At 45.1% G+C, this 72,089-nt stretch overlaps 1 protein-coding gene across 1 annotated transcript; it reads left to right on the top strand.

Annotated features, from left to right (window-relative positions):
• Nucleotides 1–22,655: 22,655 nt before the first annotated feature.
• Nucleotides 22,656–71,637, top strand: LOC132832125 (sodium- and chloride-dependent transporter XTRP3A-like). Its single transcript, XM_060849855.1, has 11 exons — nucleotides 22,656–23,056; nucleotides 42,986–43,126; nucleotides 43,230–43,321; nucleotides 45,109–45,336; nucleotides 47,044–47,154; nucleotides 48,177–48,418; nucleotides 53,869–54,031; nucleotides 55,893–56,100; nucleotides 61,997–62,156; nucleotides 67,438–67,603; nucleotides 69,695–71,637. Exons 1-11 carry the CDS (start codon nucleotides 22,936–22,938, stop codon nucleotides 69,830–69,832), a joined length of 1,770 nt encoding a protein of 589 aa, XP_060705838.1. The 5' UTR covers nucleotides 22,656–22,935; the 3' UTR covers nucleotides 69,833–71,637.
• Nucleotides 71,638–72,089: the final 452 nt, after the last annotated feature.

Below are 72,089 nucleotides of genomic sequence, written 5' to 3'. Positions count from 1 at the left end.
CTGTGATTCTGGGTGAGGCTGCAAAATCAAACTGGAAAATTAACCCTTGAGGAGCCAGTAATTCATCTCTGAATAATTCATCTCTGATACAGCAGCCAATCTTAAGGTGGCAGCATTTTAGCCATCCACGGCTGACAAACAGCCGGAAACTTAGCTATCACACTGTCTCGGACGTGTCCTATGATGAGAGGCATAGACAGAGTGGATAGCTCTGCTCCCCGCTCCGGGACTCTCCCCGCTCCGGGAACCTATCCGCTCCGGGACTCTCTCTCCTACACACTCTGGGACTCTCTCTGTTCCCAACTCCAGGAGTCTCTGTTCCCCGCTCCGGGACTCTCTCTGTTCCCCGTTCCAGGAGTCTCTCTGTACCCGCTCCAGGACACACTCTGCTCCCCACTCCGGGTCTATCTCTGTTCCCCGCTCCGGGATTCTCTCTGTTCCCCGGTCCAGGACTCTCTCTGTTCCCCGCTCCGGGATTCTCTCTGATTCCCGCTCCGGGACTCTCTCTGTACCCGCTCCAGGACACACTCTGCTCCCCACTCCAGGACACACTCTGCTCCCCGCTCTGGGACTCTCTGTTCCCCGCTCCGGGACTCTCTGTTCCCCGCTCCAGGACACACTCTGCTCCCCGCTCCAGGTCTCTCTCTGCTCCCCGCTCCGGGACTCTCTCTGCTCCCCACTCAAGGACACACTCTGCTCCCCGCTCTGGGACTCTCTGTTCCCCGCTCCAGGACACACTCTGTTCCCCGCTCCGGGTCTCTCTCTGTTCCCCGCTCCAGGTCTCTCTCTGCTCCCCGCTCTGGGACTCTCTCTGCTCCCCGCTCCGGGATTCTCTCTGCTCCCTGCTCCGAGACTCTCTCTGCTCCCCGCTCCGGGACTCTCTCTGTTCCCCGCTCCGGGACTCTCTCTGCTCCCTGCTCCGGGACACACTCTGCTCCCCGCTCCGGGACTCTCTCTGTTCCCCGCTCCAGGACTCTCTCGGTTCCCCGCTCCGGGACACACTCTGCTCCCCGCTCCGGGTCTCTCTCTGTTCCCCGCTCCAGGACTCTCTCTGCTCCCCGCTCCGGGACTCTCTCGGTTCCCCGCTCCGGGACTCTCTCGGTTCCCCGCTCCAGGTCTCTCTCTGCTCCCCGCTCCGGGACTCTCTCTGCTCCCCGCTCCGGGACTCTCTCGGTTCCCCGCTCCGGGACACACTCTGCTCTCCGCTCCGGGTCCCTCTCTGCTCCCCGCTCCGGGACCCTTTCTGTTCCCCGCTCCGGGACTCTCTCTGCTCCCTGCTCTGAGTCACACTCTGCTCCCCGCTCCAGGTCTCTCTCTGCTCCCCGCTCCAGGACTCTCTCTGTTCCCCGCTCCGGGACACACTCTGCTCCCCGCTCCGGGACTCTCTCTGTTCCCCGCTCCGGGACACACTCTGCTCCCCGCTCCGGGACCCTCTCTGTTCCCCGCACCAGGACTCTCTCTGCTCCCCGCTCCGGGTCACACTCTGCTCCCCGCTCCGGGTCTCTCTCTGTTCCCCGCTCCAGGACTCTCTCTGCTCCCCGCTCCGGGACCCTTTCTGTTCCCCACTCCGGGTCACACTCTGCTCCCCGTTCCGGGTTTCACTCTGCTCCCCGCTCTGGGGTTCTCTCAGTTTCCCGCTCCGGGACACATTCTGCTCCCCGCTCCGGGACTCTCTCAGTTGCCCGCTCCGGGTTTCACTCGGTTCCCCGCTCCAGGACTCACTCTGTTCCCTGTTTCGGGACTCTCTCTGTTCCCCGCTCCGGGACTCTCTCTGCTCCCCGCTCCGGGACTCTCTCTGTTCCCCGCTCCGGGACTCTCTCTGTTCCCCGCTCCGGGACACACTCTGCTCCCTGCTCCGGGACTCTCTCTGTTCCCCGCTCCGGGACACACTCTGTCCCCCGCTCCGGGACTCTCTCTGCTCCCTGCTCCGGGACTCTCTCTGCTCCCCGCTCCGGGACACACTCTGCTCCCTGCTCCGGGACTCTCTCTGCTCCCCGCTCCGGGACTCTCTCTGCTCCCTGCTCCGGGACTCTCTCTGCTCCCCGCTCCGGGACTCTCTCTGTTCCCCGCTCCGGGACACACTCTGCTCCCTGCTCCGGGACTCTCTCTGCTCCCCGCTCCGGGACTCTCTCTGCTCCCTGCTCCGGGACTCTCTCTGTTCCCCGCTCCGGGACTCTCTCTGCTCCCCGCTCCGGGACTCTCTCTGTTCCCTGCTCCGGGTTTCACTCTGCTCCCCAATCATACAAAGTTAATGCCGTTTCATATTTGAGTGTGGTCTCAGGGATTTTTTTAAGAATGCAACTCATGGATCGATGAAAGAGAATCAGTGGAGACAGTGTCCAGATTTCCCAAAGGCATTTTGGATTCAGGATATGCTTCTGTGGTTAAGAAGCAACTTTTCCAGATATTTGCTGCAACAGATTTTATTTGGAGAGCTCAGTGAGACAGATCCAAAGTTGCATTTTTTTGTTGATTCATTCACTTTGCTATGTCTTCCATGAATTCGATCATTAATCCCCACCCTCCGGCCCCTGCCCCAGCCCCTGCCCGGTATCCTTGGAGACATAGAGAAAACTGTGCTGTTAACCTGGCTAAATCTTAATTTGTTTGGGAATTTGTTTTCATCTGGACCGTATTCAGGCCCTGTACTGATGGGAGCAGATAGAAAAGTGGTGAGCATTTCAAAACAGAGGAGATCCAGTACTGATTCCTGCTCGTAATGTAGAGTAATCTGGCGATTCCATGAATTGCCACCCAATGTCATCACTCTGAGTTTTATGAGTGCACCAGATAGTAGTTGTGCCAGTTCACTGATGTAAAAACCAGCTCAAATAGAATGATCAGACAAAGTTTATGCTGTTTCACAAAATAGCACAGTCTCAGGGATTCTTTTAAGGACGTAGCTAGTGGGATCGCTAAAAGGTCGAGACAGACTGTCTAGATTTCCAAAAGGTATTTCACAGAATTGTTACAGCACAGGAGGAAGTCTCTCAGCCCACAGTTACCTGCTGCCCTTGTCCCTCTAGATGGAAGTGGTCATGCCTTTGGAAAGTGCTGTCTGAGGATCTTTGGGGAATGCCTGGAGTGCCTCTTGTAGACAGTGCACACTGCTGCTACTGAGTGTTGGTGCTGAAGCGAGTGGGTGCTTGTGAATGTGGTGCCAATCAAGCGGGCTGCTTTGTCCTGGATGGAGCGTTGAGCTTCTTGAGTGTTGTTGGAGCTGCACCCATCCAGGCAAGTGGGGAGTATTCCATCACACCCCTTGTAGATGGCGGATAGGCTTTGGGGAGTCAGGAAGTGAGTTACTCGCTGCAGTTATTCTTAGGCTCTAACCTGCTCTTGTAGCCACTGTGTTTATGTGGTGAGTCCAGTTGCGTTTCTGGTCAACGGTAACTCCCAGAATGTTGATAATGGAGATTTCAGTGATGGTAACACCACTGAATGTCAAAGGGTGATGATTGGATTGTCTCTTATTGGTGATGGCCATTGCCTGGTATTTGTGTGGCACGAATGTTATTGCCACTTGTTAACCCAAGCCTGGGTATTGTCCAGATCTTGTTGCACTTGGACATGGACTGCTTCAATGTCTGAGGACTCATGAATGATGCTGAATATTGTACAATCATTGGTGAACATCCCCATTTCTGACCTTATGATGGAACCAAGGTCATTGATGAAGCAGCTGAAGATAGTTGGGCCTAGGACCTACCCTGAGAAACTCCTCAGAGATGTTCTGGAGCTGAGATGACTGACCTCCATCAACCAGATTGATTCCTGGGATGACAGGACTGATGCGTGAGAAGAGACTCAATGAGCTAGTACTATATTCACAGGAGTTTAGAACAATGAGGGGACGATCTCATTGAAACCTAGGAGAGGCAGACAGAATTTAATTTGGATATACGTGAGGTGTTGCATTTTTGTAAAATGAACAAAGTCTGGACTTATACAATTATTGGTAGGATCCTGGATAATGTTGTAGATTAGGGAGACCTAGGGATTCAGATACATAATTCTTTGAAATTTGCCTCAGATGGACAGGGTGATTAAGGAGGTATTTTGCCCATTTGCCATCATTGCTCAGATCTTTGAGTATCAGAGTTGGGACGTTATGTTGAGGTTGTACAGGACATTGATAAGGCCACTTCTGGAATACTGTGTCCAGCTCTGGTCACCCTGTTATAAGCATATTAAACTGGAGAGAATTCAGAAAAGATTTACCAGGGTGTTGCCCGAAAGGGAGAGTTTGAGATATAAAAATAGACTGGAAAGGCTGGGACACTTTTCAATGGAGTATAAGAGATTGAAGGGTGACCTCATAAAAGTTAATAGAATAATGAGGGGCATAGGTCAATGACAAGGGTCTTTTCCTGAGGGTTGGGGCATATTTTTAAAGTGAAAGGAAAAAAATTTTAAAAGTACACAAGGGCAATTTTTTTTACGCAGAGTAGTTTGTGTGGCCTGCCAGAGGAAGTGTTGGATGGAGGTAAAGTTAAAACATTTAAAAAATATTTGGATAAGTGCGTGAATAGGAAAGGTTTGGAAGGATAAGGGCCAAGTGCAGGCTGATGGGACTAGTTTAGTTTCAGGTTATGGCAGACACGGGCTAGTTGGACTGAATGGCCTGTTTACATGCTGTATGACTCTGACGAGAAAGAACCCTAAGTTTTTGAGATGACTTGGAGGAGCTGGTGTTGGACTGGGATGGACAAAGTTAAAAATCGCTCAACACCAGGTTATGTCCAACAGGTTTATTTGGAAGCACTAGCTTTCAGAGCGCTGCTCCTTCATCAGGGGCTCACAACCACCTGATGAGGGAGCGGCGCTCCGAAAGCTAGTGCTTCCAAATAAACCTGTTGGACATAACCTGGTGTTGAGTGATTTTTAACTAAGTTTTTGAGGACATTTGGAACATGAGGAAAGATTACAGTTGACCAAGGCATGAAAATGAGTGGACAGGTTATCAAAATACACACAAGGAGTTAAGCTTTATACCGAATCAGCTGTGTTTAGGAAAAAGATAAAAATATAATTCAAGATTTAAACACAAAGTGGAGATGTTACTTTGACTTTAAAGACGAGAAATACTCACCGATCCAGTTGAATTCCACTGCTGGAATCATAGAATCCCTGCAGTGAGGAAACAGGCCATTCAGCCCATTGAGGGCACACCAACCCTCTAAACAGCATCCATCCAGTCCCATCTCCCTCCCCATATTTCCCATGGCTAATCCTCCTAGCACTTTCCTGGATACAGCAGGGAACTTTCAAGGGGCTATGAACCTGCACTCCAAGGTCTCTCTGCTCAGCAACACTCCTCAGGACCTTACCATTAAGTGTATAAGTCCTGCTAAGATTTACTTTCCCAAAATGCAGCACCTCGCATTTATCTGAATTAAACTCCATCTGCTATTTCTCAGCCCATTGGCCCATCTGGTCAATATCCTGATGTAATCTGAAGTAACCCTCTTTGCTGTCCACTACACCTCCAATTTTGGTGTCATCTGCAAACTTACTAACTGTACCTCTTGTGCTCGCATCCAAATCATTTATGTAAATGACAAAAAGTAGAGGACCCAGCAGCGATCCTTGTAGCACTCCAGTCTGAAAAACAGCTCTCCACCACCACCCTCTGTCTTCTACCTTTGAGCCAGTTCTGTATCCAAATGGCTAGTTCTCCCTGTATTCTGTGAGATCTAACCTTGCAAATCAGTCTCCCATGGGTAGCCTTGTCGAACGCCTTACTGAAGTCCATATAGATCACATCTATCGCTCTGCCCTTATCAATCCTCTTTGTTACTTCCTTAAAAAAAACTCAATCAAGTTTGTGAGACATGATTTCCCACGCACAAAGCCATGTTGACTATCCCAAATCTGTCCTTGCCTTTCCAAATACATGTGCATCCTGTCCCTCAGGATTCCCTCCAACAACTTGCCCACCACCGAGGTCAGGCTCACTGGTCTATAGTTCCCTGGTTTGTCTTTACTGCCATTCTTAAACAGTGGCACCACATTTGCCAACCTCCAGTCTTCCGGCACCTCACCTGTGACTATCGATGATACAAATATCTCAGCAAGAGGCCCAGCAATCAGTTCTCTAGCTTCCCGCAGAGTTCTAGGGTACACCTGATCAGGGGATTTATCCACCTTTACTCATTTCAAGACATCCAACACCTCCTCCTCTGTAATATGGACATTTTGCAAGATGTCACCATCTATTTCCCTACAGTCTATATCTTCCATATCCCTTGTCAAGGTAAATACTGATGCAAAATACTCATTTAGTATCTCCCCCATTTTCTGCAGCTCCCACACAAAGGCCGCCTTGTTGATCTTTGAGGGCCCTATTCTCTCCCTAGTTACCCTTTTGTCCTTAATATATTTGTAAAAACCCTTTGGATTCTCCTTAACTCTATTTGCCAAAGCTCTCTCATGTCCCCGTCTTGCCCTCCTGATTTCCCTCTTAAGTATGCTCCTACTTTCTTTCTACTCTTCTAAGGATTCACTCTATCCATCCTGTCTATACCTGACATATGCTTCCTTCTTTTTCTTAACCAAACCCTCAATTTCTTTAGTCATCCAGCATTCCCAATACCTACCAGCCTTTCCTTTCACCCTGACAGGAATATACTTTCTCTGGATTCTTGTTATCTCATTTCTGAAGGCTTCCCATTTTCCAGCCATCCCTTTACCTACAAATATCTGCCACAATCAGTTTTTGAAAGTTCTTACCTAATACCGTCAAAATTGACCTTTCTCCAATTTAGAACTTCAACTTTTAGATCTGGTCTATCCTTTTCCATCACTATTTTAAATCTAATAGAATTATGGTTGCTGGCCCTAAATTGCTCCCCCAAAGATATCTCAGTCACCTGCCCTGCCTTATTTCCCAAGAATAGGTCAGGTTTTGCACCTTCTCTAGTAAGTACATCCACATACTGAATCAGAAAATTGTCTTGTATACACTTAACAAATTCCTCTCCATCTGAACCCTTAACACTATGGCAGTCCCAGTCTATGTTTGGAAAGTTAAAATCCCCTCCCATAACCACCCTATTATTCTTACAGATAGCTGACATCTCCTTACAAGTTTGTTTATCAATTTCCCTCTGACTATTAGGGGGTTTATAATACAATCCCAATAAGGTTATCATCCCTTTCTTATTTCTTAGTTCCACCCAAATAACTTCCCTGAATGTATTTTCAGGAATATCCTCCCTCAGCACAGCTGTAATGCTATCCCTTATCAAAAATGCCACTCCCACTCCTCTCTTGCGTCCCTTTCTATCCTTCCTATAGCATTTGTATCCTGGAACATTAAGCTGCCAGTTCTGCCCATCCCTGAGCCATGTTTCTGTAATTGCTATGATATCCCAGTCCCATCTTCCTAACCATGCCCTGAGTTCATCTGCCTTCCCTGTTAGGCCCCTTGCATTGAAATAAATGCAGTTTAATTTATTAGTCCTACTTTGTCCCTGCCTGCCCTGACTGTTTGACTCACTTTTGTTCTCAGCTGTTCCCATCTCAGATCAATCTCTTTCCTCACTATCTCCCTGGGTCCCCCCCCACCTTACTAGTTTAAATCCTCCCGAGCAGCTCTAGCAAATTTCCCTGCCAGTATATTAGTCCCCTTCCAATTTAAGTGCAATTCATCCTTCTTGTACAGGTCACTTCTATTTCAAAAGAGATTCCAATGATCCACAAATGTGAATCCTTCTCCCAAACACCAGCTCCTCAGCCATGCATTCATCTGCTCTATCCTCCTATTCCTGCCCTCACTACTTGTAGCATCGGGAGTAATCCAGATATTACTACTTTCGAAGACCTCCTTTTTAAATTTCTGCCTAACTCTCTGTAATCTCCCTTCAGAATCTCAACCTTTTCCCTTCCCACATGGACAACGACCTCCTGCTGGCCCCTCTCCCCCGTGAGAACTTTCTGCACCCTCTCTGAGACATCCTTGATCCTGGCACCAGGGAAGCAACACACCATTCTGCTTTTTCTCTGCTGGCCACAGAAACGTCTGTCTGTACCTCGGACTAGAGAACCACCTAACACAATTGATCTCTTGGAAGCCGACATACCCCTCGTTGCATTAGAGCCAGTATCAATCCCAGAAACTTGGCTGTTTGTGCTACGTTCCCCTGAGAATCCATCACCCCCTACATTTTCCAAAACCGCATACCTGTTTGAAATGGGTATATCCACAAAAGACTCCTGCACTGCCTGCCTCTCTTACCTTTCCTGGAGTTAATCCATCCATGTGACTGTATCTGAGACTTTCCCCCCTTCCTATAACTGCCATTCATCACATACTGTTACTGTTGCAAATTTCTCTTTGCTTCTAACTGTCTCTCCCACCCATCTGCTCGGTTTGATAAGATTCGCAGCCAACAGCATTTATGGCAGATATAATCCGCAGTAACCCTTAAACTCTCTTTAAACTCCCACATCTGACAAGAAGTACATATCACTGCAAAGGCCATTTTTGCTCCTTTACAACCTACAGACCCAGAAAATAACACCGTCTCATTCCTCTACAAACACTGCTCCAGGTTAAATTAATAGTTATGGCTTATATTTTAAGTTTAATCAAGAGACATATCTCCAAAAACATATAATCAAAAAAGAACCCACTCTACTACTACTGCAGATTCTCTGTAGGCCACATTAAAAACAACTTACTTGATTCTGTGCTGTGAACTTCACCCAACAGTGTCTTTTCCCTGGGGTCAGCGAGTCCAGAATTAGAGGGCATAGGTTTAGAGTGAGAGGGGAAAGATATAAAAGAGACCTATGAGGCAACGTTTTCACACAGAGGGTGGTACATGTATGGAATGAGCTGCCAGAGGAAGTGTTGGAGGCTGGTACAATTGCAACATTTAAAAGGCATTTGGATGGGTATATGAATAGGAAGGGTTTGGAGGGATATGGGCTGGGTGCTGGCAGGTGGGACTAGATTGGGTTGGAATATCTGGTCAGCATGGATGGGTTGGACTGAAGGATCTGTTTCCATGCTGTACATCTCTATGACTCTAATTTAGACTGGCCAATCCACATCTTTGGACTGTGGAAGGAAACTGAGGAAGGAACAAAGGAAAACCCACGCCAACACGGGGAGAATGTTCAAACTCCACACAGCCAGTTGCTTGAGGCTGGAATTGAACCTGAGTCCCTGGATCTGTGAGGCGAAAGTGCTAACCACTGAGCCACCCTGTATCCACCTGGCCAGTCTGTTGACATCCTCCTGACTAACCTCCTCACTAGTTACCACCTTTCCCAATTTTTATGACATCTGTGAACTTCTCCATCATACTCCCTCTGTTTAATTCCAAAGTATTAAATCCACCACTATTAGCAAGCACCCCAGCCCTGAAGAACACTACTGGAAACATCAGTCTCAGAAACATCCTTCTATCACCTCTTTCTTGGCAGCCAGTTTTGGATTGGACGTTCCACAATGTCTTAACTCCCAAGAGCTCTTTCTTAACCAGTCTGCCATGAGAGACCGTGTCAAAAGTTTGGCAACATTTCATGCACATACATTAAATGAATTTCCCTAGTTAGCTCTTTAAAAAAATCGATTAGGTTTGTCAAATCAATTTGTCTACATCATATTTCTGGCAAAGGGTGGCCACAAAGGATTAAGTCAGGAGGTATTTCCAGCAAGCTCACTTCTTCCTATCACGCCACGCCAAGTCTCTCTCTGTCCATCAGAAATAATTCTGTTCAGACAGAGGGTTCTAGTACTGATCTCAAACTGGGAGAGTTCTTGTTCCATCAATCGGAAAAAGTTCTGTTAAGAGTTGCTCCCTTCCTATTGAACATAGAACCCACACTTTCAAGCAATTTGTTTAACTGTTAATATAAAAACAATTAAACAAAAACACAGAAATTGCTGCAAAATCTCAGCAGGTCTGACTGCACCTCTGGAGAGAAATCAGTGTTTCGGCTCCAGTGACTCTTCCTCAGAACTGATGGTAGCTTGGAAAATGGTGGTTTTTATGCAGAAGATTGGGTGGGTAGGGGAAGGGAGGAGGTAAGGAGCGAATGGTAGGTGGGGATAGATAGATCCCAAAGAGAGAGGGCAGTTAGACAGACAAAGGAGTGAATAGCAGTCAGCCTGGGAGAATGATAGCTGCTAATGGAGACTATAGGGACGAACAGTGGGCGGTGTGTAATGGCAGACCATGTGATAACAAGGCCTGCTGTATTGGGGTTGGGGTAAGTACATGGGAGAAAGTGCTTCAGGCTGTAAAATTGTTGAACTCGATATTGAGTTCCCAAGCAGAAAATGAGATGCTGTTCCCCCAGCTTGTGCTGAGCTTCGCTGGAGCACAGCAGCAAGCCCGAGACAGAGACGTTGTCCAGGGAACAGGGTGGGATGTTGAAGTGGCAGGCACCTGGAAGCTCAGGGTCTTTTTAACAGGCAGAATGCAGGCGTTCTGAGAAGCCATCCACCCAGTCTACATTTCATTTCGTCAATGTAGAGGACACCACTTTGTGAGCAGCGAATACAGTTGAATAGATTGCAGGTAAAGCGCAATGTGTTTGGGCCCTTGGATACTGAGGAGGGAGGGAGGATGTACGTAGGGGTGTGTAACATCTTCTGTAATTGTAGGGCATGGTAGCATGGGATTGTGGGGGGATGTTGGGAGTGAAGATGGAGTGGACCGGGGTGTCCCGAATGGAATGGTCCTTGTGGAAAGAAGGGGAGGGGAATGTGTCTCTGATGGTGGCATCCCATTGGAAGTAATGGAAATGGCAGCTAATGATCCTCTGGATGGAGATGCCAGTGGGATGGTAAGTGAGGACAAGAGGGACTCTAATACTCTTGTGGGAAGGAATGGAGGGGTTGAGGGCTGAAGTGTGGGAAATGATCGGACCCGGTTGAGGGCCCTGTCAACTATGGTGCTGGGGACTGCTCGGTTGAGGAAGAAGGAGGACATTTCAGAGCGACACAAATGGGAAGAACTAGAGAAGAGAATAAAGTCTTTACAGGAAGCAGGGCGTGAGGATGTACAGTAACAGCCGGAGCTGAAAATGTGTTGCTGGAAAAGCGCAGCAGGTCAGGCAGCATCCAAGGAATAGGAAATTCGACATTTCGGGCATAAGCCCTTCATCAGGAATGAGGAAAGTGTGCCCAGCAGGCTAAGATAAAAGGTAGGGAGGAGGGACTTGGGGGAGGGGCGATGGAGATGTGATAGGTGGAAGGAGGTCAAGGTGAGGGTGATAGGCCGTAGTGGGGTGGGGGCGGAGAGGTCAGGAAGAAGATTGCAGGTTAGGAAGACGGTGCTGAGTTCAAGATTCGACTGAGACAAGGTGGGGGGAGGGGAAATGAGGAAATTGGAGAAATCTGAATTCATCCCTTGTGGTTGGAGGGTTCCCAGGTGGAAGATGAGGCGCTCTTCCTCCAACCGTCGTGTTGTTATGGTCTGGCGGTGGAGGAGTCCAAGGACCTGCATGTCCTTGGTGGAGTGGGAGGAGGAGTTAAAGTGTTGAGCCAAGGGGTGGTTGGGAGCGGAAGTAACAGCGGGAGTCAGTGGGTTTGTAGTGGATATTGGTGGCCAGCATGTCCCCAGAAATGGAAACAGCGATGTTGAGGAAAGGAAGGGAAGAGTCAGAGATGGAGACCAGGTGAAGATGAGAGCGGGGTGGAAATTGGAAGCGAAGTTGATAAACTTTTCCAATTCTGGACAAGAGAGGGAAGCAGTGCCAATGACATCACCAATGCATCTGAGAAAGAGTTGTGGGTGTGGGCCGGAATAGGTCTGGAAGAAGGAATGTTCCATGTACCCCAGAAAGAGACAGGAATCACTGGCCCATGTGGGTACCCATGGCCATCCTCTGGCCTGAAGATAGTGACAGGAGTTAAAAGGGAAGTTGTTTGGAGTGAGGACTGGCTCAGCCGGACAGAATAGGGTGGGAGGGTGTGGGGACCGTACAGGTCATTGCTCCAGGAAAATGTGGAGAGTTCTGAGACCATCCTGATGGGGGATGGGCACACAAAGGGATTGTACATCCACAGGAAAAAGGAGGCAGAAATTCCGAAACTGTCACAAAGTGTTAGAGGTAATTGCAGATGGAAGTGAGAAGGGACTGGACAAGAGGAGAAAAGTTTGGATGTGTTCAGTGAGGCAGGACCAGGCAGAAACAATGGGTCTGCCCGGGCAGTCCTATTTGTGGATTTTGTGAAAGAGGTAGAAATGAGCTGTGTGGGGTTGGAAAACTATTAGCTTGGAGGCAGTGGGGAGGGAGATGACCAGAAGAAATTAGATTAGTGAGCATTGCAGACACAATAGTCTGATGTGCCACGGTGGGGTCATGGTCATGAGGGAGATAGGGGGAGGTATCCGAGAGCTGGCACTCAGCTTCTGCAATGTAGAGGTCAGCCCACCAGAGAACAACAAGCACCAGTCTTATCGGCACAGGCTTAACAACAAAGTCAGGGTTGGACCTGAGAGCACAGAGTGCAGTCAGTTCCTGGGAGGATGGGTGATGGGAGGGGGGCTACAGAAAAATTGAGGCTGACCAATATCATATCAACAGCTCTTGATGAAAAGACTAAGTTAGGGGAACAGGCCAGAGGAAGGGTTCCAGGTGGGGGGAGAGTGTTGGGGGTGGACGAAGGGGTCTGAGGGATGGGGAGGGGAGCACAAAAGTGATAGAAGAAGAGTTCAACGCCATGTCATACCCAAAATTCATTAAAGGTGGGGAGGCAGAGGAATAAAGCTGTGACTTTTGTTGAGGACAGAATATTCAGCATCGGACAGCAAAAGGTCAGAAGGGATAGTGAAGAGGTGGGGTTAGGGGACGGATTGAGTCAGAGGGAAGGGGAGGGGAGGAATGTTCCAGAGGGCCTGGGTTTTTGCATCTTGTGTTTCTTTAATGCCTGAAAGAAAAAGAAAAAAATTCTTATTAGTACGTCAAATGATAAAAATGGCCCATACTGTTCTTCATGGCTAATAGTGGCAAATCCCTTTGTGGCTCTGTGTCTCAGTATTTAAGGCCTGAAGTCTGTTGTGTGATTGTCTGTAGTTTTGAGCTACAGATCATGTGAGCCTGTCTCCAGGCACTATTTCCCATTCCAACACACCCTTACTCTATAAGAGACAGTTTAAAATATAAACATTTCTTGAAGTCTCACATTTACTGAGCCTTGGTGATACCATACCTGCAATACTGTGTACAGGTTTGGTCTTCTTTCAAGATGAGTATATGAATAGGTAGACAGATATGGGCCAAGTGCTGGCAAATAGGATTAGTTTGGGATATCTGGTCAGCATGGATGAGTTGGACCGAAGAGTCTGTTTCCATCCTTTACATCTCTATGACTCTAAAACATAAAAACTGGGAGCAGGAGTAGCCCATTCAACCCATTCAATTATAATCATGGCTGATCTCAACACTTCACTTCCCTGCCCGCTCCCAAGAAACCTTCAGCCTATTACTAATTAAAAATCTATCGCCTCCTTAAATTTATTCAATGTCCACATATTCACTAGCCTATGAGAGAAATAGTTTCTCTTTAACTCTCTTTTAAATCTGCTACCCCTTATCATAGAATCCCACTTGGCCCATTGAGTCCACACTGACCCTCTGAAGAGCACCCCACCCAGATGCAGACCCCTATCACATTCCTATAATCTTACCTTTACCCTTCATTCTACCTAGGCTACACATCCCTAGTTACTATGGATAGTTTAGCATAGCCAATTTACCTAACCTGCACATCTTTGAACTAATACCCTACAAGTTGCCCTACATGAGGAACAACCACATCTATCTTTGTCAACCCCTTGTAGTATTTTATATACCTCAATTAGATCTCTCCTTGTTCTTCTAAAGCCCAGAGAGTGGAGACCTAAACTGCTCAATTTCTCTTTATAAGGCAAACCCTTCATTTCTGGAGTCAATCAAGTAAATCTCTAAGGAAGAATATATTTGCCACAGAGATTCACCAGATTAATCCCTGGGAGGATGGATTTGAGCTAAAAGGAGAGATGAGTAAACTGGGCTTTTATTCTCAATAGTTGAGAAGGAAGAGAGGTAATCTAGGAAACACATTGCCAGAATAAAAAGGAGTGTCATTTAAAACTGAGATGGGAAGGAATGTCTTCACTCAGAGGATGGTGAATCTTTGGAATTTGCTCCCTGAGAGACCACAGAAGCTCAACCATTGAGAAGTTCAAGAAAAACATTGATAGGTTTCTGTTGAAGGGTTTTTGCCCAAAACGTCGATGTTCTTGCTCCTCGGATGCTGCCTGACCTGCTGTGCTTTTCCAGTACCACTCTAATCTAAATTCTGATTACCAAAGACAACAAAGGATCGGGAGGGAGTGTAGGCAAGTAACATTGAGATAGATGATCAGTGGCCAGCATTAAGGAGAAGGTGCTGCATGGCTAAAAGGTCTGAAGGTGGATAAATCACCTGGACCAGAGAGACTACGACCCAGCATTCTGAAGAAGATAGCTAAGGAGATTGTAGAGGCATTGCTAATGATCTTTCTAGAAGCACTGACGTCAAGGAGGGTCCCAGAGAACTGGGAAATGACTAATGTAACACCCCTGTTTAAGAAGGAAGGGAAGCCAAAAAACTGCAGATGCTGGAATCCAAAGGAGACAAGCAGGAAGCTGGAAGAACACAGCAAGCCAGGCAGCATCAGGAGGTGGAGAAGTCAATGTTTCGGGTGTAACACTTCGTCAGGACTGGGGGTGGGTGTAGAGGGAGGCGGGGGGCAGGGTGGTGAAGTGGGGATAGGTGAAGACAGGTAGAGGGTATGACCTGGTTGGTCAATGGGAGGAATGGATCCAGTAGGTGGCAGGGAGCAGAGGCAGGGAAGGGGAGGGGATGGGAAGGGAGTCGGGGGATGGGGGTGGGAGGTTATTTGAAATTGGAGGACTCAATGTTGAGTCCTCTGGGCTGTAGGCTGCCCAAGCCGAAGATGAGGTGTTGTTCCCCCAACATGAGCTGTGTTCATTTTGGCAATGGAGGAGGCCAAGGATGGTCATGTTGGAAAGGGAGTGTTTTGGGGAAATTGAAATGGGCAGTGACTGGGAGGTCCGGTCGGTCCCTGCAGACCCAGCTGCGACGCTCAGGGAGCTGTTCCTTAAGTTTACATTCAGTCCCCCTGATGTAGAAAGGACCACATCGGGCCTACAGCCCAGAGGACTCAACATTGAGTTCTCCAATTTCAAATAACCTCCCACCCATCCCCCAACTCCCTTCAACGCCCCTCCCCCTCCCTTCCACTGCTCCTCGGATTCATTCCTCCCATTGACCAACCATGTCATACCCTCTATCTGTCTTCACCTATCCCCACTTCATTAGCCTGACCCCCCCTCACCTCTCCCTTTATCTGCAGGTCTACCCACACCCACCCCCAGTCCTGACGAAGGGTTACACCTGAAATGTTGACTTCTCCACCTCCTGATGCTACCTGGCTTGCTGTGTTCTTCCAGCCTCCTGCCTGTCTATTAAGAAGGGAGGGAGGCAGAACACACTGGTTAGCCTGACTTAGGTCACTGCTAAGATTTTAGTGTCCATTGTCAGGATGAGATTGCAGACTACTTGGAAGTGCATGATAACATGGGGCTGAGTCAACACAGTTTTGTCAAGGAGAGGGTACTTTAGAAATCGTTTAAAACTCTTCAAGGAGGCTAGACAAAGGAGAGCCAGTGGATGTGATCTATTTAGATTTTCAGAAGAACTTTGACAAGGTGCTACCCAGGAGGCTGCTAAGTAAGAAAAGAGCCCCTAATGTTGGGGGAAGGTACTGGCATGGATAGAGGGTTGGCTGATTGGCAGAAGGCAGAGAGTAGGGATAAAGGGATCTTTTTAAGGATGGAAGCAGTGACTGGTGGAGTTCTGGAGGGGTCCTTACTGGGATCACAACTATTCATGTCATACATTAATTATCTGAACGAAGGAACTGAGAGTATTGCTACTAAGTTTGCAGGTGACAATAAAATGCTTAGAGGGACAGACAGTATTGAGGAAGCAGGGAGGCTGCAGAAGGACAGGAACAGGCTGGGAGAGTAGGCAAAGAGGTGGCAAATGGAATACAATGTGGGAAAAGTGAGAGGTTCCGCACTTTGGTGGGATAAATAGAGGTGGAGACTATTTTCTAAATGGGGAAAGGCTTCAGAAATCTGAAGCACATTTAGACTTGGGAATTTTAGTTTAGGATTGCTTTAAGGTTAACCCGTAGGTTCAGTTGGCAGTAAGGAAGGCAAATGCAATGTTAGCATTTATTTCAAGAGGGCTAGAAGACGAAAGCAGAGATGTACCACTGAGGCTGCATAAGGCTCTGGTCAGACCTCATTTGGAATATCATGAGCAACTTTGGGCCCCGGTATTTAAGGAAGGATGTGGTACTGTTGGACAGGGTCCAGAGGAGGTTTACAAGAACGATCCTGGGGATGAAGGGCTTGTCATACAAGGAGTGGTTGAGGACTCAATGAGGTTTAGGAGGATGAGTGAGGATCTGATTGAAACTTACAGAATACTGAGGGGCCTGGGGAAAGTGGTTGTGGAGAAGATGTTTCCATGAGAAGGACAGTCTAGGACCTGAGGGCACAGGCTCAGGGTGAAGGGATGACTCTTCAAAACTGAAATGAGGACAGAATTCTTCAGCCAGAGGGTGGTGAATCTGTGCAACTCATTGCTGCGGGGGCCTGTAAGGGTCAAATATTTAAGACAGAGATACATAGGTTCTTGATTAGTAAGAAGATCAAGGGTTATGGGGAGAAGGCGGAAGAATGGTGTTGAGAAACATATCGGCCATGATTGAATGGTGGAGCAGACTTGATGGGTCGAATGGCCTAATTCTGCTATGTCTTATGGTCGTGTATATTTCAACAGCACTGTCAGCTTGATGGACTGAATAACACAAACCTGCTCTTATTTCCTATGACCTCCAACACACCCAAAACAAGTGACCCAAGGGCAATCATGAGAAATTCTGCAATTTGCAAATGCAAATAAATTGATTCACAATGCTATTGCTGAAAATAAGGAGGCATGGGATTGAGGTTTGAATCAGAAATTGGCTAGCTGAAAGAAGACAGATGGGAAATGTTCATCCTGGAGTTTAGTTACGAGCAGTCTACCGCAAGGATCTGTTTTGGGGCCACTACTGTTGTTATAAATGATGTGGATGAGGGCATAGAAGGATGAATTAGTAAATACACAGATGATACTAAAGTCGGTGGAGTTGTCGATATGGGGAAGGAATTTGCAGGTTACAGAGGGATATACATAAGCTGCAGAGCTGGGCTGAGAGGTAGCAAATGGAGCTTAATGCCGAAAAATGTAAGGCAATTCACCTTTAATGAAGTGACAGGAATATGGAGCACTGGGCTAATGGTAAGATACTTGGTTGTATGGATGAGCAGAGAGATCTCGGTATTCATGTGCATAGTTCTCTGAAAGCTGTCAACCACATTGATAGGGTTGTTAAGAAGGTGTACAATGTGTTAGCTTTTATTGATGGAAGGATTGAGTTTCAGAGCCATGAGGTCATGTTGCAGCTGTACAAAACTCTGGTGCGGCCGTGCTTGAAGTATTGCACACAGTTCTGGTCGCTGCGTTATGGGAAGGTCATGGAAGCATTGGAAAGGGTGCAGAGAAGGTTTACCAGGATGTTGCCTGGTATGGAAGGAAGGTCTTATGTAGTGTATCTAGTGTTGGTTAGAGGGACTTGAGGCTGTTTTTGTTAGAGAGAAGAAGGTTAAGAGGTGACTTAATAGAGACATACAAAATAATCAGTGGGTTAGATAGGGTGGACACTGAGAGCCTTTTTCCTCGGATGGTGATAGATAGCACAAGGGGACATAGCTTTAAACTGAGGGGTGATAGATATAGGACAGATGTCAGAGGTAGGTTCATTACTCAGAGAATGGTAAGGGTGTGGAATGCCCTGCCTGCAACAGTAGTGGACTCACCAACTTTAAGGGCATTTAAATGGTCATTGGATAAACATATGGATGATTATGGAATAGTGTGGGTTAGATTGGCTTCAGATTGGTTTCACAGGTTAGCACAACTCAAGGGCTGACTGTCCTGTACTGCGCTGTTATGTTCTATGTTCTATGATAATGATAAAATGGTAACGAAAAATGATAATGAAATTAAACAAGTGTTTTTTTTACATAAACATATTTGGGGAAAAACATCTTAATCAAGTGTTGGTGTTAAAAATTAGCATGGTAAAGTTGTGATCAATGATCAGAAAATTGAATAACGGTGAACATTTTCAGTATTATGAGCAGGTGGGAGGCGTTGTGGTTCAGTGGTTAGCACTGCTGTCTCACAGCGCCAGGGACCTGGGTTCAATTCCAGCCTTGGGTGAGTGTGAGGAGTTTGCACATTCTGTCTGTGTGGGTTTTTACCAAGTGGCCTGGTTTCTTCCTATAGTCCAAAGATGTGCAGATTAGATGGATAGCCATGCTAAATTTCCCATGGTGTGTAGGTCAGAGCAATGAGTCATGGGAAATGCAGATTTACAGGGGTCGGGGTAGGTCTGGTTGGGATGCTCTTTGGAGGATTGGTATGAACTTGATGGGCTGAATGGCCTACTCCCACATTGTAGGAATTCTATCAAGTGAATAAAGGACTTTATGTAGACAACAAAATAGAAGGTCTATATGTAGAATACAGAGCTAGAATGAATGGAAATAATACTGGAAGCACTAAACATTTGTCAGATCGCAGAAACCAAAAGAGGTCACCAAGAAATCAAAAACATGACTAATGTTCCAGGCTTAGTGACTAATTTTGCAAAACTTCATGACAGGACAAAGTTGTGTCAATAGGTTGGAAGATGCAGAAAATTGTATGCATCAGTTCTGCAAGTAGATAAAAAAATTGGCAGTTTGCCTATTTGTCAGAGGCAGGAAAATTACTGGACTACCAACTTACATTGTAATTGTCGAAACAACTCAAAGATAGTCAACACAAACTTCCAAAAACCACGCCCCTTTTGTCTACACTGATAAGAATGTTTTGAATGAATAGCAGAAAGGATGTAGTGGGGAGAGATGCAGCTGAAACTAACTTTCAAAAATCCTATAATATTGTACCATGTTTAAAAAATAAAAAAAAAATCACGTTTAGATAATGTTTTAAGACGCCTCAAAATGTTTCTTTTAAGTTAGGCAGACAGAGCAATAAAGGTTAAACTCTCTCAATGTTCCCACAAACAGCAAATGGAGTAATTAACCCATTATTTTCCTTGTTTTCTGGTGCATCACTGGACAGAACACCAATGAAAGGTCCCTCCTTTGTGTGGGAACACTGCTATGGGATCTTTTACATGATGCTTTTCCTCTTTTCAAAGTGCTTTGACACTGAATGTCAAAGGGGTTCATCGAATCCCTACAGTGTGGAAATTGGCCCAACAAGTCCACATCGACCCACCAAAGAGGAATGCACCCAGACTCATTCCCCTACCCTATTACTCTACATTTACCCCCTGACTAATGCACCCAACCTACATATCCTTGAACACAATGGACAATTTAGCATGGCCAATTCACCCTAACCTACATATCTTTGGATTGTGGGAGCAAACTAGAGCACCTAGAGGAAACCCACACAGACACAGGGAGTTGCCCGGGGTTGGATTCAAACCAGGGCTCCTGACAATGTGAGGCAGCAGTGCTAACCACTGAGCCACCCATGCTGCCGTACAAGCTAGCTGTAGTTGTTGGGGCGAATGGGTTCAAAGGGTTTAGGGAAAATGCAGGAATTGGATGGTCAGCCATGATCATATCGAATGGGAAAGCAGATTTGAGGTTTGAGTGACCTATACATGCTACCAGTTTCTATTAGTCTATTACCTCCTATGTTATGCTCAAACCTGTTGCAGCTCATGCTTAGACCCTTTTGATCAAAATGCTGTCCCTGCTATTGCACAGTAATAGTCCTTTTATATGTCACAAGTGAGAAACTTGTTGACTACAACAGCAATAAACAATTCCTCTTCATGCTCCTTAATTACTTTACAGCTTTTGACATGATTTGCAAATATTGAATCACGTTTGCAAATGGTGAGTTCCAGTCCACAGGTATGACTCCTAATGTGCCAGAGCCTTGACTTGTCCCAAATTCCTTCACAGTAAGTAAAGTAATCATTTCTGATGTATAAACAATTGGCATGGTGGCTAACACTGCATTTAATATGCACACAATGAACTCCCGAACATGAAATGAAATGAACGGCCAGTGAACTTGGGGTTCGGAAGAAGGGTCATAATTGACTCAAAACGTTAACTCTGCTTTCTCTCCACACATGCTGCCAGAACTGTTGAGTTTCACCAGCAGTTTCTGTTTTTGTTGCACATTCTCAGGATCTGCAGTATTTTGCAATTATTAGCCAGTTTTCTTTTCTTGATGATGGTTGTGAGAAGAATAAAATAAAGAACTATGGAGAATGGTCCATTTTAAAAAGTTTCATTTTTAAAAACACAAGGAATAAGTTTGTGAGCAGACCATTCAGCCCCTCGAGTCTGCTTCGTCATTTAATATGGTTGATCTGTTGCTTCAGTGCCTCTGTCTCACCCATTCTCCAAATCCCATTAAATAATGGAAAGAAGGATAGATGCTAATGTGTTTATCAAAACCTGAGTCACATTTGAGACCCTCATTTTAATTCGTGATATGAATCTTCTAATTACATTCCTTGTCAACCTGTATTCAAAAATGATACATCTATAGTTATAAAATGGAACAAGTCAAGCACAATTGAATTACTCTTTGACTTCTATTGGTAAGTTTCACTAGATTGGTCCCTGGACTGCCCTCTGATATAAGGCTGGGTACATCGGAACTCTCTTCTCCAGAGTTTACAAGGATGAAATGGCATCTCATTGAAGGTTTCAAAAGGATTTGGTCCCATTGACGCTCATTGGTTTCCCTAGACAGGAATCTTAAAGACAGGGCACAGTATTAGGTTAAAGGCACAATCATTTAGGATTGAAATAGGGAGGAATTTCTTCACTCAAAAGGGTTGTGAATATCTTCAAAGATATTTATAACTCAAGGGTTATAAATATGCTTGTGCTGAATAAATTTCAGGCTGGGGTAAGCAGTTTCTTAGTTTCTTTGTTCTCTCAGGGAACCAAGGGATCTGGGAGCAGTCACAAAAGTGGAGTTGAAGCTCACAAACAGCCAAGACTGTTACTGAACAGCACAGCAGACTGAATGGGCTGAATGGTGTACTCCTGCTCCTATACTGTGCACGTGTGTCTCATTCTACCAGACTGTTACTTGTTCAGCATTTTCTGGGACCTCTGCTGAGTACGTGGGACAAAGTGGCAAGGTGGGTCTGTGTAAAATAACACAGCTGCCTGATGAAGGAGCGACGCTCCGAAAGCTAGTGCTTCCAAATAAACCTGCTGGACTATAACCTGGTGTTGTGTGATTTTTAACTTTGTCCACCCCAGTCCAACACCGGTATCTCCAAATCACGTGTAAAGCAAAACATTCAAGTCACCAGAATCCTACTGGACCATAGGGCTGTGCTCTCACCAGACAGAGAGAGAGAGAGAACTGGTAGTGCTTTAACCTGAGAGTCACCACACCTCAGGAGAGGGGAGGGAAGGAGTGTGTGGAAATTGTTCTCATACTGCTGGCATTGCAAACCAAATCCTTTTGAAACCTTCAATGAGATGCCATTTCATCCTTGTAAACTCTGGAGAAGAGAGTTCCGATGTACCCAGCCTTATATCAGAGGGCAGTCCAGGGACCAATCTAGTGAAACTTACCAATAGAAGTCAAAGAGTAATTCAATTGTGCTTGCAGTTAATTGCCCCTTTATCTGGGTAAAGCCAACAAATCAAAAGTCAAGAAATGAACCAATAGTCAATTTTAAAAATATACATAAATATATTTTTGAAAACCTAAGATTTGAGTGCATTTCATAACTACAAATAAATTAACAGTATCGTTGTGCTGTTGCAAGCCTATAGCAACTTGCTATACGCAATTTCTGTATCACTCATGCAGGATAACTGTGGCTAGGACAATGTGTACATTGAAGTGACTAAAGGCATGTTAATGAGGTGCTATGGAAACACGAGTTCGAGATCTTTTCAGTTTTCAAATTGTACTTTTTTGGGGGGCGGGGGGGGGCAAAAAATACCTCAAAATGTTAATTCATCTTGCCATCAGTCTGGTTCATATAATTGTTCACAGGGGTAATGGTTTGCACTTTGAGGATGTTTCAGTGGAAGTTTTACGTAAGATTATCTTAAATCGTGGGGCTTTGTCCTAGTACTGCAGTAAGCAGATGTAATAAACACGTAGAATTACTGCCCTAGTTCCGAACGAATAGGACCAGCACAATTGCCAGAGGATTGAATCTGCTTCAATGAAGCTTTTTTTTGTCAGACCAAGGTCGCAAAATCGGAACCAAATTCCATAAAACCATAAGGACTACAGTTCATCGAAGCACCTATCCTCCTATACAATACACTGTCCCAACTGAATAAATTCAATGGCAATACAGTTACATCAAATGTTGGCAGAATCCTTATTGGGTCAGCACCATTTTGTGACGCATTAGCTAATGTAAGTGCACGCTTCTACCACTATATTCAGTTGCCTCAGCTCAGAACCTGCCTCCCCCTTCCCCAGCTCCATTCTGACCAAGAGGCACCTTCGGGGAAATATTGCTTTGTCCTCACTGTCCCTGACCCACTGGGGGGGGAGAGAGAACGAGAGAGAGAGAAACACCCTGTTTTCACCCTGAATTTTTTTCACCCAACAGTGCACTGTTGTCGTGGTTAATAAGATTAAAGATTAAACAGCTGATTTATTTTTTTTCTGGTCTGTGATAAATTCCTAGAGATTGTTCTTTTACAACTTTGCACGGACTCAGCAGCGTTTAAAGACAGCTGACGGGGAGCAGAGAGTCACAGTGCAGTGCAGCCATGGAGGAGGTGAGACCATCGTGGGACAATCCTTTACAGTTTGTATTTGCCTGCATTTCCTTTGCAGTGGGACTAGGCAATGTGTGGCGCTTTCCATACTTGTGTCAAATGCATGGAGGAGGTGAGTTGGGAATATTTCATTTCATTTTATTTTTTTCTCTGGATAAAGTTCCCGTTGGATTTGGAAGGAATTAGCCTTCCCAACGCTCATTCATTCCAGACTGTGAGACAACGCCTCACATCTGAAACCGAAATCCTCTTTACCCTTAGTAAAATTTACCCCATCGTGTGACTGTTTATGTCCATCAGTAAAAAATGTTTGATCCTTAGTCACATTCCAAGTAAAGGGTTTTATTTCTAAAAAAAATTCTTTGATCCATTCGATCAGAGAAGGAAATTTCAAAATAAGCAATAGCGTTTTGTTTAATGTTTTTATATTAAAAATGCGTGGGAGTATTAAAGTATCCAAAATGAAAACCCAAACGCTGGGAATCTGGTTACTGTGTTTTTCTTTTTAAATAACCCTACTGTTTAACTTGCTTTAACTGAATGCTTTGTACTGTACGTGTCTGTCAGTCTTGCTTGGCAACTCGTTTAGTTAAACATGATATTGACACAGTTCATGGTTTTCAGCAATATTTTCAGTGAGCGGAATTATTTCATGTTTACAGGAATGTTTGTAACGTTTTTTTTTGGGAGGGGGGCGGTGTGTGGGGATGCTGGGTAGGGGAGAAGAATATATGGCCTCTTATATCTAATTCCATCCAGGTTCAGTGGCTTCCACGTGCTGTAATACAATGAATGGAAACTGTGGCCTCAAACATGTACTGCTGATCTCACTAGGAGAGCGAGCTACACACATTCACAACGCGTTTATCTCTTCCAAATGATAGAAAGAGATTGGTGCAAAAATTTCTAGCAGGCTCTAAGAAAGACCTAAACCTAATTCCAAAACGTAGATTGAGATAAAATGGCGAATATTAAGCTTTTCCACAGTTTCCCTTATCTCGTGTTAATATTAAATATATCGTCAAATAGGTGTCTTTTTCTTCCTCTCCGCCCCCTCCCATCTGTTGAAATGCGTATTTTAAATACCTGCAGATTTGGCTGTAATTTAAAAAAATACATGTTGCTAGTATTCCTCTGACCTTCAGACAAAGGTTGCCTTTTTCCCCTTATATAATCTATCCGTTGCCTGCTAAGCTTTCAATGTGAGACTTGAGTCGAGGGGATGTAGACAGAAGGTCTCACGATCATTCCCGAGATTTAAGAAGGATGTGTCTGCAGAGGGGTTTCCTGCTCCTTGGTATTTCCAGTGTTTGACTCGTCTGTAATAAAGGAGCTTCAATATTCTGCATTAATATTTACAAAGCTGGTCTCAGCCTAACCTCCAGTGTAACATGGTACAGTGGAAAATGCAGCTTGGCTTGCAATCAAAGAAAAAAGTTAACAAAGAGAAAACAAATTATCAATAAGAGCTAGTACACAGGGTTCGGTTCTACTTGGAGATACTGGCAGCTGGAAAATGAAGGAAAAATGCCCAGATACTGAGCACAACAAAAATGTCCTAATGGACTTGAAACCAGAAAGTCAATGTTGCAGCAAGACAGTTATGGCATTTTAAGCAAATGGGATCTTACTTTGCATCAATGGTTATATTGCAAAGAAATTTGGAATTCAAATTTGGACATTACCCTTTTCTCCAGCCCCACATGACCTCTTGTATCCTTGCTGGGGGGGTGGGGGGGGGTTAATGGGAGTGGTATGGGTGCATGCACCCCACCAGTTGTGAGATAATTCCATGTTAACACAGAGGCGATGGCCCTAGTTTGATCCAGAGGCCCAGGCAATGTTCTGGGGAGCTGTGTTCGAATCCTGCCATGGTGGATCCAATAACAATCTGGATTGGGCAATTAGACAAGGTCTTTCCCTGGGCTGGGGGAGTCCAAAACTGGAGGGCAAAGGTTTAGGGTGAGAGGGGAAAGCTGTAAAATGGACCTAAGGGAAAACTTTTTCCCCCAGAGGGTGGTGCGTGTATGGAATGAGCTGCCAGAGGAAGTAGTGGAGGCTGGTACAATTACAACATTTAAAAGGCATCTGGATAGGTATATGAATAGGAAGGGTTTGGAGGGATAAGGACCAAGTGCTGGCAAATGGGACTAGATTTATTTAGGATATCTGGTTGGCATGGATGAGTTGGACTGAAGGACCTGTTTCCATGCTGTATTATGACTCTTGAGAGTCTAATGATGACCATGAATCAAATGTCAAGGAAAAATCCCACCTGGTTCCCTAGTGTCCCTTTAGGGACAGAAACCCCTTACCCAGTCTGGTCTACATGTGTTAGAGCAACGTGATTGACTCTTAAATGCCCCCTTGGGCAATTACGGATTGGCAGTAAATGCTGGTTAAGAAATCACTGTGAATGAATGAAAAAAAAACTCAGTTGGGAACAGGTGTGACAATTCCTCAGCAATTTGCCTTGGCTCTGACCTTCAAAGAACAGGCCACAGCTTGTCCTGTGCATTGCTTTCTCAGACAGCCCTCTCTGTGTTGCCTCTGACGTCTGACGGCCAACTGAGTTGGTGATGAGTGACAACTCAGAAACAACAGCTTCTGACTGTTGTTGAGTATTTTGGTGCCACTAATTTTGCAGTGTACCCCGGCCACCAGAAGCACTGGGCCCAACTTGTGTGACCAAAGAGAAACAACAAGTTAAGAGTTACCCAGCAGTTTTTCAACAACACCTTGAAAAGATGGAACATGGTAATCTGTCCAGGAAATGTGGCAGTATCCTTTGCGCACAATGAGCTCCCACAGACAGGAGGACAACAGCAGCTGCGTAATCCGCCATTGCAAGTTTGATTAGGTTAGATTCCCAACAGTGTTGAAGTAGGTCCTTCGGCCCAACCAGTCCACACCGACCCTCCGAAGAGTAACCCACCCAGACCCATTTCCCTCTAACTAATGCACCTAACACTATAAACAATTTAGCATGGCCAATTCACCTGACCTGCACATCTTTGGACTGTGGGAGGAAACCGGAGAAAAGACACTGGGAGAATGTCTGTGTGGAGTTTGCACAGTCACCTGAAGCTGGGATTGAACCTGGGACCCCAGTGCTGTAAGGCAGCACTGCTGACCACTGAGCCACTGTGCGTATTATCAGCCAATACACCAGGTTCTGCTCCTCTTTGAAGTAGTGCCATTGGCATCTTTTACACCCACCTTGAACAGAGAGAGGTTCCATTAACTGCCTCTCAGAAGGCAACGCCTTTCTGCTTATTGTCTTGAGGTCACTGGAGTGAGACATGAGCTAACAACACCTCGTGACTCAGACTGGAGCGTGACACATAGTAACAGCAATACATCTTCATTACAGGAGGATTCCACCCTTTGTTTGGATCTTTGACCTGAAGTCCACTTCCTGAAGTCAATGCATGCACTGTGCAATGGGCAGATTAGATTTGAGTTAATTGGATTCTAAGATATATGAGCAAGATCAAAGACATTCCTTTGAATTGATAGTTATTGATTGATCTTTATGACTATAAGATTCAGGAGCAGAAGTAGGGCATTTGACCCATCAAATCTGTTCCACCATTAGTTGAGACTATGACTGATCTCATAATCCTTATCTCCACTTTCCTGCCCTTTCCCATTAGCCCTCCTTCCCTTACTGATTTAAAAAGCTGGAGAAAGTGAGGACTGCAGATGCTGGAGTACCAGAGTTCAAAAATATGGTGCTGGAAAAACACAGCAGGCCAGGCAGCACCCGAGGAGAATGAGAGTCGGTGTTTCAGGCTGAAGAAGGACTTATGCCCAAAGTGTCGATTCTCCTGCTCCTTGGATGCTGCCTGGCCTGCTGAGTGTTTGCAGCAACACATTTTTCAACTCTGATTTAAACAGCTGTCTGTCTCCACCTTGAATGCACTCGATCATCCAGCCTCGAGAGCCCACTCTGGTAAAGAATTCCATAAACTTTGGGAGAAGAAATGCCTTCATGTCTCTTTAATGGGTGACCCCTTATTCTGAAGTGGTGCCCTCTGGCCCGAGATTCTCTCACAAGGAGAAACCAATCTCTTCACAGCTACCCTGTCAAACCCCCTAATGTTACAATAGAGTTACCTCTCACTCTTCCAAGCTTCATTGAGTACGGGCCCAAACTGCAGTTTTGTTTTTAAAAGCATGATCTGAAGATTACAGTTCTCGTTCAGGCCTTTTTATTAATGTTGGACAACACAAGCAATGCTGGGCCCAGAATTGAGAGGTAAGACACAATGACATTGGTATGTTGGCAACTATGTGAATGGTCACATACAACACTCACACTGAAGGGACTGAGAGCAGAGGGTGTGGCTGTGTGATTGTACAGTTTCAACCGAAGTCGTTAAAACTTGAAATGTGTTTACTGCACAGTCATTTTTCAAAAGCAGCCCATGAGTTGGACCCTGAAGAGCTGCAGTATAAATGCACCCTTTCAGCTCATCAAGCCTAAATTGAAAATGAGCTCATCAGAAGTGAAAGGTTGACTAAATGTTTAGAATATACAATGTATTACATATTACAAATTTGGCATCTGATTGAGATCCTCTGCCAGTTGATTGAACTGGATACACAAGCTCAAATACCTCTGCAGTAACTAGGGAATTTAAATTCCAATTACATTTCTGGGACTGAATATAGTGGTATTTGTTTTTTTTCATTCCCAGGATGTGGGTATCTCAGGCTAGGTCAGTTTCCTATCGTAAAGGGCGTTTGTGAACCAGATGGGCTTTTCTGATAATGATTTTGTGACCAACTGTTTATTCCAGATTATATTTAATTCAAATTTTACCGTCCACCATTGAACCCCTGGAGTCTAGAACAAAATCCCGTGACATTACCACTGGCTGCCTCCGTATCCGTAATAATGACCACAGAGTTACTGGATTGTCCTTTGGTCCCTAATGTAATTTAGGGATGACACAGGAGCAGATGTAGGCCAGTCAGCCCATCAAGCATGCTCCATCACTTGCTGAGATAATGGCTGATCCGATAACCCTCAATTCCACTGTCCTGCCTTTTCCTCCCATAACCTTCCATCTGCGGTCCTCATCTGATCTGGTCTCTGTGTGACTCCCAACGCTACAGCAATGTGGTCGAGTCTTTATTGCCTTCTGAAATGGCCCAGAGAGTCACTTGTTTATGAACCAAGAGGGCAGTTAGGGTTTGGCTATAAATTCTGGCCAGTGATAACCACAGCCCAAAATCAATATTTTAAAATACATTCTTGACTGACCTAACATTTAATCATCTCCCTAAGGCTTTGGAGTCTTTCAATATTTACACTGCAGAGTATCCTGGGGTATTTTTGTGGTTGAGAATTACTTCAAAATGTAAGTTATTGATAAGCTGGTAGGTAATGCACATTCAGCCTAGGATCGGAGGATTATCTGATGAGGGAAAAGCTGGGCCTATATCCACTGGAGCTTAGATAAGTGAGAGATGATCCTTTGAGACTTAAGCAATTCAGAGGGGGGGGGGCTTGGCAGGGTGGACATTGAGAGGATGTTTCCCTTATGGGAGAGACTGGACTCCTTTTCAAACAAGTTTCCCTTTTGACTTGGAGATAAACAGATGTTTTTCTTTGGAGGACAGAAGTTCGTAGAACACTTATCTTTTTCAGAGAACAGTAAGGGACGGGTGATTTGGGTGGAGTGAAATTGATTCTTGTGTAACCGTTAAGTCAAACAGTTATTGAGAAGAGAAAGGAGCGGAGAGTTGAAGTTGCAAACAAATTAGCCAGGGCCAAATAACAGCTGCTTCTTCTAAGCTGATAGGGTCATACGTATCTTACATTCATGAATCTTGCATGGAAGTTCTCAAATCTGAGCAAAGTCATACAGTATGTAGCTCGAAACAGAAAGAGATGGTTTTTCTTTTAAAAGGAGAAAGCAAAATGTGTACAACCCGTCATTCAACACTGTTGCGAGATTTTCACGACAGCTCCAGAGGAGTATGGTGAAGACCGGAGAAATATGGGAACATTGTGGGAGTTCACCAAGCAAGCGATAGTTAACGTGCAAAAGAAAAAGTGTGAAATTCCAGCCAACAAACCTTATTTTCCCTTTGTCATGACTTCTGGTTCTGTTTTTGTCAACAGTATTGTGAATTGCATTGTCAACTTTTCTGCTCATTGTCACATTGTAACTGTACACTTGATTAGATTGCACTATAAACTGGGATACTTTGTTGTCTTTCCTCCCAATCCCTTGTATTTCATATATTTAAAAGTAATCTATTAATCGACTGCCTGTGAGTAACATTATAAATCAGAATGTTTTAAACAGTTCATGGGAAAAGGCTTGAAGAATTGTGGTGTCATCAGGCTAAAGAGGTCTGGGGGTGGGGGTGGGGTAGGGTCACTATCTAGGACTTTGAATTCTGTAACCGAGATATATAGTTGACAGTTTCAGAACTAGACAGGAGCAGTAATGTGTGGGTCACATCAGGGGTCTGTTATCTTTCCATTATGACAGCACTGCTATTCTAATAGGAATGATATCATATACTGACAGAGTGGTGAAGGACAAAAGTTAGCCCATTATGCCTTCTGCAAGAGAAGCTCTGCGAACTTCACTCTCCTGCCCTTAAACCTGCAGGATCGGCATCTTACTACTTCTCAAAAAATTATCGTTTTCTTTTGAAAGCCCCAATTGAAGCTGCCCCCACTACTCCCTCAGACAGTGCATTCCAAATTATAAGTGTAAACACACACAACCATTTTCCTTGTAGAAACACAAACTGGGAACAGGAGTAGGCAGTTCAGTCCATCAGGAGAAAGTGAGGTCTGCAGATGCTGGAGATCAGAGCTGAAAATCAGGATTCCTGATGAAGGGCTTATGCCCGAAACGTCGAATTTCCTGTTCCTTGGATGCTGCCTGACCTGCTGCGCTTTTCCAGCAACACATTTTCAGTTCGGTCCATCAGCCCTGCTGTGCTATTCAGTGTGATCATGGCTGAATGTCTGTCTCAGTGACACATTTCTGCTTTCTGCCATTCACTTTTGATGCCTTTTAAACCTTAAGACTTATCTATCGCTTCTGAAATGTATTAAATAACTTGGCCTCTGCAGCTTTCTGTGGCAGAGAATTTGACAGGTTCACTACTCTGTGATTAAAGAAATCTTGCTCCTCTCCATCCTAAATGGTCTACCCCATATCCCGGGCCCACGTTCTTACGTCTAGGCTGCTGCTCCCAAACTGGGGGGAGCATCCTACATCCTCCAGCATCTTACCAATCCCAATTTGTTTGAAGGTTATGGTTTCAGTCAGATCCCCCCCCCTTGTCCTTGTCAACTATAGCCCAGTCAAATCAGTCTCTCCTCATTGGACCGGCTTGCCATTCCCATTATCAGTTCTGTGAACCTTCTCACGTCGCCTCCAGTCCAGTTCTTTTTAAATCAATACTCTGTGTTACTCAACCCCTATGCCAATAAAAACACTTTTTGTTCCTATCCATTCTGTACCCGTCACTCCATGATTTTACGTTCCTCGATCAAATCTCATCTCAGCCTTGTGCTTTCTCAAATCAGGAGAAAAAGGGCCCCTCCCTTCTTCAATATATACCTACAACTGAACACTCTCTCACCCTGGGGACAACTTCCAAAAGTCTTTTCTGCACTCCGTCCAGTGCCTTTAAATCTTTCCTATAGCCCTGAGGTGGACATAAATAAGGCTGAACTTGTATTATCCCATAATATCTTTGCTCGATTTCTGTTTTTATGAAATGCAGGTTCTGTATGTCTTTTTTAAATTATTTTCTAGATCTGCTCTTCCCCTTCAACAAATTCTGCTCACATACTCTTGGCTCCTGCACCTCCTGAGAATTGTATCCTTTTCTCTTCCCTCACCTCATTCTTCTGACTTGCATCTCTGCGTGAGATATCATCTGTCATTGTCCTCCCTTTCACCAGACTGTCCATGTCCCCTTGAGTCTATTACTGTTGTCCTCACCGACATTATCAGGGTAACCACACGGTTTGTTAATGCCTTTTTATTTAAGATTTGAGAAGAAATGGGTGATGGTTATGAGTTGTCTCAGTACATATATGTAGGGAGCATCTGTAACATGAGGGAAATAGAAGGAGCTGTAAGACTGAGTGGTCAATAAACTTTCCAACAAATGAAAGTGTTGGTTTGTGCTTCACTGACTTGCTTCAATTCAGACTGGCACTCGAAGTTCACAAATTTGTTTTTGCCATTTGCTGATTTTGAAATGTGTCCTGCATACTCAAGTCTAGGACATGAATATCAATAAGTAATGGTCCATGAACTAACCCCTAGGGAACTGTGTATCTTTTTCCAAATGGGAAAGGCAATTCCTCACCACTGCTGTTTTCGGCCTCTCCATCAGCTTTGGACTTGTGCTGTTCTTTTTATTGCATGGGCTTTAACTTGGCTGACGAATATGTAGCACTTCAGAAGGAATTTGATAAGGTCCATGTGCACCACATCAACCACAATGCCTTCATCAATTGTCTGAGAACATAGAACAATACAGCACAGTACAGTTCCCTCAGCCCTCGATGTTGCGCTGACCTGTGAAACCAATCTAAGCCCATCTAACCCACGCTATTCCATTATTGTCCATATGTTTATCCAATGACCATTTAAATGCCCTTAGAGTTGGCGAGTCTACTACTGTTGCAGGCAGGGTGTTCCATGCCCTTCCTACTCTCGGAGGAAAAAAACCTACCTCTGACATCTGTCCTATGTCTGTCACCCCTCAGTTTAAAACTATGTCCTCTCATGCTTGCCATCACCATCTGAGGAAAAGGGTTCTCAGTGTCCACCCTCTCTAATCCTCTGATTATCTTATGTCTCTAGAAGGTGGTTGAGAAGTGACTTAATAATGAAAACAGCCTCCGGTCCCTTAGTCTTTCCTCATAAGACCTTCCCTCCATAACAGGCGACATTCTGGTAACCAGAGAACAGAGGTTGTACTGGGCAGAAAATCCAATACATTCTCTCAACTCCACTGATCCATCCTATAGCTCTCAATATACATCATTGTAAGTTCTTCAAAATGCCTAATTCATGGAATGTGGGTGTCATTGCCTGGGTCAGCATTTATTGCCCATCCCTAATTGCCCTTGAAGGTGGTGGTGAGCTACCTTCTTGAACAGCTGCAGTCCATTTTGTGTAGGTAGACACAAAATGGATTTCTGGAGGGAATTTCAGGACTTTGACCCAGTGACACTGAAGGAACAGTGATACAGTGATACATTTCCAAGTCAGGCTGGTGAGTGGCTTGGAGGAGAACCTGCAAGGGTGGTGTTCCCATGTATCTGCTACTATTGTCCTTCTAGATGGTAGTCATTCTGAGTCTGGAAGGTGTTGTTGAAGGAGCTTTGGTGAATTGATGCATTTTTGTACGTAATGCGGATTACTGCTGCTACTGAGCATCGCTGGTGGAGGGAGTAGAAGTTTGTGGATGTAGTGCCAATCAAGCAAGCTGCTTTATCCTGGATGGTGTCAAGCTTCTTGAGTGGTGTTGGAGCTGCACCCATCCAGGCAAATGGGAAGTATTCCATCACATTCCTGACTCGTAGATAGATGGTGGACAGGCTTTGGGATTTCTCGCTTGTGACTTGCACTGGAAGCCGCTGTGTTTATATGACTGACCAGAAACTGAACTGGACTAATAGTAATCCCCAGGAAGTTAATGGTGGGGGGAATTCAGCAATGACCATGCCAAGAGGTAACTGTTAAAATGGCCATCTCAATGAGAGAGATTGTCTTGCATTTGTGTACTATGGATGATACTCATCCCAGGCCTGGATATTGTCCAGATCCTGCTGTATTTGGTTATGAACTGTTTCATTATCTGAGGAATCACAAATGGTGCTGAACCTCATGCAAACTTCTATAAACATACTTGTTTCTGGCCATAAAATCAAAGGTAGGTCATTGAAATAGCTGACGTTGTTTGAGCCTGGGACACTACCATGAGGAACTCTTGCTGAGATTACTCTCAAGCCCTCTTGAGGTGACTGACCTAGCACTACCACAGCCTCCTCCTCCTGTACCAGGTATGACTGCAACCAATTGCTAAATATGGTAAAGTCCCAACAATAATTCACTTAAAAATAGGCAGGACATGTCCTTGATTAAATAATGAATGAAGCTTCTAAGAATGTGACCACATTGTATGTGCAATCAATTGTGCAGCTCCATTTTCGATGTTCAGCTTATAACAACACAGTGCCTTTTTTTACAAGGTTGAATTTACTCTGCTCTTGAACATTATTCCTGTTTATGACTTTCCTTATGACCATAAACAAATTAGTTCATGCAAATTGTACCTTGCCAACTTAATGGAGCAGGATAAATGGTGTTTTTGGCTCCTTAATTCACAATTTATTGCTGTTGATTTTAACTTGTTCATGTGAGATCTTGTACAGTGAATATCTTGAGAGATCCATTCCATGATTACCAGTTCTTAAAAACTAGAGCTTTTTTGTGTGTTTTATTCAATGGAGCCCCAAAACTAAAATGTTATACCACTTAATAATATATTCCCTATCCCTCTCTCTCTGCCCTTTTTTTAGCTGGAAATGTTCACTGTCACTATCTCAGTTTGCAAGTGATTTGATACAGTTGCTGCTGAGGGAAGGTTGTTACTTAATGTAAGATCACAATCAAAACTTTCTTTATTTTCATTTTACTGTTGCAGCACTATACAAGTCTAGTTAGCTGATGAGGAAATTCTTTAGCCAGTAGGTCACATCAAAGACTGTCCACTGTTCTCTGAAATAGCCTTGTAGCAGTTCCTCCATTTATAATGTTCCTGAACTCAGAAGTTGCCAATGATTATTGGAAAGAAAATCCATTTGCATGTTCATTTTTCTCATTCTGTGGAAGGATGTGCCTCAGGCCAGCATTCTCCCATTTTTTATTTGCCCTCTAACCAAGTGCCTTGCTAGGGTCATTTCAGATGGCCAATTCCCACCCTGAGAAGACTTGCCTTGGAGGTGAGATCTTACCTCTGATGTGCAACTTTCTGTATGTCCCTGTCTCCATAGGGGCTGCAAACATTGTGCTCTGTCTCTTTCTGGACTTCCTCTCATAGCTAGCACCCAGGCAGCTCCAACCCCATGAACTTCATCAGATCCCTCATCCCTCCTGCGATCAACTCCCATACACCTCCCTGTTCTTCCTGATCTTGCCCCTCGTCGCCTGGCTCTCTGTCATGTTCCATTCCCATTTCATTGAGGGGACGGTTTTCTTTTTAAAAAAAAAACATGGGTCCATTAATAAAAGTTGGTCATTAATAAATCCCACAAGAACTTCACATGAATTCCTCTTTCAGCCAGTACTGGGAATGTGCAGTTGCAATCCCAGTGTCTGGTCATGGTGGACGATGAGATCCTTCAAACAGGACGTTGAGTAAGTATAAGATGGTGAAGGGGTTGGTGGGATACAGGAGGCATCTTGTTTCCCAATGCTGTGTTGTAGTTTCAGTTTGCACACTCACGTTTTAAAGACATTTTAGGCCACGTGACCCAAGCATTGACCTTTGCGAATGTTTTCTGCTATGCATGACCCCTTCTCATACCCGACTGTCTACTCACTCCCTGACTCCCCTTTCTTGTCTGTCCTTCCTCTCGCTGACCCTATTCTGAAACCCTCACTTTCCTCACCTTAAACTTCAATGAGAATATGGTCTCTGGCAATGAGCGACCAGATACAGGAGTAACAACTTTAACTTGATTTTACTGGCAATAACTGGCTCGTTTAAAGTAATTTCACACATCATTGAACTTTTCAGAAATATAGCTGATTACTATAAAGTGAGGGCTTACCCTATATTATTTACTTTTCCACATGTGATTAATAGAACAGTCACATCAGAGAGGAGGCTATTTGGCCCTTCATGTCTGTGCCAGCCCTCTACAAACTGTCCCTGCTATCAATATCTTGGGACTTATCACTGACCAGAAAGTGAACTGAACTAGCCATATAAATACAGTGGCACAAGAACAGGTCAGAGGCTAGAAATACTGTGGTGAATAACTCCCCTCCTGACTCCCCAAAGCCTGTCCGCCATCTGCAAGGTCCAAGTCAGGAATGTGATGGAATGCTCCCCACTTTCCTGACAGGGTGCAGCTCCAACAACGTTCAACACACCAGCCAGGACAAAGCAACCCGCTTAATTAACACCACATCCTCAAGCATCCATTCCTATCACTACTGACTCTTAGTAACAGCCGCCTGTACTATTTACCAGATGCACTGTAGAAGTTCACCAAAGAGTCTGAGACAGCACCTTCTGAATCCATCCCCATTTCCATCTAGAAGGACAAGGGCAGTAGATATATAGGAACACCACCCCTTCCAAGCCACTTGCCATCCTGACTTGGAAATATATCACCGTTCCTTCACTGTCGCTGGGTCAACATCCTGGAATTCCCTCCCTAAGGGCATTGTGGGTTTATTTACATCACATGGACTGCGGCAGTTCAAGGAGGCAGCTCACCACTGCCTTCCCAAGGGGTAAGGGGGGACAAGGAACAAGTTCTGACCCACACAGTGGCATCCACATCCCATGAATGATTTATTTTTAAAAAGCTGTGGAAACGTTCTCTCATCGGATGATGAATCAATTAACTCCAGAAAGCCACAACTGCATTCCCTCCACCGCAATCTCAGTGAGTGCCTTTCAGATCCTAACCACATGATATGTAAAAGCCCTTTTCCTCATGTTTTTAGTTCTTTGGAAAAATAGACTGGGAGGCAATTTCTTTAAGTGTGTAATTTCTGTCTGAATCAGGAGGACACTTACCTCAAGAATGCCACTTCACAGCTTGTTTCCCACATTATAGCAATGACTAGATTGTAAAATAAAAATTAGTTCACTGACTGAAGAGCTTCGGGAAGTTGTGGTAGTAATCAGTGCTATGGTGATGCAAGTCTTTGTTAGGATTAAGGAGTCAGTGTTTTAAATGTTGTAGGTGCAAAGGTTTATCCATTTTAAAAGTTGTGAATGTTTCTGTTTTGCAAGTTGTATCACTTTTGGTTTTCTCACTTTCGAACCGGCTGGTTTGTGGGCAGCATGTGGTTAGCATTGCTGCCTGACTGATTTGGGGAAAAGTGACATCGACCGGTTTTTCTCCTGAAAGAGAAGTCACAGTTGGTTGCAGTTGACCTGGGTGAGCTAACCTTGTTTTTTAACATCTCTGAGCAACAAGGTGGGCGACAGCACTGGCAAAGGCCTTGTTGGATTAAGTGGAAGGGGCATGTGGTAGGGTCAATCGATGAGGAAATCCAAATTTGTCGAAGATGATTCCCCTTTCACTGGAGATGAACTTAGATTTGTAGCACTTCAATTTTGAAGATGATTGTTCAGTTCATTTCCAGAGTTAATCCTTCACATATGTGCTTTTTCTTTGGTCAGTATGTTGTAAACATTAGCCAACAGCTCGACAGTATATACCAATCACTTCAGGGTTCCCTTAATCCTCTCAGGCAGCACTAATAAGATATAAATCTCTCCTAGTTTTAAGGTAATGTGCATTTTGTTGCATCTGAACTGTAATTATCTGACTAAATGAGTTCTTATAGCTTATAAAGCAAAACTTTTTTTGGAATGTCCAAATGACTGCATAAAGTGCATGACCCCTTAAAAATTTTTTAGTGTAACTGCACTTGCACAGTCTTTCAAAACTGTATTGTGGCCTGTGTGGGATGGCTTTTGGATTTCTCGACTGCCCCTTCATAAGACTTAGGAGCAGGAGAAGGCAATTCAGCCCTTCAAGCCCAATCCACTATTCAATAGGCTTGTGGCTGATCTGACATTGCCCACATCCCCTTTCCTGCTTATTCTCCAAAATCCTTGATTCCCCAACTGATCGAGAATCTGTCTCAGCCTCACATGTACACAAGGACTCTTTTTCCCCCCCCCCCCACAGCTCACTCTGACAAGGAGTTCCAAAAACATTCAACACTCTGAGAGAAGAAATTCCTTATCTCAGTCTTAAATTGATGTCCCTTTATTCTGAGCCTATATCCTCTGGTCTTGGGCTCTCCCATGAGGGAAGACGTTGTCTCAACATTGACCCTGTCAAACCTCTTCAGAATCTGATATGTTTCAATGAGATCGACCCTCATTCTTCAAAACTCCAGCGAGTAGAGTCCCAACCTGCTTAACCTTGCCATTCCTAAAGAGGGGCTTATGCCCGAAACATTGACTCTCCTGCTCCTCGGATGCTGCCTGACCGGCTGTGCTTTTCCAGCGCCACACTGTTTGACTCAAGATAATCCAGCCACACCAGGGACCATTCTGGTGAACCTTCTCTGAACTGCCTCCAATGAAATAATGTTGTTTCTTAAATAAGGGGAACCAAAACTGCTCCAGATATGGTACTCCAGATATGTCTCATGAGCACCTTGTACCGTTACAGTAAGACTTCCCTACTCTTACACTCCAAATTAAGGGTCAACACTCCATTAGCCTTCCTGAATACCTGCTGCACCCTGTGTGCTAGGTTACGGTGTTTCATGAAAAATTACCCCCCTGCAACCAAATCCCTTTGTGTTGTCGCTCTGCAGCTTCTCTCCATTTAACTAATATTCTCTTCTTTTTTTCTCCTTTCCAAAATGACCAACTTCACATTTTTCCACATTCCATTTTCCAAGTTAATGCCCACTTACTTGACCTATCAATATCTCTCTGTAAATTGTTTGTACCATCCTTGCAGCCTGCCTCTCCACCTATTTTAGTGTCATCTGCAAACTTGGCTCCAGTGCCTTCATTTCTTCCCTCCAGGTCAGCCATGTGTAGTGTAAACAGTTGTAGGCCCAGCTCTGATCCCTCTGGAATCCCACTGGTAAAAGGCTGCCAACCAGAAAACAAAGCACTTTATCCTGACTTCCTGCCCATGAGGAGAAAGTGAGGTCTGCAGATGCTGGAGATCAGAGCTGAAAATGTGTTGCTGGAAAAGCGCAGCAGGTCAGGCAGCATCCTGATGAAGGGCTAATGCCCGAAAAGTCGAATTTTCTGTTCCTTGGGTGCTGCCTGACCTGCTGCGCTTTTCCAGCAACACATTTTCAGCTTCCTGCCCATGAGCCAATTCTCTACTCATGCCAATCTGCTACCTCCCAACACCTTTCAGGGCTTGTAGGACAACTTTGGGCATAATATTGGACTTGGCACCACATTGCAGTTGCTGCTTGGGGACTGGTCTAGTATCTGATTCATGTCGTCTGTGACTCTCCTGCTGTGAAACAGAACAGTTGCTCTGTTGTCAAAGGCATCTGGGTGTGAGTGCACCTCCTACCTTCTGGAAGTATATAGCGCAGGCAGATTGGAGCATAATTTGTTATATAAGTCTGAATTTGATGCTGGAGATCGACACCCTAGACCATGCCCTGCCTTTAACCTCACACACTTCAATATGCATTAAGTAGCAGAAAGGACCAACCCTCCAGCCTGCTTTATTTGGGCAGGTCATCAACTATTGCAGGTCTGTTACTGGAATTGACTTCAAGCAGGTTGTGATGGATCTGTTGCTAATCATGGAGCCAAGTTCCCAATCACGGGATTCCTGATGAAGGGCTTATGCTCAAAATGTCGATTCTCCTGCTCCTCGGATGCTGCCTGACCTGCTGAGATTTTCCAGCATCACATTCTCGACTCCCAGTGGTGGGTGGTTTGGAATGCATCAGAGAATGAACAGCATCTATGCAAAATGGAGCAAGAGGGAGGAGCAAGAGGGCAAAATAATTAAGGGGCAACCTTAGCGTCCAGGGCAAGGACTTGAGTGGCCTGCCCTTCTGTTCCCCATCACCACCTCCTCAATGATTCATCCACAGAACCGACTGAGGGTGGCACTGTCAGTGGCAATGAACCTTGGGTACATCTGAATCATTTTCGGCTGAAACTGGGGAGCTTTTGAGAGTTTTTTGTTTTGAATGAACGGCGTTGAGGAAGATTATCCATTCAGTGAGAGCCGAGCACATCTCGTGGTTCTCCTGTCAAACTCCTGCGAATGACATTGGCTGAGGCGGGTCAAGCAGTTGATGGCACGTAGCATTTCACAAGACATTCACTGAGTTTCACCAATTACCTGCAATCATTAAAAATCTTGCAGTGGCTTCCTGACCTTTTGACCTTGATGGCTCCTATTGCCTTTTGGAACATGCATCTGGAACGCATCCAAAGGGCTACCTCCCAACACCTTTCAGGGCTTGTAGGACAACTTTGGGCATAACATTGGACTTGGCACCACATTGCAGTTGCTGCTTGGGGACTGGTCTAGTGTCTGATTCATGTCATCTGTGACTCTCCTGCTGTGAAACAGAACAGTCGCTCTGTTGTCAAAGGCATCTGGGTGTGAGTGCACCTCTTACCTTCTGGAAGTATATAGAGCAGGCAGTTTGTAGCATCATTTGTTGTGTAAGGCTGAATTTAATGCTGGAGATCGACACCCTAGACCATGCCCTGCCTTTAACCTCACACACTTCATGCCCTGCCATTAACCACACTTTGGTAGGAAGAAGAGGCATGGACTATTTTCGAAATGGAGAGAAAATTCAGAAGTTTGAAGTGCGTAGAGACTTGAGGGTTTTAGTCCAGGCTTCTCTCAGTGTAAACTTGCAGGTTGAGTCAGTATTTAGGAAGGCAAATGCAATGATGGCACTTATTTTGAGAGGATTTAAATATAAAATCAGGGATGTACTTCTGAGGTTCTATAAGGCTCCGGTCTGACCACATTTGGAGTTTTGTGCACACTTTTAGGCCCTATATCTCAGGAAGGATGTACTGGCCCTGGAGAGTGTTCAGAGGAGGTTCACAAGAATGGTCCCAGGAATGAAAAGCTTAACATATGAGGAATGTTTGTGGACTTTGGGTTTATACTCAATTGTGTTTGGAAAGATGAGGGGTGATCTAATTGGAACACACAGAATATTGAATGCCCTAACTTAATCTAGTCCCATTTGCCAGCATTTGGCCCATGTTCCTCTAAATCCTTCTTATCCATATACCTATCCAGATGCCTTTTAAATGTGGTAATGGTACCAACCTCCACTATTTCCTCTGGCTCTTAACTAATAAAATTTTAAGGTGGATCTACAGAGGGGAAATTGCAAATTCTGCAAAGAGGTGGAGGGGAGGGGAATGTAAGAAACCCAGAAATGTGTTAAGTAGTCGAGCAGAGGAGGGGAAACTTGGAGGCAAATGGAGGATAGCCAGAATAGGTGATACCATTACTGTTGGAGCTGTGGTTAAAAAGCCACATCAGTGCACAGTGAGATTGAAATACATTCACATTAGATAGTTGATGGCTTTTGTTTTGATATTTTTACTACTTTCATGGGACATGGGCGTCACTGCCAGGGCTAGCATCTGTTGCTCGTCTCTCATTGTCCTGCAGGAGGTAGTGGTGAGCTGCCTCCTTGAACTGCTTTAGTCCTCGGGGTGTAGGGAGCTGCAGACTTTTAACTCCATGACGGTGAAGGAGCGGTGACCCAGTTCCAAGTCAGGATGGTCAGTGACCCGGCGGGGAAACAGTTCAAATCCCGCCCTGACAGCTTTGACATTTGTAAATTATGCAAATAAGATCTGGAATTGAAACCTAGTCTCAGGAACATTGACTATGAACCAATCAATTAGGAGAAAGTGAGGGCTGCAGATGTTGGAGATCAGAGTGGAGAGTGTGGTGCTGGAAAAGCACAGCAGGTCGGGCAGTATCCAAGGAGCAGGAGAATAAATGTTTCTGGTGGCTTATGCCAGAAGCATTGATTCTCCTGCTCCCCTGATACTGCCCGACCCGCTGTACTTTTCCAGCACCACACTCTCGACTGTGAACCTACCAATAGTTGTTTTGTTTTTTAAAAAAAAAATTTGGTTCACTTTAAGGGGGAAGAAATCTGTCAATCCTGAATTGCCCTGTAAAAGACACTCAGTTCATGGGCAATGAAGGGGTGGGTGTGCTGCATGCATAGTCCCTCTCAGTGTTGTTCACATTACATGAAAGAATTTTTTAAAACAATTATCTTTTGATCGCATGTCAAGAAAAAACAAGAACAAGTGTGTGCAGCAATGCAGTGGCAGGGGTGAAAAGGATTATTTTAAATTATTATTTATTTATTCCCCGATCAGTGACTTTATTCTCTTCTCTTTATTCCCACAAGACCAGAAGGCGGAAATTCTGAATTGTTCTAACATTTCATTTCAAGAATTGGAGAGTGGGTCTTTTAAAATATTTTTTTTACGAGCTGCTGTAATTTATTCAGGATAAGGGCACATTGCAAGTAATTCAATCTAATCTTGGCAGCACATTGTGTTCAATGAGTCAGTACAATTACCTCTACGGTAGAGAACTTGGCCAGCGTTGGTTAACAATATAATGGCATCCTGTGACCAGACGTCTGGGCAGGGATCGAAGGTTAATTCCTGTGATAAGGTGGTTGCCCTGAAAGAGGGACTGAACAGAAAGGGACCTGCTTTCTCAGGAGTTTACTGGATGAGGAGAAAGTGAGGATTGCAGATGCTGGAGATCAGAGTCGAGAGTATGGTGCTGGAAAAGCACAGCAGGTCAGGCAGCATCCGAGGAGCAGGAGAATCGATGTTTCAGGCATAAACCCTTCATCCCAAAACGTTGATTTTCCTTGTTCCTCAGATGCTGCCTGGCCTGCTGTGCTTTTCCAGCACCTCTCTAATCTAGACTCTGATCTCCAGCATCTGCATTCCTCACTTTTTTGCCTATTTCAAGCATAAGCCCATCATTAGGATTGGCATCATCACATTCCTGCTTATGTCCTGTCTATCAATACCACATTAGGGCCTGAGAGAAGTGGGCGAGGACTGTGGAATCCTCCTTAGTGAATGGATGTTGTTCATGTTTTCAGCTTGTGTGCCCACGAGGAAGTCATTTATGTTCCATCATTGCAGAGCATTATATTATCCCCCATCATCTGTTTGAGAGAACAACACGCCCACAGTTTCATGCTAACATGGGCGAAGCAAAAAGAGACACAAGATGTTGATTGTGTTTCAGTGGACTGGCTGGGTGAAGTGGCAAGTGTTTATGCTGTACAGGAGAGCTCTGTGGTCTGCTCCGTTTTTGATTGCCACTCCTGCCATTGAATGAAGTGTTGAGCCTTCCCTACTCTCTGTAGAGAAGGATATTCTCAAGAATGGGTATCCCCATGAGTCTTCAACACAACTGCAGTGGATAAACACCAGGAGCTGGTTTTCGATCTTTCCTCTCAACAGGGAGTACACACAGTAGTGGAATGTAATCTGTATATCCCCCAACCCCCAATACTATCGCATCCTGTTAGTCCTCACCTCTATGCTCTCAGGCCCATGGCAACTCTCAGTCTGAGTGTGTCTCAATTTTTTTCACATGTTCATCCTCTTTGTTTTTGGATTCCTTCATGGCTTCATCTCTCCACGATCTCTTGTAACCCCTGTCAGCCCCACAACCATCAGTGTTCTGTTATGCTCCAAATTGGACCTTGATATTAATAAAAGTATTTAAAATTAAGACTTTTCTCCTCTTCCTCTCTTTTCCCTTTTTAACCTTTTTTTCCCTCTTTTCCTTCTCTTGCCTCTTCTCCTTTTAAAATGCTCTGTAAAGGTTTTGCCAAAGAGGTAGGGTTTGAGTATCTGTTTCCTCTCTCCTCTGTGGCTCTAATTGATGGTACTTTTGTAAGGCAACCTTTTGTTAATGTCTTCTAACCTTCAAGGCACCATATAAATTCAAGTTGTTGTTGGTGGACAGAAAGCCTTGAAGGGAAAATGGAGGAAGAATATTGAAGCACCGGAGTTAATGTTTTGCTGCTGAGAGTGTGATGGTGAAGTGGAGGATCTTTACACACTTTCCTGAGCATTTATTTGTAGAGTTGCACCAACAACCACCTGTTCCTGTTTAGAGGCTCAGGGTAGCCACTCCGATACAGCTAACATACAACAAATGTCTGATGGAAGATATGCGGACCAAAATGTTAATGAATGACCCTCACTTCTCTGCGTTTGTTTCTTTTTCTCCCCTTTTCAGGTGGATTTTTAATTCCTTACATGATCATGTTAGTCGTGGAAGGGCTGCCTTTGTTTTACCTGGAATTGACTTTGGGCCAATTGATGAGGCAAGGAAGTATAGGAGCATGGAAGACAGTTAATCCATATTTGGTTGGTGTTGGTATGTGGCTACACATTTTACATTCTCTCTGTCACAAGCTTTAGTCCTGTCCCACTGACTATATAGAGTTACAATGTGTTTTTTTTTGCCCCTCTGAATACAGGGATAGGAAGTCTGGTGATATCATTTCTGGTGTGTGTCTACTACAATGCAATTGTGTCCTGGAGTCTTTGGTATCTGTTCCATTCGTTTGAGGTACACATAACCAAGAATTGATTTATATTCTTTCTGAAATTCATAAAAGCTTCACGTCTGCTCTTTCCTCACTATGCCACACAGTAGGCAAAAGTCTTGCTTTCTCTGCCAAAGATCTTGAGACTTGAGCTAGAGTCTCCACCGTTTTTTTTGCAGTGGATTTGAAAGGACTGTCAAAGGTGCAGAAAGGATCTGGGGATTATGGTGCCAATGTCGCTGAGCCAGTCATAGAGGTGTACAACGTGGAAGCATACTCTTCGGTCCAACCCATCCATGCCGACCAGATATCCCAACCCAATCTAGTCCCACCTGCCAGCATGCGGCCCATATCCCTCCAAACCCTTCCTATTCATATACCCATCCAAATGCCTCTTAAATGTTGCAATTGTACCAGCCTCCACCACTTCCTCTGGCAGCTCATTCCATACACGTACCACCTTCTGCGTGAAAAAGTTGCCCCTCAGGTCTCTTATATCTTTCCCCTCTCACCCTAAACCTATGCCCTCTAGTTCTGGACTCGCCGACCCCAGGGAAAAGACTTTGCCTATTTATCCTATCCATGCCCCTCATAATTTTGTAAACTTCTATATGGTCACCCCTCAACCTCCGACCCTCCATGGAAAACAGCCCCAGTCTGTTTAGCCTCTCCCTGTAGCTCAAATCCTCCAACCCTGGCAACATCCTTGTAAATCTTTTCTGAACCCTTTCAAGTTTCACATCATCTTTCCGATAGGAAGGAGACCAGAATTGCAAACAGTATTCCAACAGTGGCCTCACCAATGTCCTGTACAGCTGCAGCATGACCTCCCAACTCCTGTACTCAATTCTCTGACCAATAAAAGAAAGCATACCAAACATCTTCTTCACTATCCTGTCTATCTACAACTCCACTTTCAAGGAGTTATGAACCTGCACTTCAAGGTCTCTTTGTTCAGCAACACTCCCGAGGACCATACCATTAAGTGTATAAGTCCTGCTAAGATTTGCTTTCCCAAAATGCAGCACCTCACATTTATCTGAATTAAACTCTATCTGCCACTTCTCAGCCCATTGGCCCATCTGGTCAAGATCCGTAATCAGAACCCGAAGGTAATGGCCCAGGAACACGCTCCCACCAGAGCACGTTGAAGTCCAATTCACGAAATCTGGAAATGAAAGCTGGTAATGGTGACAATGAACCAATCAGCAACTGTTTGTAGAAGTCCTTCAGGTTCATTCCTTTCCTGGCCACCTATTACAATGCCGATTTCCCCCCCAGCCACACTCTGTTTGGCCTGTCCCTGACATTCGATAAGATCATGGCCTGTCTGATTATGGCTTTGACACCACTTTCTCCCTTCCCTTGGTGACTCCCTTGTCAGTCAAGGGTCCATCTGTCACTGCCTTAAAAATAATCATTGCGCTTGAAGCTCCAAAGACTCAAAGCCCTCAGAGACAGGATTTCTCTTCATCTCTATCTTCAACTTCTTATTTTTAAATTTCCCCTAGTTCAGGTCAGTCACTAGGGAAAACATCCTTTCAGCTACATCCTGTCAAGTCCTCTGTGGGTCTTATACATTTTAATAAGAGCAGAGTTTGAAATGTACTGTGTAGTAATACAATTGTAGTTTATTTACCATCTGAGTTGAATTGACATTTCATACTTCTATAGCAATGAAGAAATGTTGCATGACGTTTTTTTTCAATGTAAAAGCACAAAAGGAGGTTTGCATAAGTGAGTTTTTTTTATTGATGTCTGTAAGTTCTATCACTGTTAATAATTTGCTGTTTGTTTCTCTGTGAAACAGAACCCTCTGCCATGGGCACACTGTCCATTAAATGCAAACAACACTGCAATCCTGGAAGAATGTGCAAAGAGTTCACCCACTGAATTCTTCTGGTACAGAAAGACATTAAATATTTCTCCCACCATTGATGACACAGGGACATTGCACTGGGGGCTTTTGCTGTGTCTGATCCTCTCCTGGCTTATAGTTTACCTCTGTATCATTAGAGGAACAGAATCAACTGGCAAGGTACTGTCACTATTGTTAATCTTCACAGACTTGAGAAGCCTGTGTCTAGTGTGTGTCCTTCTAAAAGGAAAAAAATGTCCCTAGTTGCTCAGAGAAGGGTTGTGCTGTACATCTCTCTCTGTCCTTTACCCTCTGTGTCCTCCCTGCTTGCTCTCTCTCTCTCTCTCTCTCTCTCTCTCTCTCTCTCTCTCTCTCTCTCTCTCTCTCTCTCTCTCCTGTGCATGCGTACTCTCTCTCTCCCTCTCTGTCTCTCATATGCTCTGTGTGTGTCTCTCTCTCTCTCTCTCATATGCTCTGTGTCACACACGCACACTCTCTCTCTCTCATGCTCTCTTTCTCTGTCTCTCCCTCCTGTGCTCTCTCTCTTGCATGTTCTCTGTCTGTGTCTCCAGCTTCCCTCCCACTGTGTTTTCCTCTCCATTAGCACAAAGCTAATGTATTAATCATTTAAGCAGTGCCTGTCTTTCTACTCCAGTGGCCCTGAAGCTGACTGTGAGCAGTGTTGGCTCCATTAGCTTCACCTGTACATCAGCACATTCCTAATACAGAAGGCAGAGTCAGCGAGGTGGGTTGCCTTTGGGGGTGGAGGTTGGTGGAGAAGGAGTGGACTTTGAGCAAGATCAGCATCAGCAGCTTCCCTTTCGGAGTCTGTCTTCCACTGGAGGTCTCTAACTCTCCAGAGCCTCCGGGTATAAGCTCGCAAAGCTGTTCTCATCAGCTAATTGTACAAGGACCAGCGGACAGCGATTTTTTTTTCCCCCCCCGCCCCGCAGAGGTGCCAGTGGGATGTGAGGAGCAACTTCTTGGAGTGAGCAGGAGTCTCATCCCTTTGATTCCTGGAGGTTACCTCAGCAGTCAGAGAGTCCTACAGAACAGAGACAGGCCCTTTGGCCCAAACTGGCCCATGCTGACCAAAATGTCCGTCCACGCTAACCCCATTTCCCTGCACTTGGCCCATAACCCTCTAAACCTTTCCTATCCATGTATTTGTTTAAATGCCTTTGTTAATGTACACGCCTCAACCACTTCCACTAGCAGCTCGTTGCATATGCAAGCCACACTCTGTGTAAAAATGTTGCCCCTCAGGTTCCCTTTTATTCTTTCCTCTGTAACCTTAAACTGATGTCCTCTATTCCCGAAACCTGGGGAAAAGACTGAGTGCATTCACTACATCCATGCCTCTCATGATTTTATACACCTCTATAAGGTCTCCCCTCAGTCTCCTATGCTCTAAAGAAAAAAGTTCTTGCTTATCCAATCTCACCCTAAAACTCAGACCTTTCTGAATGGAATAGAATCCCTACAGTGTGGAAACAGGCCCTTCAGCCCAACAAGTCCATGCCGACCCCTCCAAAGAGCAACCCACCCAGACATCTTCCCCAACCCTATTACTGTACATTTCCCCCTGACTAACGTACCAAGCCTACACATGTTTGAACACTGCGGGCAATTTCCCATGGCCAATTCACCTGCTATGAGAGGAATCGTGACTGTTCAATGGTTACCGAGAGAAACCGGGAAAATGGGGTTGAAAAACTTATCAGTCATGATCAAATGGCAGTGCAGATTCAATGGGCCGAATGGCCTAATGGCTGCTTCTATGATCTTATGGTCTTGAAAGCACTAAAACTCAACAGAATGGTTTTGGGTAAAAGTGGTCAGTGTAAAGTTGGTTTGAACCGTCTCTTTCTCTCCCCTTGGCAATAGGTGGTCTATGTAACAGCTTGCTTTCCATATTTCGTGCTGATAATTTTTCTCATTCGAGGGGTAACACTACATGGAGCAGGAAATGGCCTCGTTTACATGTTCACTCCAAAGGTAATGTATCATGTGATTTGATTGTAACCCCAACTGATTATCAAAGTCAATATTCTGATGATTGAAGTCTTACTCTTCAATCAAATGAACTTAGAAATTATTGCAAAAATGAGACGTGTGTTTTCTAAATTTGGCACTCTTGTGATTTGTTCTGATGAATGAAAGATAAAAAGCTTCCTTTAACAACAGCATGCTTCTCTCTTGTTTCTACAAAGTTCCAGTTCTGCATCACTCAGGGACTGTTAGTCATATTCTTCAACAAAAGTAATGATGTACATTTATATAGCACCTTTCACTACCCCAGGATGCTCCAATCCCTATTTCATCTTCAATGAAATACTTTTTTGATGTGCAGGTACTGTTGGTACTGTGGGAAATGTGGCACTTATGTACTGTACACACAGCAAGTTCATAGAAATCATAACGTGATAATGACCAGATAATCTCTTTAATATGAATTGGTTTTCTGAGGGATAAATACTGACCAGGACACCGGGGTGAAGTCACCTTGCTTTTCAAAATGGATGTTGCCTGGCCTGCTGTACTTTTCCAGCACCATTCTAATCTTGACTCTAATCGCCAGCATCTGTAGTACCCACTTCCGTCATGCCCCTTTTGCCAGGCGAGCTGAATTTCCTCTGTGTAGTGTATGTTCGTACTGCGACTCACTCCTGAACCTTTGGGGCAGCACGATGGCTCAGTGGTTAGCACTACTGCCTCCCAGCACCAGGGACTTGGGTTCGATTCCAGCCTCGGGCGACTGTGCAAACTCCACACAGACATTCTCCCCGTGTCTGCGTGGATCCCCTCCGGGTGCTCTGGTTTCCTCCCACAATCCAAAGATGTGCGGGCTAGGTGAATTGGCCGTGCTAAATTGCCTGTAGTGTTAGGCGCTTTAGTCAGAGGGAAATGGGTCTGAGTGGGTTGCTCTTCGGAGGACCGGTTGGGCGGAAGGGCCTGTTTCCACACTGTAGGGAATCTAGTCTTAAAAAAAAAACCTTTTGCTCTTCACACCCCTCAAGGTGGAGCAGCTGATGAACCCGAAATCTTGGATTGATGCGGCTACCCAGATTTTCTTCTCGCTCGGCCTGGGCTTTGGGAGTCTGATTGCGTTTGCCAGTTACAACCAGAAAAACAACAACTGTGAGAAACAAGCAGTTATCATTGCTTTAATTAACAGTCTGACATCCGTGTTTGCCAGCGTTGTCACTTTTGCCATATATGGTTTCAAAGCTACATATAATTATGAAAGCTGTCTTGAAAGGTAAGAGTATGTTATAGGGAGAATCTCAACCTCGCACGCTCACTCTCTTTCTCTTTCCTGCTTTCTGTCTCTCGCTCTTGCATCTGTTTTTGCTCTTTACTTGTGCTGTCTCTCGTTCACTTTTTCTCTTCGCTTCCATACTGCCTCCCAATCCAGACTTCCTCACTTTACCAGAGTCAATCTCAAAAATAAAAGCACTTGCACCAGTGTAAGTAGCAGCAATATTTAACCTATCACACCCAACCAGAAGTGCATACAAAACCATGGCAAATGGCTTTTGATTGTAGTCACAAACCTTAGATTGAGAGAGTTTTTAAGATCCTATGATTTCTTAAAAGCAAAAATTGGAAGCAGTAAAGGTCTGATGAGACCAAGGTGGAGCCCAGGTGTCATTAAGCTATCATTAACAAGCGTAGAAAATAATCGAAAGGATTAATGGGACGCTGGCTTTTATATCCAGAGGATTCAAGTAGAATGGGATTGAAGACAGTTGGCTGTAGAAAACCCTGGTTAGGCCAATACCTAGAGTTGTGCCCTGGTCTGTGTGCTTCACTTCAGGAAGGCTACATCAGCCTCGGAGAGTGTGCTGTGTAGGTTTATCAGAGTGGACTCCAGTCATTAGATTTTAAAGAGAAATTAAATTGTATTTCCTTGAGTTCAGAAGGTTAGCTAAAGGGTGATATCGTCAAAGTTGTTTTTCAAGGCATTGAGCAGGTCAGAAAGGATTAATGGAAATAATGTACACTTCATTTGTAGGTGTCTTAAGAATGTGGGGTGAGGTCTAAAATCTAGAATGGAGTCATCAGAAGTGAAATAAAGCAGCGCAAACTGAGATGGAGTTTGGAGCTCTCTTCTGCAAATAGGAACTGATTATAGACCAACAATTAATTTCAAAACAGTAGTATTAATAGATTTTATTTAATCAAAAGTATTCAAGGCAGTGGGATATTGTGGAATTAAGTCAATGTTTGGCTTCGATCTCATTGAATGGTATGCCCAAGGGGCTGAATGGTCTCCTCTCTGTGTCTTTGTGTTCCAGTCTCCTGTATTCATTGTCAGCTCAGAGTCCAGGCTGTGGCATTGCTCTGACTCATCCCATCAGAGCTGGTGCCTTGGAATGATCTTGGTTTTTATCATTTGACAGTTGGACAGGAAGTCAGCTCTGGCAGCTACCCTGGAGCTGTGACTATCCACTGCTTTGGTTCCTCAGTTGGACAGCCAGAGGCTGAGTTTGGAGAGATTTTGAGGAAACCAACATAGAGAAATCCATCAATAATATAATTGGCAGCATGATACAACGATGTTTGCACAAGTGACTGAGCACATGAGCAAATATAAGTAACAATCTCTATGAATAACAGCAAGTATCTTAATACAGGCACGATACAGATAACATGTGAAAGTTTCTTCATTGTCACTGGGAGGGGTGACATTATGGTGATGTCTCTGAGCTAGTAATCAAGAACTGAGGACACGGTTTCAATTCCCACATTGGCAGATGGTAAAATTTAAATGCAATAAAAGTTTAGAATTAAAAGCTAGCCTCATGACAACCATATAGCCATTATCAATTATTGTAAAAACCGATGTAAAAATCTGCCATTTTACCCAGTCTGACCTCCATGTGACTCTAGACCCACAGAAATGTGGTTGACTCTTAACTGCCCTCTGCAATGGCCCTAGTTTAGTTCAACGGGCAGTGAGGGATGAGTGATAAATATTGACCCAGATAGTGAGGTCAACATCCTATGAATGGATTTTTTTAAAAATCAGTTGTTCAAGTGTGTGAAGTAAGACCTCCTGTGTTTTAGTGGTATTCTAAAGGCAAGAGCAGACTGCTGTTGCTGGCAGACCCTGTGTCTCCAACACAAGGCACCTTGCATGGGGCAATCATCTTATATTGCATTGCTGTTGCTGGGGGTTATGCCGGAGAGCAGCGTAGGTTTTCTGAGTGCACCTCTTGTGTAGTGGAAGGACATGGGAGTCTCTGATTCTGTTTTGTGTCCCACAGCTGAAAACCTTCACACTGATACCATTAAACCCCCAATGCACTGTCCTGACCCGGTGACACCCATCATTCCTTCAAAACTGTTGGCTCCATGCCACTGGATGTGTCACCTGTACAGGAACTGGGATTGTTCAAAGGGGACTGGGAGACAAGTACTTTCTGAGAGCACCTAAAGATCAGGAATAAATGCCATCTCCTTCAAGTCCCAAGATAGACAGTGTTGAGGGCACCTTTCAACGTGATCGTATTAAGACATCATTGATGCTTGAGGGTTAAACGATAGGAAAAGATTTTGAAATCCCGGCTGGAGTTTAGGAAATTGTTGGGGGGGGTGCAGGGAGCGTAATTTGATGAACGATCTCGAGACACGAGGGGACGCCAATAAGGGTAGTTTGGGTGCAATCTTTTCTTCTACGCAATGGAGAATATAGGCTTAGGGGGCCGTAGATAAAAAAAAGAGGCAGATCTTATAATCATGCAATGACAAAACATTGCAAAGGGTGGCAGATATGTTTATGGTAAACCTCTGGAATAGATAGAATTTAAATCCAACCTCTGACCCAGTACACCACAATTTAAATCCAACCTCTGACCCAGTACACCACAAGAAGGGCATGGAAGTTTATAACTCTCAATGGAACTCCACTAATGGCTATTGATGATCCACTAACCTTTAATTTTAAAATGGAGACTGAGGGATTTATGTTATTCAAAGATAAAGTCACATTGGCAATCTCACTCAGTGCCTTGCTGTTATTTATTTGCAAAATAAACTACTGATGTCTTAAAGTGTGTTTCAGACAATTAAACTGACATTGAAATGCTGTAGACCGGAGTTAAAAATAATTGTGAAGCACATAATGAGTAGAATGGAGCTGGTTAGAATGAGAGTTGCAACAATTTAATTGTGAGATGGGAATGAGAAATATAACGACGAATAGGCGACGTGGATTTTGAAAGGGGAAATCAGACTTGGTTCAGTTTTACATTTCTGAAGAAGCGGAGGCAGTTAATATAAACTGTCCGGATTTTCATTGAATTAAAAACAGGTTCTAAATTTGCAAAAGGCGTCAAATGGTGAGAGAGGGATTTAGTCAATACAGCAAATTACTGGAGGATGTCAGTAAATTTGCAGAATGGGCAAGAAAATTGGCAAATGAAGTTCAATGCCAATTAAATGCATCCTGGTGGGAAAACTAGGGAGTCTCTTAGTTCTTGGAAGGTGCACATCTGGGTGATACAATTACATCAGTTACTAGAGGTTGCTCCACAGATTGGTAAGACCACAGGGAAGGCAAAACAAGGTTTTGGAGCTGGAGGAGTAGAATTGAAAATGAAGGAAATTATGCTAAACCTCTAATGAATCTTGGCTAGAATTCACTTTAAGAGAGCAGTTTTGGTTGTCCTACTGTAAAAGAGGTATAAGGACACTGGAGAGGGTGGATGCAGGGAAGTTTGGCCAGGAGAATTCCAGAGGTGCATGTGGGGCTGTACCCCAAGATGTTAGGGTGGGTCTGTTCCTCTTGAAGTAGAAGGGGTGACCTAACAGGTTTTTAAAACTCCTAAAAGGTTTAGGTTGAGTGAATACACGGAGAATGTTTCCTCTGGGGTGGAAGAGCAGATCTAGAGGCCATCGGACACAAGGCAGTCACCAAGAAATCCATCATAAGGATAGTCAGAATGTGGAACTCACGATCACTGGGAGCAGCTAAAGCAAGTACATCGATACAATTAAGATGTACAAATAGAGAAGAAGGGATTACAGTGGTAGATTTGGGAGGAATCTCAAGTGGAACAGAAACACCAGTATGATCTGGTTGGGCTGAAAGGCCTGTTTTGGTGCTATGTATCTGATTTAATGGTGTGAAGGTCATTAAGTTTGAATGCATTCTGTGATCCTGTCTGAAATTCTGCACCTCTTGATGAAGCATTAGATGCTTGATGATAGTGCTATTGAGTGTTGTCTCATGATGTACATAACATGTCGAGCAAGGTGACCCCGGGGAAGAACTGGAAGATTAAGGCCTAGATTTTCTTCTGGCTTCCTGCTCCAGTCCAGCAGCTTCTGTGTGTGCCATCCAGAAGATGCATTTGCTGTGGGGTACCTTCCATACCCATGACCTCTGCCATCCAGAAGGACATGGGCAGCTGATGCAATGGGAATGCCATCACCTTGTGAGAGTTACCCTCCCAAAACAGAGACACCCCGACTCGCCACTACCTATGGTTGCCCTGAGACTGTTGCTCGGGTCAAAATCCCAAAGCTCCCTCACAGCACTGAGGGTGTTCCTACAACTCAGGAACTTCAGTGATTTGGAGACCGTGGCTCCCTGATATCTTTTCCCAGGAGATGGGCAACAGGGCTTGGGGCGGTAAGGAACAGCCCCCATTCTGTGAAGGGGGAGGGGTGTAGAAGCACAATGAAGTGGGTTCTTACAAGACCAGATCCAATCTTGCCACTTCTAGACTGGCACTGGAAAAATGCCAGCTCTTGTTCCTTGGCTGAGAGAATCTGTGAAACAATTGCAGACTTCTCACTCCGTGATGTCTTCCACAGCAACTAGGATTGGGCAGTAGAATACAACTGAGGCCACATCCCCACAATATTCCACCAAAACTGTCCCCTGCCCCATCCACCACTCCATCAAATGATAGTTGCTTCCATCTTGCTCTGCGAGTGAGGTCCGAAGTGAAATGTGCTTGTGGCCGGTAGTGCCAATAACCTTCATAACCAATTGAAATGTTGCTGTGGCAACGGTCTCCCGCTTTCCCTTATGCTTGGCTAAAAACTCAAAGTCATGCTCTCCTTCGTTAGACACAAGCCCCTGAGAGAGGTTCTTCAGTGAAGCTCCAAATGTCAGCGATGACCAAAGACATGCACGGAGTTAGCTGGATATAACTTGATTCTGTTCAGTCAGGGACTGGTGTTGTTTGGAGAAAAGAGCACCGATCCTGAAACTCTTCAAAAGGGCTTGAATGTTTTGTGTCGGTCTCCCAAATGGCAGATCATTCCTGACTTAACTCTGAATAACAATACATCATTCTACAACTCCGGGAGAACAAAATAGAGGTATGAGCTAGCTCTATGGAGCATAACAGCTAGTACAGTCCCTGAGGATCGAATGGCCTGTGCCATTCATTGAAGAATGACATATCCACATGAAGGACTTTAGAACAAATTCATTCTGATGCATGAGTTGAATGTAAACCCTTTCCATTTTAAATATTTTGGTTAAATTTTTAAAATAGCAATTGTAGAGCTTTTGAAACTGTATAATCTAATCAAGAGAATAATTTTGCAAGAGGACTTTATCTTGTCTTGCCTTTAACTTGGGGTTAATGTTTACTCCGAGTTTTGAGTTATTGGTTTACTATTGTTCTAATCTTGTGAAGTTGATTGCTTCCTGTGGGAACTAACAAGCAGTTTTTGTCTTAACTGCAGAATGGTGTTACTTCTAACAAACACTTTTGACCTGGAAGAAACAGCAGTACAAACGGACACTCTTGATGACTGGATAATTTTCCTGAATTCAACACAACCGAACAAATTTGCAACAATTGCATCACAGATTGAAAAATGTGACCTTCAGTCCCACTTGGACACGGTGAATAGCTTTGGTTTTAAAGAGTGTGATTCCCTTTGATAGTGGTCATTGAGTCATAGATCACAGAAACAGGCCGTTCGGTCCAACTCACCCATGCTAACCAGGTTTCCCAAACTAGAGTAACCCCACTAGCCTGGGTTTGGCCCATATCCCTTTAAACTTTCCTATCCGTGTATCTTGCATCTACCACTTCCTCTGGCAGTTCATTCCGTATACTAACCACCCTCTCTGTGTGAAAAAGTTGTCCCTCAGGTCCCTTTTAAATCTTTCCCATCTTACCTTTGTGGGCGGCACGGCGGCACAGTGGTTAGCACTGCTGCCTCACAGCGTCAGAGACCCGGGTACAATTCCCGCCTCTGTGTGGAGTTTGCACATTGTCCCCGTGTCTGCGTGGGTTTCCTCTGGGTGCTCCGGTTTCCTCCCACAGTCCAAAAACGTGCAGGTTAGGAAATTGACCATGCTAAATTGCCCGTAGTGTTAGGTGAATGGGTCTGGGTGGGTTGTGCTTCGGAGGGTCGGTGTGGACTTGTTGGGCCGAAGGGCCTGTCTCCACACTGTCAGTAATCTAAACCTTAAACCTATGCCCTCTACTTTTGAACTCCCTAACCCTCGAGGAAAAAAAAATGCCATTCACCATAGCCATGCCTCTCATGACGCTATAAACCTCTATAAGCTCACCCCTCAACCTCCTACGCTCCAGGGAACAGAAGTCCTCACCTATCCAGACCTGCTTTATCACTCAACTACACCAGTGTAACATCCTTGTAAATCTTTTCTGCACCCTTTCCAATGTTATAGCATCCTCCCTATAGCAGGGTGACTGGAACCCTATGCAGTACTGCAAAAGTGGCCTCACCAATTCTCCACATGCCACTCAGTTTGATGTTAAAAAGCCCAAACCATTCTTCAAAGGGAGGTTTCCTGGCTGTACTTTGTCACTATTTCTGATATGTAGAAAACACGTAATCTGGTCACTGATCTCATGCTGTCTGCAAATCTTTGCTGTATACAATCTGACCAAGTTCTATCCCCATCTTTTTAAAGTACCTACTTTAACTCTTTGGGGTGCTCAGTGGTCAGGAAAGGGACAATATCAGTGTAAGTCCTTCCTTTTCTCTCTCTCTCTGTGATCATGGTCAAGAGACATAATAGAAACTTGTGAGGACAGGTTCGCTCAGCGCTGACCTACCACCCAACTGGCCGACGTCACCCCTGTGCACCCTGTAGTTTAATTTGGCATTCTTGCATTTGTTCCAACGAGTGCAGCACTCAGCACTTTGGGCTCCGTGTCAGCAGGAATTAGACTACAATGGTGTATAAGGAGGCTGCCACTCACATTGTCCATTTAATGGAGTGAACAGTTTATAGCAAATGTTATTACCTCAAGATTATTGAGGTGCCGTGGCCAATATCCCAAACTCTGGGCCAGATGCTCTCCTGTTGGAATGTGGTGACACCAGTTGACTGTTAGCAGATAAGTTGTCCCAGTACTCACTGGCGGGCAGTAAAAGCTGGAACAGCTCCTGGGTCAGCCATCATACAGCATCCAATCACAGCACTTCACCAAGAAGCAGAATCCAATCCATTGGGAGACCATAATCCCAGTCTCCAAAAGAGGCAGGGAGAGTCAGCCATTTTCTTATTGAATAGCAGAGTGGGCTAGATGGGCCGCATGGCCTACTCTCTGCCTACTTGAGACAATTGGAGCTGTACTTGGAACCAGCCAGATTCCAAGGGGGTGAGGAAAGCAAGCAAGTGGCATTACCAGGAGCTGGACTGTGCTGTGACTCTGTAAGGCTGCCCTTCCTTCCACTGATTTTGTGAGTTTATTTACTGAGTTTGCCTTCTCTGTTTTTTGCAGGCTGCAGAAGGGACTGGGCTCTCATTTATAGTCTTCACTGAAGCCATTGTGAACATGCCTGGGCCATCTCAGATCTGGTCGATATTGTATTTTCTGATGCTCCTGATGTTGGGCATCGGTAGTATGCTGGGGAACGCCGCTGGTGTCATCACTCCACTCAGCGACATGAAGATCATTTCCAAATATCTGCCAAGAGAGGTCATGATAGGTGAGGTGCCCCCGATGGGCGCTTTGTTCTTTACTGGTTCCTACCAAGGTTAGAGTGCTACCCTTCCCTGCTGGAACTGGCACTCCTCTCTGGGTAGAGACAGACTCTTCAAAGGGTAGCGGTCCTGCACTGGAGTATTGTGCTTCTGATTACAAGCTGCACAAACCCAACAGTGACCGGTATTCCCCATCTTCCTTCCCATCCAGCCTGTCAGTCCCTGGTAAAAAAGGAGCGTGCTGTTAGAGACACACTGAGTAATGATAGTCTGAAGAACCTTGGAGCTCTTTGTTGTGCTCACCGTTGGATTATACATCCCCCACCCCCTGTTCAGGGCTGGGTGTGAAGGTTTAAGCCAGGCCACTGTTATTGGTTTTAGTTTTAAATCATTCTCCGTGATTGCTCAACATTTTTGGGTGGGGGAAGAAAAATGGTAGTTAGTGCACCAAGTCAGGGTGAAGGAGCGGTGTTTGAAGGACCAACACCATTTTTTACCCTCTGCACCAATTCACTTTTTGCTTCACCATTCCACTTTTCTTCACGCACCCACCACTCTGCGTAAAATGCACTGCCAGCGGTGGTAGTAGTGTCAGAGACATTAGGCCTTCATTCCTGATGACGGGCTTTTGCCCGAAACTTCGATGTCCCTGCTCCTCGGAGGCTGCCTGACCTGCTGTGCTTTTCCAGCACTACTCTAATGCAGACTCTGATTTCCAGTCCTCACTTTTGCCTCAGCAACATTAGGGACATTTAAGTGACTGCTGGACAGGCACATGGACGGCAGTAAATTGTGGGGTGTGTAGGTTAGGTTGATCTTAGATTAAGGTAAATGCTCAGCACAACATCGTGGGCCGAAGGGCCTGTACTGTTCTTCGAACCTCTTCTCCCCCAAATTACTTTGCATTAAAACACAACAGTGGTTACATTTTGAAATCCTTCTGGAAAGTTCATGAAGATTTTTTTTTAAATTAATTCCTGGAATGAAGGTGTCACTGGCTAGGCAGCATTTAGTGCCCATCCCAGGAGCAGTTCAGAGTCAACCACATTGCTGTGGGTCAGGAGTCACATGTCGGCCAGACCAGGTAAGGATGGCAGTTCCCTTCCCTAAAGGACATTGGTGAACCAGATAGGTTTTTCCTCAACAATCGGCAATGGATTCATGGTCATCATTAAACATTTTAATTCCAGATTGTTATTGAATTCAAATTCCACCATCTGCTCAGGATGAGATTTGAACCCAGGTTCCACCAGCATTATCTGGGTCGCTAGATTAACCGTCCAGTGATAATTACCACCAGACTATTGCCTCCCCTGTGTTAATCCTGATCATGAGTCTTAGCCAGTGTTTCAGAGGACTTTCCTTGTCAGATCACTACCCTTTCCCTAAACACTGCCTGTCCTGAACATGCTGCAGACTCTCTGTTGGTAACCCCTCGGCCATTTGCTCACCTCAAACCCTGGTTATAGCTGGCCTTTCCTTTGTAGGGAAATGGACACCATGTTAATGGACTGTAAATAGCACAGGCACATTCTCTCATCGCTTAGTGAGACTCCCAGCAGCGCGGATTCTCTCCACAGTGAGAGTAGCAGACAGAATACATTGTGGCCGGTTTATAGAGTGACTGTGCTAATCTGGTAGGAGAAAGTGAGGACTGCAGATACTGGAGATCAGAGTTGAGAGAGTAGTGCTGGAAAAACACAGCAGGTCAGGCAGCCTCCGAGGAACAGGAGAACCAATGTTCCGGGCGTAAGCCCTTCATCAGGAACAGGAAGAGCTTATGCCTGAAATGTCGATTCTCCTGCACCTTGGATGCTGTGTTTTTCCAGCAACACACTTGTGACTGTGCTAATCTGGTGCTTGGCTCTTACTAGGAGTTTGCACTGATAATTCTAATAACCTGTCAGTGATAATCAGAGACACTGATAGTTTCTTGGTGGAAAGATAGAGGAGGCTCAGGGCTAGAGAAAGGAATTGGAGCCAAACAATCTTCAGCTTCTTGGTCAGATTCTAAAGTTTTGTTTTTGTTTTGATTTCCTCCTTGTTGTTTTGTTACGTTGTTATAATTCTTTAAGCTGTTCTATCTGTTGATAGGTACAATATGATCAAGTCGATAAGATTATACGTTGATAACCTGTGTATTTAATTGCGCGGCTTGATTATCTGTCAGGTTCTTCTCCTGGTACCTGATAACAATAAGCATACAGTTAATGCCAGGACCCTGAACAGCATTGACGTACAGAGGGATCTTTGGGTTCAAGTCCACAGCTCCCTGAAGGTGGCCACATAAGTCAATAGGTTGGTAAAGAAGACATATGACACACTTGCCATTATAGGTTGGGGAATTGAATACAAGAGACAAGAATGTCATGTTGCAGCTTTACAAGACTTTGGTTAGGCCACACTTAGTGTATTGCATTCAGTTCTAGTTGCCACAATACATGAAGGATTTGGAGGCATGGAGAGGGTGCAGAAGAGGTTTACAGGGTATGAGCAATAAGGAGAGGCTAGAAAAACTCAGGTTGTTTTCTCTGGAGTGACAGTGGCTGAGGGGAGACTTGATAGAAGTCTATACAATTATCAGATGCATAGATTGCTTTGATGATCAGAATCTTTTTCCGAGAGTTAAAATGTCTAAAACTAGCGGGCATGCATTTAAGGTGAGGGGGAAAAGTTCAAAGGAGATGTGAGGGGTAAGGAGTCTGGAGCACCCTGCTAGAGGTAGTGGTGGAGGCAGATATGATAGAGGTATTTAAGGGAATTTTAGGTAAGCAATTGGAAATGCAAGGAATGGATGGATATGGACCAAGGGCAGGCAGAAGGGGATAGTTTAATTTAGGGTCATGTTCAGCACAACATTGTGGGCCGAAGGGCCCATTCCTACGCTGTACTTGTCTGTGTTCTTCTTAGTCTATCGTTTCTAACCAGACCATATTATTCAATAAGGAGGGAACCTACTCCTGATCCGAGACAGGCCAAAATATTACTAACATGGATCCACTTAAAAGTTACTTGCTGCTGATATTGGGTATTCTCAGCTTACTTTGTTTATTAACAATCGCTTTTATAGCTTGTTTCTAAATAACAATGATTTCCTTAAAGCTGATTTTATAATCTATTTCCCCCACACAAAAAGGAACGACCTTGGCCCAGTTTATTAGTTAATGAGACTTGGATAAGAAGAAGCATTTTTTTATTGCTTTGGAATATCTACAATTGTACAACAGTGAGGTTATAAGTGGGCTGGACATCTCAATGCAGTAATAGCATGGAAATATTACAAGCGCAGCACACTGAGAGAATTCCCACCTTGTTATCTGTTAACGTTATGTCAGATTGTCAATAAGTCAAGTGATTAAAAGTCATCAGAAGTGCTGATGTAATTAAGCCAATCGTTGCAAAATGAGCTCATTGAATTTTGTTTTGTTGCTGGTCATGAATAGAGATGTTCAGCACAGAAACAGATCCTTCAGTCCAGCTCACCCATGCTGACCAGCTATCCTGAATTAATCTAGTCCCATTTGCCAACATTTGTCCCATAACCCTCTAGTCCCTTCCTATTCATGTCCCCATCCAAAAGTCTTTTAAATGTTGTAATTGTACTAGCCTCCACCACTTCCCCTCACAGCTCATTTCCATACACACACCACCCTCTGCATGTCCTGTAACATGATGGATATCAAAGGGTTAATTGATTAGCTAAGCTACAGTCAGATCTGACAGCCACTGGATGGATAAGGTGTTTCAGGGAATCTACAGGAATCTTGGGGAGTGGGATACAGCCTTCTGCTCCAATTAACATTAGTATAATGTAGCCTGCATATAATTACGAAGCTGTATTGTTACCTAATGAAAGCATCTCTTCCAATGAGACTTATTTGTGGTTCTGTCTGTCAGCACTGACTATTGGAATGCACAAGACTAGAATAGTTATGGGATGAACTTAATGTAAAAATAACATCACTGTAGTAGAAATTCTGAGGGATCAGGTTCATGTCCCAGGTATAAGAGTTCAAATCCCACCACTGAATCTGGAAATTTGTACATTATTAATTTTTAAAAATCTGGAATTGAAAACTAACTTGAAATCACTGCCACTGATTCATCATAAAAGCTCTATCTGCTATCCTTGCTTGAGTGGTCTACATGTGACCCAGGACAAAGTGACTAATTCTTAATTGCATTCTGAAATGGCTCCACCAAGCTCTCATCCATACCCCATAATTTTAAGGCTATTTTTTCCCCACCCCTCCCCCATGACTATCAGTTATCTTCATTAAACTGTGCCCATCTCTTATAGATAATCAACGTGCTCAGGTGCATGACACCACATCTCTGGAGTAGGTAGCTCAAGGTACAGGCACTGTAACCGTGCCTCAAGAGCCCCATGCCAAATGCTTATCTGCTATAATTGTGCACCTTTGAGCACTTAGTGGGAGAGACTACCATGAGACGGGGATTGTGGGAATGAAGCAGACAGCCAGAATGCTGCACTCTGTAAGAGAGCAAATTATCAGAAGACGTCTCTCACTTCAACCCTTCCTCACTTGACTCTGTGATTAGATTTAGCACTTTCTCTTGCCTTTCTTGAAGAGATTCAAAAAGTGTGGTGCTGGTGAAAGCTCAGCCAATCAGGCAGCATCCGAGGAGCAGGAGAGTCAACGTTTTGAGCATAAGGTCTTAATTGAGAATGAAGCATCTGCGGTCCTCACTTTCTGCTTGCTTAAGGAGGGATGGAGTTTTATTGGAGACTGTTCAAGATTTTGATTCCGGAAATGAACGGTTTGTCTTATGAGGAGAGATTGAACAGTTTAGGCCAATACTCACTGGAGTTTAGACGAATGAGCAGAGATCTGACTGAGGTATACATGATGCCAAAGGGGATTGACAAAGTAAACATTTCCTGATGTGGGGTAACCTACAATGGGAGGCCATGGTTTTACGATAAGGGGTAGCAGATTTAAAACAGGGAGAAATTATCTCTCTGAAAGGTCATGAATCTGTGGAATTCCCTGCCCCAGAGTGTGGGGGATGCTGAGACATTGAGTAGATTTGAGGAGGAGATAAGGCAGACAGATTTTTAAGTAGCAATGGGTTGAAGAGTTATGGAGAGCGAACAAGAACTCCAATTCCCAACAGCTGGGACATTGCCCCCCTTCTCTTTCACCTCCTACACCCCCCCCCCCCCCCCCCCCCCCACCAGACGCAAGCCTCTCTCACCACCACCTCCCACCCACCCACGATAGCCTCTCAGGAGTTGGGAAATTGTGAGGTTTCTGGTAGACCTTCGCATGTCTGATGGTCATTTAAATGGCAGAGCAGGCTCGAGGGGCTGAATGGCCTCCTCCTGCTCCTAGTTCTCGCGTTCCTCCTACTCAGGATAAAATCGAAAATAGTGGGTTATGGATCAAAACAAATTTAAACTGTTCTGCCAATTTCCTGGTAGCCAAGCCTGGTTAAAATGGCCCAGCAGGTGCCTGAAGCTGTGATGTGTTCTGCTGCCTGACCGTTGTCTTGAGGGAAGAGACGTAAATAAAACCTGCTCAGGTCTGTGTCTCTCTGTCGGACTCCTTTTGAAACAATGCCAGTTTGTCATTTTCTTTTGTCCAAATGTTTCCTCACAGCACTGGAGCCTTGGTTGACTTTCTTCCTGTTGCTGTATGTTGGCAATTAACCGTAAATTGCAATGTGAAAAGCAGGGAACAAGTTGTTCAATTGAATCATTCATTCTTTTACAACTTGTACAATTGCAAAATTACGAGTGTTTTGTGTCATTTCGCAATGACTGAAAGCAATGCAGACTATACAAGGGGTGGAAAGTAATTCCGGATTATAATGAGGTGGCTGGAGTTTATGCTTTGTAATTACCACTGTATTTAACTTCTCTTTTCCTTCTCACAGGGATTGTGTGTCTCGTAGCTTGTGTTATTGGGCTTGTGTTTAACATTGGATCAGGGAATTATTGGTTCTCCATATTCAATGACTATGCAGCGACCTTGGCCCTTCTGGTGATCGTTTTGGTGGAAGTCATTGGGATCTGCTACATCTACGGGCTAAGAAGGTATGTCCATTTAACCTTCGCGTTGTGATCTTTTACTGGCTCCTCATATGGCAGTAAAACGCAGTTGACAGTCCCATCTGGAGGCAAGCTGTGGGTGTGACTGGGGCTGTTTACAGGGGGCGTTGATGGGACTCCATTTCCCAACAGTCAGGACATTGTCCTTGTCTCTTCCTCCCCCTCCACCCACGAGAGCCTTTTGGGAAAAGTGCAAGGTTTCCAGATGGACCTTCCCTTGTTGAAGGCATATAACACTTGGGAATTGCACTTTGGCGTCTACAAAAGTAACTTGCGATGGAATAAAATCTTGGAATGGTTACAGCACAGGAGGAAGCTAGTCAGCCCACTGTATCACTGACAGCCCTCTGAACACCTCCTCCCACTCCCCCATAACCCCGCAAATGTTTCCCTTTTAAATACTTGAGCAATTTAACATGCCCTGTTAAGTCAACCCCTCATGGACATGATGAAACCTTTGGTTTGTATGTGGACATTTTTTTTAAAAAGGTCATACTTTTGTATGTAATTTTTTAAATTTCATAATGCTGAGCCACGGTTTAACTCCTTTCCTGTTGATGAAGATCTTAATCTTTATTTGATCTATATTTGGAGTGGAAGATCACAGCCATGAGGTATTCTATTTATTTCCCAGTCCTGCCTTACTAAAGAATTTTTTTATATATCAGACGTTTAACTGTGGAAAAATACTGCCTCTGTATTGCGGGGCCTCTAACAGACATCCTTTTGGCAGTTTGTCAAGTTATAACCTCTTGCCAAGAATCCAGAAGGTGGAGTTTAATTTTAATGTGGATGGAATTCATGCAAGTCACAGCTCCAGTACGTGTTAGGAATAGGAGGGGAACTGTTAGCAGAACTCTCACAGGCCCTGGTCAGTGGTTCTGTGGTTAAAATGCAGATCGTCCTGGAAGCGAGTGAGATGTGTCTGGAACAGAAGTGGAGTTAGTATTCCGAGTCCAATAGGCCGCCTTGTCTGAACGGAGCACTGAAGAGCAGTCATACTGGGGTCACTCTGCATCTGTCTCCACAGACACTCGTCTGGTTCTCCAATGCTAATCGGACATGGCCAGAATAGACTCCACATGTGAAGCTTGTGCTGTAATGTTTTATTGAAATAACTTTTTGAAGGTCTTCATATTCGATTTCCTTTCCCCCCCCCCCCGAGTCATTCCACTACGGTCCTATCTTTAATGCTTCCATCTGTCTGCAGACTGTGGGTGGAATGGGAAAAGACCCCAAATAAGGAAGTAATTGACAGCTTCAGCCCTGTCTGCGTCCTCTGTACGCATTCCACTGAGTGGTCAGGCACTGTGGGAGAGAAGCCTCTGTTTCTGCATTCGCTTTGTTTTAAAGGACGTCTCTGCTGCTGAGATTGGGATCAGACTATCCCTGGGATGTGGTGGGGGGAGTTGGGGGGGGGGGGGGGGGGGGCGGTGGGTGGTGGCAGGGTCACGGACAAATGCCACACCTGCCAGGAGCTCGCAATCCTGCCCACCCAAAAAAAACCCATAGACACCCACTATTTCCCCCCCCCACCCCAAAATCAGCATAGGCATTCCCATCCCCCCCCCACTGGGACACACCCCATAGATACCTCCTGCCCCCTCCCCCCCCCACACACACACACACACACACACCACCCCCCACCCCACAGACAAACCCCAAGAAAACGCCCAGCCCCACAGCCCACTCCAAAAGCTCATAGACACACACACCCCCTGCTCCCTCCATGAGGACAGACCCAGTGCATGGATGCCCCACCCTCACCATCCCCACCATCCCACAAACTCCACAGACACACTCCCCACCCTACCCCATGGACGCACACCTCCACTCACCCTAGATACAAACAACCCCCACCCCACCCAACGTATATACGCTCACACCCCAAACCCAGAAAACCCAAACCCAGACAAACCACCCCCCAGACACCCCAACCCAGACACCTCACCCCACAGACAATCCACTCCCCAGACACCTTCCCCTAGACTCCCACCTCGAGACATCTCACCCCACAGACACTCCACCCCCCCCAGACTCCTTTCTCAGCCACCTCACCCATCCCACTCCATGAACCCCCCCAACCACACAAACATGCACCACCTCTCCCCCATCACCCCCCTCCACCCCCCCAGACACCTCGCCCCACCCTGCGGACAATCCATCTCAGCCCCACGTACGGACAAATACTCCCCCACCCCTTTGTCAGTCCTACATTTACCTTACAAACACTGACAACCACCCCCCCCCCCCCCTAAAGGTAGCCTCACTCTCCCCTGCACCCCCTGGGGGGTGGGGGGGAGGGGGAAGTTAGTTTCCATGTTTTCTGTTGATCTTCCACTGTGCCATAGGCTTGCTGATATATATCAGAAAACATTGCCACTATATAGCGCCTTTCACAACTGCTGGATGTCTCCAAACACTTTCTCCAAAGTTCTTCACTGCCTGTGGTGTAGCAGCTGCTAAAAAGCAACTGATAGTTTGTGCACAGCGAGCATCCATGAGCATCCCTGATCAGATCACCTGATTGTGAGTGTTTTTTACCAATACTGGCCAGGGCATAGACCAGGAAACTCCCTATCTACAACAGGGTGGCCGAGAGAGCAGCCAAACCTCCTGTACAGATCACCCCCCAGTATACTGCACCAAAGACTCCCACAGCATTGCTTCAGGCTAGCCCTGAAATAACTCCATACTCATGCATGACCATAAGACATAGGAGCAGAAATTAGGCCATTCAGCCCATTCAGTTATGGCTGATAAGTTTCCCATTCCCATTTTCTCCCCAAAACCTTAGATCCCCTTGACAATCAAGAATCCATCTCACCCTTAAGTACACTCAGTGACCTGGCCTCCACAGCCTTCTGTGACAATGAATCCCACAGACTCACCACCCTCTGGTCTCCTTTCTTGTGAAAAAAACTCCTGAAGAGAGTCCTGGTCACAGCTGGCTTGTTCCTCCCTGACCTTTAATGCCCTTTGGTTCTGGCCGGTTGGGTCAAATGGCTCCCATCTGTGTTTATAAGTACCTTGTAAGAAAAAGCAAGCTAGCATTTGGTCAACACTGAACTGAGGAGCCACTAAAATCCTTGGTGACTTAAGATGTCTTCTAAATTCTGTTAGATCAAAGAAATGGAATAGCAGAGAGAAACCACTAATACTGAGTTTGATGAGTCAGTAATGTCAATGATCTAGTAATCCAGGGACCCAGGCTAACAGTCAGAGGACATGGTTCTAATCCCACCACAGCAGCTGCTGAAATTCACGGAGGATGTTGCCAGGGTTGGAGGCTTTGAGCTACAGGGTGAGGCTTAACAGGCTGGGGCTGTTTTCCCTGGACCGTCAGAGGCTGAGGAATGACCTTTTATAGAGGTTTATAAAATCATCAGGGGCATGGATAGGATAAATAGACAAGGTCTTTTCCCTGGGGTGGGAGAGCCCAGAACTAGAGGGCGTAGGTTCAGGGTGAGAGGGGAAAGATATAAAAGAGACCTAAAGGGGCAACTTTTTCACACAGAGGATGGTACGCGTATGGAATGAGCTGCAGAGGAAGTGGTGGAGGCTGGTACAATTGCAACATTTCAAAGGCAGCTGGATGGGTATATGAGTAGGGAGGGTTTAGAGGGAAATGGGCTGGGTGCTGGCAAATGGGACCAGATTGGGTTGGGATATCTGGTCACCGTGGATGAGTTAGCCGGAAGGGCCTGTTTTGATGCTGTATATCTCAATATGAGTCTAAATAAATTTGGAACTGAAAGCTGATCACAGTTATGATGACCATGAGACTTTAGTCAAGAGTCACTCAAGTCTACCTGGCTCGCTAATGCCCTCTTTAGGGAAGGGTATCGTCTATCCTTACTCATGTGACTCCAGTGACTCTCCGCGGTTGTCTGCTGCTCCCTGAGATGGTCCAGTAGGGCACACCATTTGTGAGCTGTCAGTAATGGGTTATATATATATTGGGGTTTACAGGGATATGTGCATCTCTTGTCCTAGACAGGAGTGTGTCAGATAGTCCACAGAGCACAGAAGGAGCCTGCCTTTTTAAAAACAAAACAAATTACTGTGCAGAGATTTACTTCATGTGACAGTGTCAGGAGAGGGGTCAGTAATAACGGCCTAAAGACTGTGGGTAGATTTGTGACTCCCAACATGCACTGAGAATGAATGGTAAAAAATAACTGCTGGCAAATTGGAGGCAAAAACAGAAAATTGCAGAAAGTCTCAGCACACCTGACATGGCCAGACAATCAAAAGGATCAGTTCATAGTCAAGTTATGTAGCAGCACAAAAGGAGGAGCTGGGGGTGGGTCATTCGCCCCTCTGAGCCTGTTCCACTATTCAATAAGATCATGGCTGATTGCCCACCTCAGTCCCCTGTTCCTGCTTTCTCCCCCTTTGATCTAAGAACTCTCTAATCAAACTCCCATTTTGAAAACATTCAATGTTTTGGCCTCCTCTGTTGTTCTGTGGCAGGGAACTTCACAGGCTGCCCGCTCTCAGTTCTAAGTAGTCTACGCCCTATTGTGGCTTCCCTACAGAGTGGAAACAGGCCATTTGGCCCATCTAGTCGACAACCACCCTCTGAAGAGCATCCCACCTAAACCCACCACCCCCACCCTATCCCTGTAACTTTGCATTTCCCATGAATAACCCTGCCCATTCTGAGACACTGTGGACCATTTACCATGGCCAGTCCATCCAAACTGCACATTTTCGGATTGGTGGAAACCAGAGTACCCGGAGGAAACCGAAGCAGATGCGTGGAGAATGTACAAACCACACACACCGGCCCCCGAGGCTGGGATTGAACCCAGGTCCCTGGTGCTGTGAGGCAGCTCCTTTAGGCTGTGATTGCTGTTTCTAGAAGCTTTGAACCTTTCCCAACCGAACCTTGATTTGATTAAGGATTTTTGACTTGAAAACGTTTGATATGCCTTCCCTTCTCAGTCTCCAGACCAATAACCATCAGCCTCTGTCCCCTCCAATCAGCATGACCAATGCAGAATCTCTGGACTCTGATCCCATTGCTGGAATCTTGCTATGCGGCAATCCATCACTGAGTTCCGCGCATCACTGCAATTTGAAAGTACATCATTGGGGCTTCACAGCATTTTGGCATGTCCCAGGGAGGCGAGAGTTGCTATAAGAATGCAAATTTTCTCTTTCTTTTATTTTCTTTGGAGAATTAATGCCAGCTTCGTACATTTGTGATATTAACCATGTTCCATTGGCCAGTGACTAATTGCAAAAGTATTTCTTGCAGATTTCGGAAAGACATTGAAAAGATGATGGGACGCAAACCAAACTGGTACTGGGTGGTCACCTGGGTTTTCGTAAGCCCTGTTTTAATCATAGGTCTCGTGATTTTTTACATTGTTGACTACAGCATAACAGGAACACTAACGTACACTGCCTGGAATGCAGCTGAGGTATGTGCATTATCTGATTTGCTTTAGCTGTGCTCAGGTCCAAGCCTTTGATATCACTTGACTGTCAACTGCATTCAGGCGACTGAGAGTTGCAGGCACAGCAAGGGTCAGGCTGCACAGAGGTAGCACGTCGATTCTCCCCAATTCCCTGCTGCAGCCACTGCATTGAGACGGCAACCTCCGGGCTCCACGAGGGGTGGAGTGAAAAATCCAGAAGGGTCCCAGTTGGTAGCCACGCCGCAACTAAAGCTGGACAGCAAATACAACACCGAGACCCGGGAACGTGCCGCATCTCTCCGCTGTCTGGGACAAGGAATGGGAGTGTCCTACAGACTGGGATGATGCTCTAATGTGTGATGGGGTCTCCTGCGGGTGAACTGAACAAAACTCTGTTGGATGAACAACCTCAAAGTTGCAGTTGGCCACAGACATCCCAAGCATTCAGTTGTCCTGAGGCTCTGTTTGGTTGCTGCTGAGATGGCCAGGGTAGGGTGGGGGGGGTGTGCACAGGTGGTGGGGAAACAAGAGGGGTGTCCGTTTGAGAAGACTGGTGTGAGGAATCCTGCTGAGTGTGAGCACTCGTCATTTCTGAGCCTAACCTGCGGGACATTAAAGGCTCTGCACCCAGGAGTGAGAATTTAGATGATCGTCCCATTTTAGTATGAGCATTGAGGAATCCCAGCAAGAAGACCAAGTGGGCCGAATGGCCTGCGTCTGTGCTTTAAACCCTATGTGCAGCTTGAATGTGTTGGACAACATCTTAAGGATATTCAGACGAGGACGTCACCAAGTAGATGTGTTTAAGGAGGGCATGTTGTGTTAAAGTCACAGCACAGGATCAAAGCACTTGTTTTGTGAGGATCATGGAAGATTGAGGCTTCTACTGTGCAATCCTCTGACTGATTTTGAGGACCAGACTCCACTGTTCATGGCACCCAGCACGTTCCCAGGATCTAGTACATTCCCGGGACCCAGCACATTCCCGGGACCCAGCACATTCCCAGCACCCGTGGGACCTCCGAGTGTGCCATGAGTTGACTGGTGACTGGCACATCCTTCTGCGCATTGGCAGACTCGTCAGTTCGAACATCAGAAAGCAAGGCTCCTTTGGGATGGGGCTGTGTGATTTTATGTGGGACTTGCAGGGTGCGATAGATGACTGTGTTGCTTTAGCCAGAATCGACAAAGGACTGCACCCAGCTTACTCCTACCTCGATTTGTCTCCACGGGAGCATCTTTCACTGTCGCCGGGGTCAAAATCCTGGAGCTTGCTCCTGAAACAGCACTGTGGGGGGTGGGGGGTGTGGGGGGGGGCGGGGAGGTTGGTGTATCAGATGGACCGCAGCTGTTTTCACAAGGTGGCTCACCACCACCTTCTCAAGGGGCAATTAGGAATGGGCAATGAACGCTGGTCCAACCAGCCGCACCCATGTCCTGCGGGGGAAATATAAATTCAGATGACCAAGGCAAAGGGATGCCACTCCCTCTATCTACAGATTGCAAACAGCACAGTTTAAAAGATCCTGCCCCTCACCTGCAGGATTGGCTGGAGGTTATTCTGGTGCACTCGTACCTTTTTGAGATTCCGATCCTTTAGAGACACCACCTTAAGTGAAGACAATTGTGTCAGCGTTTTTGCTGTCAGAGTATTCCCTGCTCTCGTGCATGGTGACCATGATAAAGAGCAGCAACAGACACACCTGCCTCTACAAAAGTGGTGACTGAGTGGACCATTGATGTCCCAAAGTGGCACATCCAGGCAAAATCTGTAACGGGCTCTTTGTCTGTCTCTCTCACATGTATGTATTGTATAAACATGCTAAGCCCTGGGCATTTAGACTGGAGCTGGAATCTGGGCATCGCTGTTGATTTCCTACAGTCTCTGTAAGCATCACTCCCTGTCGGAGGATGCAGTTGTGAAATGACCCTGTAGCTTTTTAACCGAATGGTCTTCTGTTAACTCTTATGGATTAACTAATATGTGGCTGTAAGATTGTAAATGATCTATGATACATGAATTGTATTGTACTCTGTGTAATCTGGACTGTGTACATTATTTCCAGGCACTCGCTATAACATTATATCTTACAGGGGCATTCGGTGAAGCTGGAATATCCTCCTTACGCTCTGGCTGTTATTGGACTCCTGGTGTCCGTTTCCACAGTTTGCATTCCTCTGGCTGCATTAGTTACATACATAAAGAAGAAGCTCCAAAGGGAGAAATATTAGGGTTAAAACGCTAACTTGGATGCCAAAAAAAACCCAATACCCTTAAATGTCCATCCCTTCTAGGCTCCTTGAACACTACCCTATTATTATTTTAAATACGTTTTTGATCATATTTTTATTACAAACCACACGTTCAAGAAAATGTGAAGGATACAATTTCTGAAGAAGGGTGCTTTTTTTTTTCTTTTTTTTGAAAGAAAAGGAAGATGGTATTTTAAATGTTGTTCTATCCCTAGATCAACAAAAGGGAACTTTCCCCATACCCTAGACAATTGACACTTTATGAAGCCAGGAGCAGCAAACGTTTGTTGTAATTCTTGGATTTAACCAGGTGGTAACCAAGTAAATGCACCCACCATTTCAGGTAGCTCAATAAATTAGCTCCTCATTGATCCACCCTTTTTTTTTGCTGATTTTTTTTTCAAAAGATCTGATGTTTTGAGTCTTCAGCCAGCTTTTTGGTCACTTTGGTGATAGGACTCTTGCCATTGATAACAATTTGTGACTTGTATCACTCCCATCCCCTAAGATACAGAAGCATTCTGTGTTTATGTGTAGCAACACCTAGACGTCATCTTGCAGTCAGAAATGGCATTGTGGCATCTGATCATCTCCAACCAGCGTGAATCTAACCATCTCCCTTTGATCTCCAGTGGTATTATCTTTTCTGAAGTCCCCCAGCATCAACATCCAGGCTTGCTACTGATTAGAAACTCAACTGGACCAGCCATGGAACGACAGTGGTTACGAGAGCAGGTAGAGGCTAGGACTTGTGAAGTAACCCATCTCCTGATTTTCCCCAAAGCCTGTCCACCATCGACAAGGCACAAGTCAGGAGAGAGATGGAATACTCCCCACTTCCCTGGATGGGGCCAGCTCCAACAACACTCAAGAAGCTTAACACCATCCAGGACAAAGCAGCCCGCTTGATTGGCACCATATCTACAAATGTCCACTCCTTCCACCACCAACACTAAGTCGCAGCAGTGTGTACCATCTACATGATGCACTGCAGAAACTCAACAAGACTCCTTAGATGGCACCTTCCAAACCTGTGACCTCAAGCATCTAGGAGGATTAGGGTAGAAGATACATGGGAGTACCCACCTGCAAGATCCCCTCCAGGCAATGCATCATCCTAAACTTGGGAATATATCGTCGTTGCTTCATTTTCGCCGGGTCAGAATCCTGGAACTTGCTTCCTGAGCAACACACTGAGTGTAATCACACTACACAGCGATTCAAGAGGGTGGTTCTCCATCACTTTCACATGCTCTTCGGCAGTGGATGCTAGGTGAGCCAGTGACACCCACATTCCAAGAAAAACTTCCAAGAATTCGCTCGCAACTTTGAAACGCTTTGCGAAGCCGTTGCACGATGGAGTTTTTGGGTGTTTGAATCGAGTCAGTATTTTTGTTTTTTTTTTGAAAAGACTGTCTTGGTTAAGTCTGACCAAGTTTCATTATGATGTTTCAATGCTGAAACCTATGTTTAACAACACCGTTCCTGCTCTAATTGGTGGGGACTGGACTATTGTTGGAGTTCCAACTGATCCAAACAGAATTGACAGACCCAACTGTCATTGGCTACTGAGAAAAGATAGCAGAGTAATTTGAATTTTGTCTTTTGGTTCCCAAGCCGACTGTAATTAGGAGGCCTTTATGGGGAGCCCTGTGAGTCTGCATGGTAATGTTTCAACACTTGTGTTGACAGGTTGTTAAAGTAGAGAATATAATATACTGTAAATAAACTGTTAATAACTGGACGGATCTATGCATCTATTCATTGCAATTTGTAATAAATTTCTACTTGTAACATTTCAAAATTGGTTGTTTTAGAAGTGGCAATGGAATATAATGGATGTATTGTAACATATTTTGGAAATTCTATATATCGTAAGATTTAATTGTGTACACTTATAAGTAAAACATCTTATGCATGGGGTGTTTGAAAATGTGGGTTATGGTACTGTCAAAAATACATTCTGCTTTTGAGGGGGTGGGGGTGGTCTCGTAGTTTTTCCAAGGGGTCTGGAGCGAGTGCTGCTATCAGCTGGAAACCAAACTGGGACCTTTGTGGCACTGGAGCTGAATGTCCCTGAGTATGCTGCTAAAGCCGGGTTCCCTACCCGCTGTGCCGTGGGGAGGGGGATCCAGGATCCAGCAGGAGGCTGAGGGAGGCCGGCTGAACAGACTGGGAAGAAGAACAGGTCCCAAAGCTGCAGTGACACGCGCTCCAACTTTCTCCTTGTCTGTGT

This window comes from Hemiscyllium ocellatum, chromosome 34, assembly GCF_020745735.1.
Source record: "Hemiscyllium ocellatum isolate sHemOce1 chromosome 34, sHemOce1.pat.X.cur, whole genome shotgun sequence".
Lineage (NCBI taxonomy): Eukaryota > Metazoa > Chordata > Chondrichthyes > Orectolobiformes > Hemiscylliidae > Hemiscyllium > Hemiscyllium ocellatum.
Note: the sequence above shows the minus strand (reverse complement) of the source record. Positions and strands in the feature narration are given on the sequence as shown.

Bases quoted from the DNA above. Each gene is read 5' to 3' on its own strand.
- LOC132832125 (XM_060849855.1), top strand. From the start codon at position 22,936: ATGGAGGAGGTGAGACCATCGTGGGACAATCCTTTACAGTTTGTATTT. The intron at 23,057-42,985 runs GTGAGTTGGGAA...TCCCCTTTTCAG, and splicing joins GTGTCAAATGCATGGAGGAG to GTGGATTTTTAATTCCTTAC. The intron at 67,604-69,694 runs GTATGTGCATTA...TATATCTTACAG, and splicing joins CTGCCTGGAATGCAGCTGAG to GGGCATTCGGTGAAGCTGGA.